This window comes from Lepidochelys kempii, chromosome 5, assembly GCF_965140265.1.
Source record: "Lepidochelys kempii isolate rLepKem1 chromosome 5, rLepKem1.hap2, whole genome shotgun sequence".
NCBI classification, from domain to species: Eukaryota; Metazoa; Chordata; order Testudines; family Cheloniidae; genus Lepidochelys; species Lepidochelys kempii.
Window position 1 is genome coordinate 25,557,820 of NC_133260.1, and position 72,089 is coordinate 25,629,908.

General features: G+C 41.9%; 2 protein-coding genes across 6 annotated transcripts; one reads left to right on the top strand and one right to left on the bottom strand.

Annotated features, from left to right (window-relative positions):
• Positions 1 to 1,017: 1,017 nt before the first annotated feature.
• Positions 1,018 to 36,538, top strand: IL7R (interleukin 7 receptor). The gene is made up of 8 exons (XM_073343747.1): positions 1,018 to 1,154; positions 7,591 to 7,717; positions 17,317 to 17,471; positions 18,708 to 18,862; positions 29,212 to 29,386; positions 30,558 to 30,645; positions 31,796 to 31,871; positions 32,906 to 36,538. The coding sequence occupies exons 1-8, from the start codon at positions 1,052 to 1,054 to the stop codon at positions 33,407 to 33,409; spliced, it is 1,383 nt and encodes a 460-aa protein (XP_073199848.1). The 5' UTR covers positions 1,018 to 1,051; the 3' UTR covers positions 33,410 to 36,538.
• Positions 36,539 to 47,308: 10,770 nt separating this feature from the next.
• CAPSL (calcyphosine like) lies at positions 47,309 to 66,817 on the bottom strand. 5 transcript variants are annotated; one of them, XM_073343749.1, is made up of 5 exons: positions 63,441 to 63,548; positions 62,483 to 62,619; positions 60,782 to 60,959; positions 59,732 to 59,941; positions 47,309 to 47,796 (listed from the first exon to the last, which is right to left on the bottom strand). In XM_073343749.1, the coding sequence occupies exons 1-5, from the start codon at positions 63,495 to 63,497 to the stop codon at positions 47,695 to 47,697; spliced, it is 684 nt and encodes a 227-aa protein (XP_073199850.1). In that variant the 5' UTR covers positions 63,498 to 63,548; the 3' UTR covers positions 47,309 to 47,694. The 5 variants fall into 5 exon arrangements, with proteins under 5 accessions (XP_073199850.1, XP_073199854.1, XP_073199853.1 ...); XM_073343753.1 differs by lacking the exons at positions 47,309 to 47,796; positions 63,441 to 63,548 and adding exons at positions 53,626 to 55,557; positions 66,740 to 66,817; XM_073343752.1 differs by lacking the exons at positions 47,309 to 47,796; positions 63,441 to 63,548 and adding exons at positions 53,626 to 55,557; positions 66,707 to 66,800.
• Between the last annotated feature and the right edge of the window lie 5,272 nt (positions 66,818 to 72,089).

Here is a 72,089-nt window from a genome sequence, read left to right on the forward strand (position 1 = left end):
GTTTAACTCTAAAAGTCTAGAAGAGACAAGGAGTGAATAAATACTGGATGGTGGCAGCAACAGTACCAGATAAACAGTCACTTAACAGTTTTGTGTTTGTGTGGTGGTGGTTCACTGGAAGGGAAGCAGGGCATCACATAGGCTCACAAACACTAACCCACATTAGTCAATGACTAGCCTGCCCCTGAATTATTTTGGTGTGTGTTGGTGTGGAGGAGTTGGAGACACAAAAAGAGGGGGAGGAAATATTTAACACCTCTTCTGTGTGTCTCTGCGGCTTGCTCGCTTTGCGTCTCTCTTTTAGGTCCTGATCCTGAAAATTGTGAGTAGTTCCAGATTGCTTACAGACCAGTCACATGAATAAGGGTTTGCAGGACTGACCCTTTAGATTGCAATCTCTTTGGAGCAGGGAGTGTCTTTATTTTTGTTTTGTACAGCATCAAGCAAGCTGTTGGTGTTTAGCAAATAATACATAATTGCATTTATATTTATTAATAATAATATATAGCTCTTAACTACCACTTTGAAAATGGGAGATCTCAGAGCGCTTTACAGATTCTCCCTCCTGGACAACCATGTATCCACACTGGGTTCAGTGAGGTGACACAGCTTTAACTGAGGGCAAAATTTGGCCCCTAGTTCTGTGGTGTGTCTGGTCTTCCTGGACCACAAGCCATCTCACCTAAGAGCCCTATCTTGCTCTCGCCAAAATTACTAGTAAAAATCCCACTGATGTCAGTAGAAAAAGGATTGGGCCTTTAGGACCTGATCCAAACCACATTGAAGTCAGTGGGAGTCTGTTTACTCACTTCAATGAGCTTTGGATTAAGCCCTTAGTTTGGAAGTGAGAGGCATTTTCAAAATAAAAGCTCCACGAGTATTTTCACTCTGGCTTCCTGGCTCACTCTCCACAGCTTGTCATCCTCTTCAGTGTGTTTACACTTCCCCCTGCCTGTGGTTGGTTTATCAGAGCAGGGGGTTCACACTTCACCCTGGGTATAAAGCAACTGAGTGAGCTTCTCTCTCACACACGGGCACGCACACAACAAATATGCTCAGAATGACACAGACCAGCACAGCGTTTGCCATTTTACTCTTTTTTCTTCTTCACACCACTTCTGGAGAAAGTGGTTCTACCTCAGGAGAAGATTCCGGTGAGTCATTTCACATTTGCTTTCAGGATCAGGAATAATTTGAAAATGTGATTTGAATGAGATCCTCAAACTTCTACAACATGCAACTGGAGCCATTAAACACAATGTGTTAACATTTTAGCTGTTAGGTTTGCCTCTCTCATATGCTTTATGCATGGGATTTGTGTGATTCTGGTGGATTATTTACACAGATATCTATCTATACTTATGCCCAGTCTTGCATCCTTGTGCACCCCAAACTCCGATTAAAACCAGAGAAAGAGTGGGATGCACAAGGAATGCAGGATAGGGCCTACTTAGCCTCTCTCATTGCTTGTGTATAAGAATTACAGTTGTTTAAGGCTGGTAAGTAAAGAATTAGTTCATTCCATTATGTTTTGCAAATACATGGAAGTGCCATATGAAAAGGATAAGGCACTGATTCTGCTCTCACAATCCTCATAGGGAAAAATGTTTTAAAATGCCAGAAACAGTCCAATCTGCTCTACTCCAGAGGCAATACATTTCCTATTCAGAAGATTATTTCTGAGCCCCAGAGATAAGTTATCTCAAGCAGGCAGTGGCTCTGTGATGCAAGGGACGCTCTCTAGCCCTCTCCCCGCCCTCCTTCAGCAAGGTGGGGGCAGCATTTAAACAAGGAGCTTCTAGGAGCTACCTGCAGCACATCACTGGATGTATGTTTATCATAAAGGCACTAGAATTGCATCTGGGGCATTACAGTAATAATCACCTTAGTTCAACAAACTGAATTATTTTGCTTAGACACTTAAAAGTATTTTTCAGCAGAAATCATCAAATTTGTAAATACTCCACTCAATTTAGACATTCTGTACCTAGCTCTGCACTACATTCAGGAAAATTTCTTATTGCCACTAATGAGAATATTGTCTGACACACAACTTGAGACTCAGATCCTTTAAATTGCCTAGGACCCGATTCTGAAAACCTTTACTCACGTGAATAATCCTGACTCACATGAGTAGTCCTATTAAAGTCAATGGGACTGTGCAGATAAGGACTACTGACATAAGACTAGTCTCTCTCAATTACCAGTCATTAGGTTCCTAACATTTTGTTATTAGATGAGTAGCAGTATGGGTTCTGTTTTTAATGGTGCAGTAATTACTGTGTACCTATGCTAACTTTTAGATGTAATGCCATTAGTTCCCATCTGCAATGAATTATATATTTATTACACCAGAACATGGCAGTTTCACTGGTTAGAAGAATATAAAAAACAAACTGGTTTACAGAACTTAAACCTGCTTATGATGTGTTTTTCCCCTTATTTTCTTGTATTTACAGAATCCCATTGACATCAACATTAATAAAAATATATTGAAATCAATGTCTCTGAAATCATTGGGACCGCTTATCTCTGACATATATTATTAACCCGCTCCCTTTCAGTCAAAATCGCTTTGCCATCAACTTCAAAGGGAACAGGATTGGGCCCTGGTTAGAAACAGAAACAGATCCTGAAAACTCTTACTCCTGTAAATAGTCCCATTGACTTCAATAGCCCTGCTCACAGGGTAACTGTTTGTAGGATGGAGTCAGCTCACATCAGAACTATTTTAATTTAAGGGTTTTTTCCCCAGATAACTTCTAAATACAGCAGATATTCAATCAGATGCCAGCAACACCAGAAAGACTACTCAAAACAGCTCTCATTGTCCAGAATAACGATCATTTTGGCTCCATGGCAATTTAAGGTCCTGATCCTGCAGCCATTTACACCTCTGCTTAACTTTATTGTTAACCAATATATATTATTGATGTCACACATATTAATATGCATTAAGCCCACAATATCAATATGGCATTATATTGTATCTATATTTCTAGCAGTTACATGGCCTGAATTGTCCTATATCTTTTTATAATTCTGTTCACTTATGCTAAGCATCCCGTAATACTTTGCAAAGCTGAAGGCAGCTTTGGCATGCGAAAATAAGGAACTTGTGAAAGGCAAAATACATTAATGTTCTACTACGGTATAAGCTGGGGAAGTACCTTCACGGACCAGTACCTGGAATGCTAATATCCCCAAAAAAGACAAGGCAAGGCACAGAGAAACAAGTTAAGGGGCTGGGACAAACTGATGGGTTGGATTTTAGTGACGTGTAAAAGTTTTATAACTTGTAAAATCATCCTAAAAACACTCCTAGCTGAACCACACTTTCCGTGTAAGGTGAATTTAACAATGCTGCACAAGACAGCTTCCCAGAAACTGGTATCTTACTGAGCCTTTCTTCCTGTACATTCTAATATTAGTGTTTAGCAATAAACCTGACTGATATTGGTCATTTGGCCTCTTGACTATATTTCTTAATGGACCAAAGTGTAGTCAAGCAATTGACTGTACAATTTATCAAGGGTACATACTGTAAGTAGTCCTATGGACTTCAGTACAAAAAGTTAAGAATGTAAATAAGTCTCTGCAAATATTTATATTTCGGTGGTGCCAAAGTCCCCTATCAGGATTGGGGCCACATTGTGTTGAGTGGTGTACAAACATGGAAAAGAGCCTGCCTTAAACACTTCACAGTGTAAGTGATTATGAGCCCAGTTCTTCTCCTATTGAAATTAGTGTCAAAGTTCCCCACTGATTTAAATGAAATCAGGATTAGGTGTTCAGTCTGAGTTACCTAAAATCTGAGGGAAAGGATCATGATCCTGCAAATTTTTACTGATGTATACAGACCTTACTCACATCATTAGTCATGTAGCGGTCACTGGGAAAGATAACAGCTATTTGTGTGAGTTAGGATTTGCAAGTTCAGGAGCCAACATGGAAAGAAGTATATTGTTGATTGTCAGATAGCAAAATTTAATTTCAAGCCATAGAATACGGTACATGAAAATTCTTCTTAAATTGCACATATCATGCTAATTGCTAATCTAATATTTTAACTGATCATTTTTTACTGTTACAAATACTTTTCATGACTCAAAAAAGTTGTATTCACAGTGCAGGAGTTCAGTGCCAGACATTGCAAGTCAGCTGCCCTCCTCCTTTAATGCTAGTCTAATATCTGAAGAACCCCTTTACTATTTAAACATTCAACAGTTCAAATGCTAGACAAAGAAGCTCATCTTCCTTAGATTTTTCAATCTTTAGGACAACAGGATGGATTCTGATTTACAGCTTCTGCCACTTGAGTCCCATTCTTATGGGTACTGAATAAATACAACTTTTCAGATAACTGTGGCAGCCGACAAGAGGATTCTTATTTGAGAGTCTTACTTGGTGAGGTGATACAATCCATGCATTTATACATATTATGACATGGCCTTTATTTACATATATAAACAACCATGCAAAACAATGTCATTATAAGTAATAAACAGTAATAATAATTCACAACAATTTTAATGACAGGTTTCAGAGTAGCAGCTGTGTTAGAATGTATACGCAAAAAGAAAAGGAGGACTTGTGGCACCTTAGAGACTAACAAATTTATTCGAGCATAAGCTTTCATGAGCGACAGCTCACTTCATCGGATGCATCCAATGAAGTGAGCTGTCGCTCATGAAAGCTTATGCTCAAAACAATTTTAATGTTACCCATATGTAACCAGAATTATGGATAACACAAGTCAAGTAATCGTATCAGAAGTCTTAAGAGTGCTGCATAGTCTCTGGTCATATAGGACATGATTGTCTATATGTGACTAGATGGCTCAGAGGACTTGTGATAGACTTTCACCTCTATTAAACCAGTTCAAAGCCAGTTCTAGACTAGTACTGATTAGAAGCTGTTTCTCTTTAATAGTCTAAGTGAAATAAATGTCATGCTATTGGTCCAGGTGTCCATGTAACAGAAAATATTTCCACTACAATTGGCACTAAATGGCAACCTTGGAGCTTCTATCCGCAAAGAAACCAAAAATGGAATGGACATAGAGAATGATTATTGTGATCACTGCTACTGATTGGCCAATTGCACCTACAAATTGGGTGCCGTGCTAGACTATGAGAAAACATTCTATTAGTATTGTTACCTTGTCCTGTCTCATCTCCTCCCTGTTTGCTTGTTTCTTTCAGCCACCTGTGAGGTCTTGGTATTTAGTCTGTAAGCTCTTTGGAGAAGGAGCTGTCTTTTACAATATGTGTGTACCATGTCTAGCACAATGGGGCCCTGGCTTTAAATGGAGGCCTCTCGGTCACTAGTGTAATATAAATAACCATGAATAATACCTCATCTCCGTTCAGTTCAGAGTTGAGGCACATTGGCAGGGCAGTGGAGTGATGCTTGCACAGATGCTGCCCAGGCTATACCTGTTCTGTGGATAAAAAGAGAACTTCCTTCTCCACGGGTATCAATCCTACATCTTTCTCCAGCATTCAATTCCCTTAAATATTAAAAGAAGATGGATGGGACTTGGAGGATGACGCTTCATATATCATCATTCTCATTCCCAGAAAGCAGTAGGGAACAGAAGTTAATATAGCCTGGCTTTCAGACAGCTAATGCTCACAGGGACCATTACAGAGAACAGTACCACTGCTTCTTACCCACTTTTCAGCTAGCTTCTGTGCAGAGGTGCTGAGGGGAGGAAGCTCCTTCAATTCTTCCCTGGTGGACCTGCCCTGGTGCCATTCACAATCTAACCCTTCATTATCAGTTCTGCTGAACTTGGGGTGGAAGTTGGGGTGGAAATATTTCTCTCAGAACTTTGTTTATTTTGCTCTCCCTGGTCTGACATGCAAGAGCTTTGGATACGAAACACGCAACATCCAGTCAAATAGCAATTGTTTTATGACTCATCAAGGCAAACTTTGAAGAAACGGTGTTATGTGACAGAAAGTCTGAGATTTCCCTGCAAACCTGACGGTATGACATTTGAGAGAAACGGATGGCACAGTCAAAATGTGCCAGAGTGCTCAACCGCCTGTGCCAGTGCAAGGGGATTTGAAATGAGACCTCTAAAAATTCTGCCTTAATTTTCTAACTCTTGTCAATAATCTGACAGCAAAGCAAAAGTATCAGGTCCATTTAACATAAGTTTGGAGGGCCTGAGCTATTGTGCAGAGATAGGCTGTTGATAAATTATAGAGGGTTCAGTGAAGAGCTACAGGAATGATTGAAGTATTAGAAAGGATTACAAAAATAGAAAACATGCCTAACAGTGATAGATTCAAGGCGCTCAACCTGTTTAGCTTGACAAAGAACAAGTTAGAAGGTCACTTAATCACAGTCTATAAGTACTGACATGGAGAACAAATATTTAATAATGGGCTCTTCAATCTAGCAGAGAAAGGTATAACAGGATCCAGTGGCTGGACAAATTGATTTTAAAATCAAAATTGGATGTTTTTCTAAAAGATTTGATGTAGGCATTATTTTGAGGAAGTCCTGTGGCCTGGGCTATACAGGAGGTCAGACTAGTGATTACAATGGTCCCTTGTAGTCTATGAATATTCTTGGACAATTTGGGGCCTGTCTAGACAACTGCTATTTGTACCTGTTTAGCTACAATAATGTAATTAGCTGGTGTATCCTCCAGTGTAGATGTGCCGCAGCAGAGTAATAAGGTGCTTAGCTTAGTTTGAAACACCAGTACAAATAGCCCCAGTACAGACAACCTTTAAGTCTTGGCCAGAAACTCCCCTTCTTCTCAAACAGTAACTTTTATTTTTGCCAAACTGAGTGATGGTGCTGTTGTGTGAAAAATGGAGTCTAGGATGTGCCACGTTAATTTTCCATATATGGTTTATGTCTAGTGATTGATGCTATATTCTGGGAATCCTGGTTTGTTACTGGTGCTCCATACACATTTCTTACTATGCCTAGCACATCATGAGATATCACACCTTCAAAATCACAATATCATGATTTCTAGAAAATGCTGACAGTTTTTGAAAATGGATTAGTTCCCATTTTTCTCTTGGTGTGACATTTGTACATGGTTCTTACAATTAATATTTGGCTACCTGTGACTAATATGGCCATCTCAAATTCATGCAGATTAACACTATATATTATAACTTCACACTGTATGTGTATTGCATGCATCAAAGGGAGTTCTATGTACAGAGGGCTTCCAAGATCAAATCAATACTCACTCTTTTATAGTTTGATTAATGGTAAAAGCCAAGACTGGCATATCTAAACCAATAAGTTAGCTCCTGAATGATGTCATTTTATAACTGATACACAAGCTAGCCTGTGTGTCCTTGAGTGTGAGTGTCACAATGGATGGAATTCACCCTTTGTGCAGAGAGATGACATATAATAAGCCCAGAAAAAAGAAAATGAAAACCCCTTTCTATGATTTTATAAAACTGAAATGTTGGGCTTAAACTACTGGATGCTTCTCCTTTATAGCAACTTACAAGAAAAGAGGCTGTTTCACAGTGAGACTGTTAAATTTTATTTCAAACAAACCCTGTCATTTGCTTCATTAACATTCCATATATTTCTCCTTAGATGATGAATTAGAGAACGTTGATATTGAGTGTTTCAGTCAGCTGGAAATTAAGGAATGCTGTCACTCCCTAACATGCAACTTTACGGAGTTGGACCTTAACAATACAAACATTAACCTTACAATATGGTAAGAAGCTACATTCTGTGTCAGCAATCATGGTACTATAATTCCTGAATACTAATAATCAATATGCCATAGGTTGGAAAGCATGGATGTAAGAACGGGGAAAAGTTCTCATTCTGAGTTTTGTACCAGTTTTGAATACAATATTCTGCAAAAATCAAGAGTTTGGTGAGCCAGAATCCAAACTCCAAATAGGAAAATTAATCAGCTGAAAGGAATTTGTACAGAACATGCCAATAAATTTGTAATGTACATGATGGGTCTGATCCTGCTCCCACTAGGCTAGAGTCTACGTGGTCATTATGCAGGATGCCACTGACTTCATTGGGAGTCACTGTAAGTATCTTAATAAAATTCAGCTATATAGACTGAAGAGGGTGAAGAGGAAGTGTCCATTATTTAAATCAAGACAGAAATTAACCAATCATCTCCATGCACAGAAAACATGCACTAGAATAAATATTCTGTACAAAGATGTGCACAGTTATCAATGAAATCAGAAAACTTTGCTTTGAGATGGGGCCATAGCAATATTTTCAACCCTGTTTTTGTCACTGAGGCAGACTTCGTCAGACTTTCGGTTCTGTGGTTTACTTTTGATTTATCCTTTGGCTTGTTTTTCCCAAAACTGAAAGTATGGTAACAATCAGCAAAAGAAAGGGATTTTCCAATTCTTCTAATAGTTGCTTTACTTGTTTTCTCTTATTTGTTAGAATTTTTCTATTTTCCTGACAAATGAAATAAAAATTGAGACGTGGTGCTTCCTATCCGTGGAAATAATGAGATTAAAAAGTATCATTTTAGAAAATGGAGGTTCATTAACTTATTTGATTAATAAGAAAAGTCTAGTAATGTACATTATATTTTCTTGTTTCCTACATACATAATGATCACTAATGCTGCATGACTTCAAAGAATCTGCTGGAAATAATTTTACAATGACGTCTGACATGACCTTCAACACCTATCGGACTGTTGGTTTGCCAAATTATTTTGTAGCTTCAGAACTGTATCTTATACTGTAACTTGATCAAGTTCTTTGATCAAATTCTTGTGATGGGTTCAGTCACAGAGACCCCCTTGAGGCTGTTACCTGACATGCTGGAATTATTTCTGAGCCCGTTTCCCCTGCCAGCTTGGGATTCCAGAACCGTGCCTTGTTGTTCCAGGCACGCTAGCCTGCTGCAACACAGACCCAGGTCTGGTCCACGCCCCCAAAGCTGCAGACTTTAACCTAAAACTGCTCAGCAAGTCACCTATTTCCAGCACCCAGACACCCAGTTCCCAATGGACTCCAAACCCCAAATAAATCCTTTTTACTCTGCATAAAGCTTATACAGGGTAAACTCATAAACTGTCTGCCCTCTATAACACTGTTAGAGAGAGATGCACAGCTGTTTGCTCCCCAGGTATTAATCATTTACTCTGGGTTAATTAATAAACAAAAGTGATTTCATTAAGTATAAAAGTAGAATTTAAGTGGTTTCAAGTAATAACAGACAGACCAAAGTAAGTTACCAAGTAAAATAAAACAAAACATGCAAGTCTAAGCCTAATACATTAAGAAACTGAATACAGGTAAATCTCACCCTCAGAGACGTTCCAATAAGTTTCTTTCACAGACTAGACTCCTTCTTAGTCTGAGCCCAATCCTTTCCCCTAATAAAGTTCTTGTTAGTTCTAGCTCAGGTGGTAACTAGGGGATTTCTCATGACTGGCAACCCCTTTATTCTGTTCCACCCCCTTTTATATATTTGACACAAGGCAGGAATTTTTTGTCTCGTTTTGGGTTCCCACCCTTCCTTCTAAATGGAAAAGCACCAGGTTTAAGATGGATTCCAGTACCAGGTGACATGGTCACATGTCCTGTGAGACCACAAGCCTCCATTATTTCTGGCCTGACTCAGATGAACACAGGAAGGCTTACAAGTAAACAGAGCCATTTACAACCAATTATCCTGGTCAATGGGAGCCATCAAGATTCTAAACCACCATTAATGGCCCATACTTTGCATAATTACAATAGAACTTTAGAATAATACTTCATATTTCTAGCTTCAGATACAAGAATGATACATTCATACAAATAGGATGAACACACTCAGTAGATTTTAAGCTTTGTAACGATACTTTATAAGAGACCTTTTGCATAAAGCATATTCCAGTTACATTATATTCACATTCCAAGCATATTTTCATAAAGCATAGAGAGTGCAACGTCACACTCCTGGCCTCACTTTTTGAAAAATAGCATTTTTGTCCATGGATCAAGAGTTTTTACACTAATTGCTCATTATCAGGATGTAATTTGTTAAATTAGGGAAGCTTTGTCTCAGAACCATTTTTTTCGTTACTTGTATGACAGACATATACCCTGACTCAGTTTCACCTTTCTTCTGCCCATGAAAGGAACAGAGTCTCTCAGTGTCCAATAGAAAGCCCACCTCTGGGCATAACATATTCTCAGACACCAGTGCAGTAATTCCCCCCAAAACCCTTGTAATAAAACCATTCTCAATAAACTCACAGTAAACATATAAACGTAAAACAGTTTTTCCAGTCCCCTCTTCAGAGACAGCACCTCCAGGTCCGTCACCCAAGACTCAACGGCAGCACTGTGTTCCCTGTTTCTTTTGCCCTGAGCCAGGGCCTTGCTGACCAGGTCCTACTGCCAAAGACTGACCAGTCTCCTGACTGTTACCAGGGCCCACTACAAGAGATCTCCCCAGAGTTCCACTTAGGGTTGCCACCAACTCAGGTTTTTCCCAGCATAGTCCCTTTTTTGAGGTAGCTGTCCCAGGCAATTTGTCAGGGTGCTCAGTACACACTGCCAGCAGTCCAGTTTTATGGGCTCAGGATCATCTTGGATGTCTCAAGTTTTTGTACCTCAAAAATGGCAACTCTTGTTCCTCTCCTGAGGCCTTCCTGCCTGTGAGTCCAACCCTATTCAGGGAACAACTTTCCAGAACCGACCCCTTGTTCTGGGCCACCTCCCACACCCCTCCACTCAGGCTTTTACCCTGCATGCTCCCCAGAGTGCTCCCTCCCAGGCCTCCCTGCCTGAATCCGAGCCTTGCTCAGGGGACATCCCTCCAGGGTCCACTCTGTTGCTTCCACTGACCAAGCGGGATCTTCCCCTTTTGCCTAGGGCCACTGTCCAGGCCTTCTCCTTGTCAGGTGTCTCCAGCTTTGTTCTCAGCTCAGTTCTCATCCCTAGTTCTGCTCCAACTCTCCTGAGAGTTCAGCTCTCTGTACCAGATCTCCTGTAGCTCTTTCTTACTGCCTCCTGTCTCTGACTCCTCTCATGCTCTGTCTCAGGGAGCACTCACCTGCCAATCTCCTTCCCCAAGGACCCAGTTGCCCTCTTTTAAAACCCAATCAGGAGGCAGCTGACCAGTCACTGGTGCACGGGACTCTACTCCCTCTTAAAGGGACCAGCCACCCTGTGACCCATCATTTTTTCCAAGTTCCAATATCCTGGACTAAACTTCCTATTTTATGCCGTGCATTTTCATTGTGATATGTCACATCAACCCTCCCTTCCTCCACTGTTCTTCTGTCTTCCACAAATTCTTTCATCTATGTCCATTCTTTAAAATCTTCAATCTGTGCTCATTTTCCACTTGTAATACATCCCTACATTCTGTGATTTTGTTGAGCTGTGAACTGCACAGATAATCAGATGTGGTTCTAAAAAGTGTGATCACAGACAGCTTCTGACAGAAATCAGTGATTCTCTGTTTACTTTTTTCTCCCCTGTTTTTTAATTTATTGGTCTTAAATTGTTGGTTTTAAATTCTGGTCATGTCAGCTGTGGTTGTCATGGATAGAGGAGCATATGCCATGTAACTTTTCCCCTTTTATTATCATTTATTATCATTTAATTAACGTAATGATTCTACTTCTGCTGCCATCAGTGGGAAGTTTTGCCATTGACTTAAATGGGATCAGCCCCCACAAGGCTCATTTGAACTGTATTTTTAAATTGTGACAAAATTGATTTTTAAAAAACAAAGTTATTTTAACACAAACATCTCAAATTAAATGATAAAATCTCTCCTCGGTTTTCCTTACACAGCCCATTAACTCCTAGTGTGATTTCACAGATGTAGCACTTGATCAGTACACCCATGGAACCAGAATTAAAAAGCAATGGCCATATTGTGATCCCATTATTTACACGACATAGTACCTAATTCCACAAGGAGTCTCACTGAAGTTCATATAAATAAAGGTAAGGAGCAGGTTTAAAACAAACAAAAGGAAGGATTTTTTCACACAATACACAGTTAACCTGTGGAACTCCTTGCCAGAGGATGTTGTGAAGGCCAAGACTATAACAGGATTCAAAAAAGAACTAGAAAAATTCATGGAGGATAGGTCCATCAATGGCTATTAGCCATGATGGACAGGGATGGTGTCCCTAGCCTCTGTTTGCAAGAAGCTGGGAATGGGGATGGATCATTTGATGATTACCTGTTCTGTTCATTCCCTCTGGGGCACCTGGCATTGGCCACTGTCAGAAGACAGGATACTGGGCTCGGTGTACCTTTGATCTGACTCAGTATGGTTGTTCTTATGTAACAGAATCTGCTCCTTAATAAGGGATGTCAGTGTGAGATTCTGGGAGCCAGCTCAGGAAAATAGCTGCCTATGTCTAGAGCTCCTGCTCAGCCATAGTAAAATCCATCAACATCTACAATACTAAGGCCACTGTTTTTTTGTCTCTGGATGGTTAATCTTGTTGTTTAACATCATAGCAGCAAATTGATCCAATTTTGACTCCCCCCCTTTCCCTCCCCAAACTCCCCACAAATAGCAAAGAAACAGAGGTTCTCTTGACAGTCCTGTGCAGGGCAGCATGGCCCAAGGAAAAGGGTCCCCAATAGGCCTAGATCGAGTCTATAAAAGGCTAACGGAGACATCTAAAGAGCAGAACCTACTTAGGAAAATACCAGAGCATTAAATTAATCCTGAAATTAAAGCCATGACTGCAGCACACTAAGTAGGTTTGCAGAGGCTAACCTCCAGGAACAAGGAGGCAGAACTAGAATATGTATCTTAAAAGACAATATGGACTCTGCTGGGATCACTAGAGCAACAATATCTGATCAAAAAGCTACAACATAGAATCAGTGATCTGGAGGGCTGGTCCAGAAAAAATAATTCGAGGGTCGTCAGGCTCCCTCTGAAAGTGGAAAAGTGCAGGCCAATAGAATTATTGTCTAAGACCCTACTTCAGATTCTTTCCTTATACCTTGATTCAGAGCTGAACATAGAAAGACCTCTCCACTCCCTAGCCCCCAAACCTTCAGCTAATGCCAAACGCATGGGATTTATATTCAAATTCCTAATATACAATGCACAATAATCCATCCTTTAAAAAGCCAGAGAAAAAGGAAACCTGAGTTGGAATGGGCATAAAATAATATTTCCCAACTACAGCTGAGATGTAGTTAAACAAAGAGCCCTGTTCAATATGTCAAGGAAGATGGTCAAGGAGAAAGGACTGACCTATTTTTTAGCCTTTCCAGCTATTTTTAAAATCAAGCAGGCTGGCCAACTCCATGGCTACTCCAAACTGTCAGAAGCAGAAAACTATATTGCCTCCATATAATTAAACAGACAAATGTATGTGGCCATGATATTTTCCTTTGCTATTCAACCCTTGTGTTGCTGGGTTGTTGTCATCAGAGGCAAAAGGATTGGGAAAAGGGCCCACAGCTTTGCACCCCCGATATCCTCCATCTTTCCCATATGTAAAGCCAGACAGAACCACTGGACATTCACAGACTCAAATCAACACACCACATCCCTCTGAGCAAGAACCCAGTGGAGACAGTCACTGTATCATATCCTCTCACTGAGACACTGGAGGTAATTGATTTGCCTAACAAACTGTTCAGATTGGGATTTGTTTGGTTTGGTTTTTCATAGGGTTTGGTTGGGTTTTTTTTGGAGGCGGGGAGGGGTTTGCTGTCTCTTTTTCTTACTCATAGTGTTTTTAAGAACAGCATACCAGTAATGTATTCAGTTTAAATTGCGGGTGTTGATATTTGGTGACATACCCAAGGATGAGGGAAATATTTCAATTCTTATGGCTCTTTAAAGAGCTAGCCATTGAAAGGTCATACACTGAGATTTTGGACCCATTTGTCTAGAAAAGATGGTGGAGTAGTTTCTTCTTGTTTCCCACCTCTCATATTTTTTCAGTGGATCCCCAAACGGATAGCTGTCTTGTTAGCCTCTAACATCTGATGCCTAGTTATATGTGTATTTTAGCCCAGAAACCTTATTTAAAACGTACTCTGGGATGTGCATCACTTCTCCCCCATTACAGCCTTTTGCAGGGGTGGGTAGTTGGGAATATTGATCTATTTTGCATTTAACTTGGGGCAAAGGGGATGTTTGGGCTTCCCCTTCTCTAACTTCCTGATCTTTTGTCCCACCCTGACTCAAAAGCACCGCTTTCTCATACCTTTGTCTTTTCTTACACCCCTCTACCCCCTTGTCCTACCTCCTCTCAACTCTTTCTTATCCACTTAACCTCTTGCCACTCTAGCTTCTCTTTTCCCTCTAAACTCTTTATGAACTCCCCAAATACCCTTCATACTGGACTCCTCACCCTACCTGTACCCCTCGGTCTCAGTGAGTATGGCATAAGATGTTTGTTGGGATACTTACCTTTGTGAGTACCTATGGCTAACTTAGTTAAAAGTGCTTCTTGAAACATAAAAGTATTTGGTAATCCTATAAAAAGGAAAATAATTGTCTCGCTTAAGAAAGTTGAAAGCTGATATAACCTCCAGGAAACCCACCTCACTGAGTTTGAGGCTGAAAAGATTTTAGAAAGTGTGGACTGGTGAAGGCATTTTTTTAAATTACTCAACCAGATCTTGAGGGTGTCAATCTTGTTCAATAAAAAACTGAACACACAAACCCTACCAACTGATAAAGACACTGAGGGAAGACCCTTACTTGTTGAAGTTTGTATTTCTGATATTACATACAATCCTATATGCCCCCAAAAAGATGATCCCTCCTTTGTCAGTCAATTATTTTCAAGATTAATTGACTCCTCCCTAAAAAATTTGATTATAGAAGGGGACTTCAATAAAGCATAAAACTCGCTTTTGGACAGATTGAGCAGACCCCAACCATCCCAATTCTCTGCTAGGCAGACCATTAAGGCCCAGATAGAAGAACTGGGTGTACAGAATATATGGAGATTGCAGCACTCAACAGATAGAGACTACAGCTTTTTCTCACCTCTGCATTCCACATATTCACAGATTGATTATTTTTTGGAAACAAGTGGCTTGGTGAGCTCTGTTATTAACAATGAAATAAAAGTGATTATGATCTCTGATCATGCACCTTTGCCATTGCAGCTCTCGTCTCCTGAAAAGCTGCAAGCTGCCAGAAGATGGTGGTTAAACTCCTCTTTACTATTAGACACACAATTTAAAATCTTTGTGAAGGAAAAAATACAATTTTTCTTTGAGACCAATGAGAATACCTTGGTCTCCTAAGTGATCTTGTGGGATAGTTTCAAGGCATACTTAAGAAGCAGAATAATATCCTACTCCTCCCATGAAAAGAGAACTAGACATACCACACTGCTGAATTTCGGAGGAAATCTCAAGGAGGCAGACCATCAGCTATGCTAATTTTATCCTCTTTGGGTAAACTCCAAGAGAGGACTAACCTCAGGTATAAAACCAATAAAATAACTGCAGCTCAGGCTGAATTTGCTTTGTTTAAATTAAAACAGACATACTGGAAATCAGGCAATAAAGCTGGGAAATTATTAGTGCATAGACTTGGAGTGAACTCACTAAAAGCTAAAATCCCCTCAGTTCGCTCAAGTCAGGCTGGATACTCACCAATCAAAAAAATATTAATATACAGTTATCCAAATTCTACCAATGGGTGTATTTAGAGGAAGACCTTAGGGAGAAATCTGTCACAATTTTGGCCTCCAAGAAAATGTGATGTCTGGTTGCTTCTAAGTTTAAATGTCATTCCTTCTGACATTTAGAATCTTCAATTTGGGGTAATGCCAAAATTTTAATTGCCTGTAGATGCATTCTATGGCCTGATTGGATTAACAAAGGGATCTTGAACATAAACCACACTGAAAATGATTCCTTCATGCCCTTTCCTCGCCCAACTGGACCCAAAGAAGGAATGGCAACACCTTCAACTTAAACATGCTCTACAACACCAATTTGGCCTACCTGCCTTTGCAGCACCAGATCCTCAACCCATACAGCTTTCTGAAAAAGTAAAACTACCTACCTATGTCACTGGCCAGTCTGTATTTCTATCTATGAAGCAAATTGGCAATCAGCAGTGGCAATATTAGAAAGCAATGGGAACATGAGCTATCAATTTCCCTTACCAACATCCAGTGAAATCAGTTCCAACATAAAGCATTGCTCACTGGATTTGGGATTAAGATTGATCCATCAGAAAATCCTTTGGAGGATGAACTAGACTCCATGTAGATGTTTCAGGTCCAGAGCAGCCAAATCTGACAAATGCTGGTGCTTCAATGCAGCAGGCTATAATTTATACCACATATTAGATTGCCCAGTCATCCGTCTTTTTTGGACAGAGATAAATATTTAGGTCAATTTCTTTCTGTCCAACAACATGGCACTTAAGGCTGGCCATGCCATCTTAAGGCAAGCCAGTCTATCTTGGAAACTGAAATCCCTTGACAAACTTTGGTGGTAGAACTCTGATCATAGCCTAATGTCTAATTCTACAGTGACAGAAGTAAGTCCCAAATGTGCCAGCTATCAAAGAATGGTACTCTCACTTGTTCAGCCTGGTGACAGTAGAACATTTTTTTTTAAGTCCCCTTGAGGCCCTAAGCTCCTCCCATTCTCCTCAACCCATCCTCTCCCTCTGTTTTCTTTTCCCTCTCTCCCCGTCTCTGACCTATCATTCCTCTCCTCTCCTCTTTTACTTACCTTTCAGGTTTTAATTTGGTCCTCTTTCAACACTCCTCTTTCTTTCCTGCTTCTCCCAAAAGGGAATAATTCTGGAGATTAGTTTACGATTTTACTTGATAATGAACCCCACACTGGGGGTGAATAACAAAAATAGCATTATTGTTACATAACTCGTCAGGCAAATCTCCTTAACCAGTTAACAATTGTCTTTGTTATACTATTCTTTGCCCTTAATAATGAAGAAGTTTGATTCTTACCTGCCTTTTTGTATAATCTGATAATAGTTCTCTACTCGAGGTTAGAGACCTTTCTTTTCTTTGTTATCTTTATTAGCTGTGTTAAAATAAACTATAAAGAATGAATTTTAAAAGCCCCATTGTAGGGCCTGATTGTTCAAACCTATATTACTAAATTACTTACTATTGTGTATTATCCCTTTGGTTTCAAAGAAATGATGCTGATTGCAACCACTTCACTAAGGGCTTAGTAGGTGCCTGCAGGATTGAGCTTGTGTTCTGCTCTATAGAACTAGATGTGCTTAGAACCTGAAAATCTGTTCTCAAATATCATTGGGAAAATATTTAAGAATTTTTTTATTACAATTAAGAAGAAACTAACTCTGTCATGTTGGATCAACAGCACCACCACCACTGAAGAGCGTATATGTTCGACTATGGAGAAACAGGAAAGCACATATTTTTTATATTTCTATGAAATCCTCTCGCCTAAGGACATTTGTGTGGTCCTTGAGTCATGCAGAAAGTACTGCAGGAGTGTGACAGTAACCCATATTGGTAAGATGCCAAGTGCTTTACACAATATTAAGAAGTGTAAATGATTGGGGGGGAAATGGTGCAAAACCCAACATTCACTCCCAATACAATGGAGGAAATGATGGCTGGTTGAGGGATCAAGACATGGTGAGTTAAGGTAATTTGTGGCCCTAAGCCCAGAAAATACGTAGATATTCCTTATCAGTTTCTCCTACAGTCGCAGGTGGCTCCAGTGACCAAGTGCCTTTCTTCCATCTGAGTTTGGTGCAATGACAGTAGCCAATTGGGATGCTTGCCTTCCTGCAGTTATCCTTGCTTTATCACCGCCACATGGAATTCTGTAATGCACTATACATACAGATGTGCTTGGAGATCACCTAGAGACTCCAACTAGTGCAAAGTGCAGTAGTCCGACTGTTGTAGTGGAGTTGGCAGTCAGAAGCACATTACAACAGTATTCCATATTGGCTTCCTATTTGGTTCCAGATGCAATTCAAGGTTATGGTATTGAGCTCTAATGATTTGGAGCCTAGCTTCCTGAGAAACTGGCCTCTTTGTCCAGGCACCATTGGTACAGTTAAGCTAACAGTCCCTTAAATATCTGGGACACCTTGTCAGAGTGTTCTCAGGTGAGGAACCTTGATTCTTGAATTCACTTCTATTCTATTCTGTTCAGCTTTATACACCACACTCTGCACAGTGGGGTATGGGAAAGCACTTAACTGTTTAATCCTCAAGACACTGTTCAAGTGATGGTTAGGTCAGACTTTCTTCTGAAGGATCAGGGGTTTAAAGTAAAATTGTGGTCAGATGTCCCTATTATTCATTTGCCTGCATATCTTTCTGAAATATTCTCCTTTGAGTCTGAAACTTTCCATGCTTGGCCTTAGCCCGGGGTAAATTGTTTGTGAATAGTTTGAGAGAGTTCCCTTTCCTAATTTTTCTTTTATGGATAGTGTGTATGGGTGGGGTGGAGAATAACCTTTTCTTCTAAAACCTTTATAAAAATATTAATGCTCATCCATACCATGAAAACAGCTACATGAGAACACCTCCAAATTTGGTATATGACCAGTCCACACTGACAGAGTCTCCCGGATAATTATGCCAGGATGCTTCCCTGGAGCAAGTGAGAACTTCTTAGGAGTTGTTTTGAAGTCTTTTAAAAATAAATATATTGACTTATTAGATAGTTACACATAAAGGTTACTGTTCACTGTGTGACACATTGACTTGTTTTCCCCTCATCATTTACAGTTAAGCCTGAGACTCCATTTGGCATAAGTATCATATTCCAAAAGGATGCAAACGAGTATTTTATTCAATACAGTACACCGCATTCAAAGAAGAAATATCTAAAGGACAAATTAATACATGAAATATTCTATCGGCAGGAAAACGGAACTTGGGAAGTAAGTGAAAATGATTGTCTTATGAATTGCTAACGTCTATGTTAGTAGAAGTACTTATAATATATGCAAAAAATGTACTTAATTTCTATTGCTGAAATGAATATTTCTATTCATTTCTTCCTTAGCTGAAAACTTGGGAAACTGCAGTAATTATTATTAGATCATTTCACTTCTAGGTTGCCATTTCAAATCCATTCCAGGCTGATAATGATTGAAAATGGTCTGAATCCATTAGACCACCAATATCTCCTCCACAGGGCGTCTTGGATTAATTAATTAATTAATGCTTATTGCAATGAAAGCATGACATCAGTGCTAAATATTAGTAATTGTGATCATTATGTTTTTATTTTTATGTTATATACATATCAATAGATAGGTAACATTAGATGCATGCTGTTCATTACCATATTTAAATATGTACAGTTACAGTGGGCTAGATTGTGATCTGGACTAAACAAGGGAATACAGGAACCTATTACTGTCCAGCACAGATTCTGTGTCTGTTGGGCACCATAGGTGACTGGGTGCAGGAGTCAGTAATAATTGACAGAGTGGGCTGCAGGGAGAAACCGAAAACAGTTATTAATCCATTGGTTCTTTTGTATGCACTTGTAGAAAGCATATAGCGCAACCAGAACTTTGGAGCAAGACTGATACAATAAAACCAGTGGATAATATAGCTAAATATTGGCTTGCTAAGTTTACAACTCTCTTTGAGATATTTTGTGACTAAAGGCATACATGAATTAGAGAGATATTATGATATTGTATGATTATTAATTTGTTATTCAGTATTAGCTATTAATTATTAATTATTATTATTAAATATGCTGTCATGGTTCTGAGCTAGCTGCACCTCTGTTCCTTGTTCTGGTCTCTTCTGAGTGCACCGCCTCCAGATCTTAGGCCTCACGATCTTCTCCTCTCTGGGGCAGAATTCTGTGATTCTCTGACTCTCAGACTGGGCCCTGGGCTACAGTTCCCTGTTGGCCAGCCGTGATAGTTCACCAGGCCTGGCTGGGTTTCATGGCCTGCAAGTCTTCCTTTTGGGAGCTGTGACCAATGGATAACACAGTGATCCCAAACAGCCTTCTTCAAACAAAGTTTTGTTTACTCTTGACAATAGGAGCACAGAATAACAAGACAAAAGGATTAAAACAACTAAAGGCTTATATATGTATCTGCTTTACCTAAAGCTTATGTAGGCCTTGCTTATCCTAGACACCCTCACTTCTAGGGTTAGGAGTCAGTCTTCTTCCCAGCAGTCTGTGCCCCTCTTACCCTTGTTCTTCAGGGCTTGTCCTTTCACCGCCCCCAAAGTTCTTTGTCTGCCATCTGTCTCTGAACCGGTCAGACCAGGGGTCGAAGGTATCATATTGTAGCTAATAGTCCTGGGTATGTGCTGAAGAGTAGTTAGCTGGGCTATTATCTAACATTCTGGATAGTTTCCTGACCGCCAAGCTATTGACTTAACCTAATATATGCATAAAGTAAACATTTTTACAATACTCAGAGAAACATACAGCATGTAATATTCATACATTAAGAACAAAAGAACACAAGAATGGCCATACTGGGTCAGACAAATGGTCCATCTGACCCAGTATCCTGTCTTCCAACTGTGGCCAATGCCAGACATTTCAAAGGGAGTGAACAGAACAGGACAATTATCACCCAGAGCATGGGGGTTGCATCCCCGACCATCTTGGCTAATAACCACTGATGAACCTGTCCTCCATGAACTTATCTATTTCTTTTTTAAACCCAGTTATACTTTTGGCCTCAACAGCGTCCCCTGGTGACAAGTTCCACAGGTTGACTGTGCGTTATGTGAAGAACTATTTCCTTTTCTTTATTTTAAGCCTGCTGCCTATTAATTTCATTGGGTGACCCTTGGTTCTTGTGTTATGTGAAAGGGGAAAATAACTCTTCCTTATTCACTTTCTCCACACCATTCATGATTTCATAGACCTCTGTCATATCCCCCCTTAGTCATCTCTTTTCCAAGTTGAAAAGTTCCAGTCTTAATCTCTCCTCAAATAGAAGCTGTTCCATACCCCTAATCATTTTTGTTGCCCTTCTCTGTACGTTTTCCATTTCTAATATATTGTTTTTGAGCTAGGGAGACCAGAACTGCACACAGTATTCAAGATGTGGGCATACTTTGGATTTATATAGTGGAATTATGATATTTATTGTCCTATTATCTATCCCTTTCCTAATGGTCCCTAACATTCTGTTAGCTTTTTTGATTGCCGCTGCACATTGAATGGATGTTTTCAGAGAACTATCCACAAGGACTCCAAGATCTCTTTTTGGAGTGGTAACAGCTAATTTAGATCCCCATCAGTATGTGTGTATGATTGGGATTATGTTAGTATTTCTGCAATTTCATATTTGAGTTCCTTCAGAACTCCTAGGTGAATACCATCTGGTCCTGGTGACTTATTACTAAGGCTGTCAAGCGATTAAAAAATTAATCACGATTAATCAAATTAATTGTGTGATTAATCACACCCTTAAACAATAATAGAATACCATTTATTTAAATATATTTGGATGTTTTCCACATTTTCAAATATATTGATTTCAGTTTCAACACAGAATACAAAGTGTACAGTGCTCACTTTATATTTATTTTTATTATAAATATTTGCACTGTAAAAATAAAAGAAATAGTATTTTTCAATTGACTTAATTCAAGTACTGTAATGCAATTTCTTTATCACGAAAGTTGAACTTACAAATGTAGAATTATGCACAAAAAATAGCTTAATTCAAAAATAAAACAAAGTCAAACTTTAGAGCCCACAAGTCCATTCAGTCCTATTTCTTGTTCAGCCAATGGCTCAGACAAACAAGTTTGTTTACATGTGCAGGAGACAATGCTGCCCGCTTCTTGTTTACAATGTCATCTGAAAGTGAGAACAGGCGCTCACATGGCACTGCTATAGCCGGTGTCACAAGATTTTGGAAGGCACTTCTGATTTTTAAACCTTGAGTCAAGTGCTGTAGCTATCTTTAGAAATATCACATTGGTACCTTCTTTGCATTTTGTCAAATCTGCAGTTAAAGTGTTCTTAAATTGAACATGCTGGGTCATCATCTGAGACTGCTATAACGTGAAACTTATGGCAGAATGTGGGCAAAATACAAAGCAGGAGACATACAATTCTCCCCCAGCGAGTTCAGTCACAAATTGAATTAACACATTATTTTTTTAACGAGTGCGATCTGCGTGGAAGCATGTCCTCCGGAATGGTGGCCAAAGCATGAAGGGACATACGAATGCTTAGCATATCTGGCATATAAATACCTTGCAATGCCGGCTACAAAAGTGCCATGCTATCACCTGTTCTCACTTTCAGGTGACAATGTAAATAAGAACTGGGCAGCATTATCTCCCATAAATGTAAACAACCTTGTTCGTCTTAGCAAGAAGTAGCACTGAGTGGACTTGTAGGCTCCAAAGTTTTACATTGTTTTGTTTTTGAGTGCAGTTATGCAACAAATAAAATCTGTATATGTAAGTTGCACTTTCACAACAAAAAGATTGCACTACAGTACTGTATGAGGTGAATTGAAAAATACTGTTTCTTTTGTTTATCATTTTACGGTGCAAATATTTGAAATAAAAATAATATAAAGTGAGCACTGCACATTTTCTATTCTATGTTGTAACTGAAATCAATATATTTAAAAATGTAGAAAAACATCCAAAATATTTCATGAAATTCAATTGGTATTCTGTTGTTTAACAGTGCAATTAAAATTGCGATTAGTAACGATTAATTTTTTTAATTGCATTTAATTTTTTGAGTTAATCATGTGAGTTACCTGCAATTAATCGACAGACCTACCTATTCTGTTTAATGTATCAATTTGTTCCCAAACCTCCTCTATTGACACCTCAATCTGGGACAGTTCCTCAGATTTGTCACCTAAAAAGAATGGCTCAGGTGTGGGAATCTCCCTCAGATCCTCTGTAGTGACGACAAATGCAAAGAATTCATTTAGCGTCACTGCAATGACGTTGTCTTCCTTGAGTGCTCCTTTTGCACCTTGATCATCCAGTGGCTCCCCTGATTGTTTGGCAGGCTTCCTGCGTCTGATGTACTTAAAAATATTTTTGCTGTTAGTTTTTGTGTCCTTTCCTAGTTGCTCTTCAAATTCCCCTTGTGGGTTCCAGAATTAGCTGCTCCAAGAAGCAGTCATTAATGGTGTATAGAAATGTTATCTCTGCATCCCATTCTGAAGTGACATGTACCCAGTTAATATGGGGATGGTTGAAATCCCCCATTATTATTGAGTTTTCTATTTTTATAGCCTCGCTAATCTCCCGGAACATTTCACAATCACCGTCACCATACTGGTCAGGTGGTCAGTAGTACATTCTTGCTGCTATACTCTTACTATTCAAGCTTCAGAGTAACAGCCGTGTTAGTCTGTATTCGCAAAAAGAAAAGGAGTACTTGTGGCACCTTAGAGACTAACCAATTTATTTGAGCATGAGCTTTCGTGAGCTACAGCTCACTTCATCGGATGCATGCCGTGGAAACTGTAGCAGACTTTATATATACACAGAGAATATGAAAAAATACCTCCTCCCACTCCACTTTCCAGCTGGTAATAGCTTATCTAAAGTGATCATCAGGTGGGCCATTTCCAGCACAAATCCAGGTTTTCTCACCCTCCACACCCCCACACAAATTCACTCTCTCTGCTGCTGATAGCCCATCCAAAGTGACAACTCTTTACACAATGTGCATGATAATAAAGTTGGGCCATTTCCTGCACAAATCCAGGTTCTCTCACCCCCTCACCCCCCTCCCAAAAACCACACACACAAACTCACTATCCTGCTGGTAATAGCTCATCCAAAGTGACCATTCTCCCTACAATGTGCATAATTAAGGTGGGCCATTTCCAGCACAAATCCAGGTTTTCTCACATCCCCCCCACCCCCATACACACACAAACTCACTCTCCTGCTGGTAATAGCTCTCCAAGTTTAAATCCAAGTTAAACCAGAACATCGGGGGGGGGGGGGTAGGAAAAAACAAGAGGAAATAGGCTACCTTGCATAATGACTTAGCCACTCCCAGTCTCTATTTAAGCCTAAATTAATAGTATCCAATTTGCAAATGAATTCCAATTCAGCAGTTTCTCGCTGGAGTCTGGATTTGAAGTTTTTTTGTTTTAAGATAGCGACCTTCATGTCTGTGATTGCGTGACCAGAGAGATTGAAGTGTTCTCCGACTGGTTTATGAATGTTATAATTCTTGACATCTGATTTGTGTCCATTTATTCTTTTACGTAGAGACTGTCCAGTTTGACCAATGTACATGGCAGAGGGGCATTGCTGGCACATGATGGCATATATCACATTGGTGGATGTGCAGGTATACGAGCCTCTGATAGTGTGGCTGATGTTATTAGGCCCTGTGATGGTGTCCCCTGAATAGATATGTGGGCACAATTGGCAACGGGCTTTGTTGCAAGGATAAGTTCCTGGGTTAGTGGTTCTTTTGTGTGGTATGTGGTTGTTGGTGAGTATTTGCTTCAGGTTGCGGGGCTGTCTGTAGGCAAGGACTGGCCTGTCTCCCAAGATTTGTGAGAGGGTTGGGTCATCCTTTAGGATAGGTTGTAGATCCTTAATAATGTGTTGGAGGGGTTTTAGTTGGGGGCTGAAGATGACGGCTAGTGGCGTTCTGTTATTTTCTTTGTTAGGCCTGTCCTGTAGTAGGTAACTTCTGGGAACTCTTCTGGCTCTATCAATCTGTTTCTTTACTTCTGCAGGTGGGTATTGTAGTTGTAAGAAAGCTTGACAGAGATCTTGTAGGTGTTTGTCTCTGTCTGATGGGTTGGAGCAAATGCGGTTGTATCGCAGAGCTTGGCTGTAGACGATGGATCGTGTGGTGTGGTCAGGGTGAAAGCTGGAGGCATGCAGGTAGGAATAGCGGTCAGTAGGTTTCCGGTATAGGGTGGTGTTTATGTGACCATTGTTTATTAGCACTGTAGTGTCCAGGAAGTGGATTTCTTGTGTGGACTGGACCAGGCTGAGGTTGGTGGTGGGATGGAAATTGTTGAAATCATGGTGGAATTCCTCAAGGGCTTCTTTTCCATGGGTCCAGATGATGAAGATGTCATCAATATAGCGCAAGTAGAGTAGGGGCTTTAGGGGACGAGAGCTGAGGAAGCGTTGTTCTAAATCAGCCATAAAAATGTTGGCATACTGTGGGGCCATGCGGGTACCCATAGCAGTGCCGCTGATCTGAAGGTATACATTGTCCCCAAATGTGAAATAGTTATGGGTAAGGACAAAGTCACAAAGTTCAGCCACCAGGTTAGCCGTGACATTATCGGGGATAGTGTTCCTGACGGCTTGTAGTCCATCTTTGTGTGGAATGTTGGTGTAGAGGGCTTCTACATCCATAGTGGCCAGGATGGTGTTATCAGGAAGATCACCGATGGATTGAAGTTTCCTTAGGAAGTCAGTGGTGTCTCGAAGGTAGCTGGGAGTGCTGGTAGCGTAGGGCCTGAGGAGGGAGTCTACATAGCCAGACAATCCTGCTGTCAGGGTGCCAATGCCTGAGATGATGGGGCGCCCAGGATTTCTAGGTTTATGGATCTTGGGTAGTAGATAGAATATCCCAGGTCGGGGTTCCAGGGGTGTGTCTGTGCGGATTTGATCTTGTGATTTTTCAGGAAGTTTCTTGAGCAAATGCTGTAGTTGCTTTTGGTAACTCTCAGTGGGGTCATAGGGTAACGGCTTGTAGAAACTCGTGTTGGGGAGCTGCCGAGCAGCCTCTTGTTCATATTCCGACCTATTCATGATGACAACAGCACCTCCTTTGTCAGCCTTTTTGATTATGATGTCAGGAAATGTGCAGGAAATGGCCCAACTTTATTATCATGCACATTGTGTAAAGAGTTGTCACTTTGGATGGGCTATCACCAGCAGGAGAGTGAATTTGTGTGGGGGGGTGGAGGGTGAGAAAACCTGGATTTGTGCTGGAAATGGCCCACCTGATGATCACTTTAGATAAGCTATTACCAGCTGGACAGTGGGGTGGAAGGAGGTATTTTTTCATATTCTCTGTGTATATATAAAGTCTGCTACAGTTTCCACGGCATGCATCCGATGAAGTGAGCTGTAGCTCACGAAAGCTCATGCTCAAATAAATTGGTTAGTCTCTAAGGTGCCACAAGTCCTCCTTTTCTTTTTATTCAAGCTTGGAGTTTCTATTCATACAGATTCTATGGTACAGTTTGATTCATTTAAGATTTTTATTATATTTGACTCTACGCTTTCTTTCACATATAATGTCACTCCCCCACCAGCACAACCTACTCTGTCATTCCTATATGTTTTGTACCCTGGTAGTCATCACTCCACCAAGTTTCTTTGATGCCTATTATATCGATATCCTCATTTAATACCAGGCACTTCAGTTTGCCCATCTTAGTATTTGGACTTCTAGCATTTGTGTACAAGCACTCATCAAATTTGTCTCTTTTTAGTTGACTACTTTCCTGTGATGTAATTGAATGGGACTTTTTCATTAGACTGTTTCTGTTCAGTTTCTACATGTACTTTATCAACTTCTACCCTCTCTTCTTTACTAGGATATAGAGAACCCTCATTGAGAGAACCTCCTTTAAAGGATGTCTCCGTCCAAACCGTGTGCTCCTCTGCACTTATCAGTGTTCCTCCAGCCCTTAGGTTAAAAACTCCTCTACACCCTTTTTAATTTTACATGCCAGCAATCTTGTTCCATTTTGGTTTAGGTGGAGCTCATCCTTCCTGTATAGTCTCCTCCATTCCTAAAAGGTTTCTCAGTTCCTAATAAACCTAAAACCCTCCTCCTTACCCCACTGTCTCATGTACTCACTGAGACCCTGTAGTTCTTCCTGTCTAACTGGCCCTGCGCATGGAACTGGAAGCATTTCAGAGAAAGCTACCATGGAGGTGCTGAACTTTAATCTCTTACCTAGCAGCCTAAATTTGGCCTCCATGATCTCTCTCCTATCTTTCCCTATGTCACTGATACCTACACAGTGGTGCAAGTACAGCAGTCCTGTATGCCGTAACAGTAAGATATTTCTAGCCAGTACTCTGCATAGGAAAGACACAGGAGGAGTACTGCCCCCAGCCCCGCCCCCAGCCCGTCCACACAGCTGCGTCTCCTGAGTCCTGTCTGGGGTCTGTACAGCAGCCCCACCAGAGGACAGAGCTGGGGACAGTAGAGCCACGCCAGAGAAGCTGACTGCGTGGGACTGCCTGGCAGCTCCCCGTTCTGCTCCTTTGGCCACTGCAGTTCCCAGGAGAGCAGAACGTGGGGCCACTGGGCTGGCTCTCCCAGGAACAGCAACAGCGAAAGGAGCAGAATGGAGGGCCACCGGGAAGTCCCACGCTGTCAGCTTCTCCGGCGCGGCTGTACTGCCCCCAGCCCTGTTCTCTGGCGGGGCTGCTGTACAGACCCCAGACGCAGCTGTGTGGAAAGGCTGGGGGCGGGGCTGGGGGCAGTATAGCCGCACTGCAGGAGCTGCCAGCTGGAGCCGCCCAGCGGCCCCACGTTCTGCTCCTTTTGCCGCTGCAGTTCTGGAGAGCCCTGCACTTCAGAATTCTCCGGTGCAGCGGGAGGAGGACAGAGGCCCCTCCCCCCAGGTAATGTGGGATGGATCATGGGGAAGGGATGGGGAGAGCACAGGGCCCCCAGGCTCAGGATGGGGTGGAGTCACATGGGGGGGTCATCTGGGGAGGTCACATGCCCCCCGTTTAGCTGGTGCTTCCCCTTTGCGTCCCGCCCATGAGTGCAGCGTACTGATAAGAAATTAATTCTACTTGCATCACAGTACGTACTTGTTCCATGACCACCGGCTCCTCCCCATTACTACACATAAGTCTGTCTAGGAGAGAGCCACAATTCACCATGAGTTTCTCCCAGTCATCACAAATCCAGCTATCTATATTTCTAATGACCAGCTCTGCCGTACTATTACCCATAGGCGCTGACTCCGTGGGTGCTCTGGGGCTGGAGCACCCATGGGGAAAAATTGGTGCTGAGCACCCACCGGCAGCTCCCTAACCCGCCCTCCCACCCCAGCTCACCCCCCTGCCTTCACTCTGCCTCCTCCCCTGAGAGGGCCAAAGCATCCTGCTTCTCCCCCATCCCTCCCAGTGCTTGCGCCGTGAAACAGCTGTTTTGTGCGGCAAGCCTGGGAGGGAGTGGGGAGGAGGGAGAACGCGGCGCGCTTGGGGAAGAGGCGGGGCCAGGGCAGGGATTTGGGGAGGGATCCAATAGGGGCAGGGAGGGGGCGGAGTTGGGGCGGGGCCAGGGGCGCAAGCTTCCACTGGCGCCAACAAAATTTGGTGCCTGTGCTATTACCCATCTCTTCCTAATAACTGGGATTCCCTCCCTCCAGAGAGGTATCCTAAGTGAGAAAGGATACCATGACATCATCTGGAAGGAGGGTCCCAACTATGGGATCATTTCTCTCTGCACCAGTTTGATGTTCTCCTTCCCTGAGACTTTCATCCTCCTCAACAGCACAGAGGCTGTCCGACTGGGGGTGGGACCACTCTACCGTATCCCAGAAAGTCTCATCTGTGTATCTCTCTGTCTCTCTTATCCTCCAGTTCAGCCACTCTGGTCTCAAGAGCCCGTATTGGGGCTCTGAGAGCCAAGAGCTCCTTGCACAGAATGCACACATACACCACCTGCCCACAAGGCAGGTAATCGTACATGCTGCAGTCAGTGCATTAAACTGAATAGCCCTCACTCTGCTGCTGGACTTCTGCCTGCATTCGTTTGACTTCTGCAGCTTTTTTTGTTTGGTTGGTTGGGTTGGGTTGGGTTGGGTTGGGGTTGGTGGAGAATAGGATGTTTATTAGTCTATGTTTAGAGAATGATAGGTGTATCTGGCTTTCACGTTCCCGCTCTAAACTCCTTCACCAAACTCCCCTGTTTGCTGCTTCTGTTTACTAGCTCGATTATTCCAGGCAGCTTCAAATCCCTCATGTATGAATGCTCTGAGTAGCTAGCATTTTGTATAAAATGTGTCCCTATTGTCCTGCCCTTTGGAAATGCTCAGACTGGGCAGTAGACTCTGCTCTGTGAATAACTGATTGCATATGGCTCTCCTATGCAGTTCCCTGGGCTGCTACTGGGATGCACTCACATATAAAGCAGGGCAATTGTCTCTATAAGATAGCTAAGGTTTCAGAGTCTGAAAATCTTCTCTACAAACATGATTTATATATAAATAACCTTTCCCTTACTGAAGCTGAAAAATATAATTTTCCATTCTGACAAAAAATAATCATATTTTTCTCTGTTTAGACAATACAGTCAAAATATCTTTGGATAAAATTACAGGGGAAAAGCCTTCAGATGGGTGCAAGTTATGAAGTGAAAGTGCGCTCAAAGCCCAATGGAAAGTTTTTCAAGGGTATCTGGAGTGAATGGAGCTCCTCTGAATACTTCCAAATTGCAGTGGAACACCCCAGAAAGAAAGGTAAGCAAAGGGAAACCACTTCCTTAAGTTTGCAAAAAGCCTAAAACCTGACCAAGTCACTTGGTACAGCAGATCAGGTGCAGGGCTAGCAGAGAATCAGGAGCTACTAATGATTCCCTGATTCTCTACTTAGCCCCAGCTCTGCTGCCTGTGCCAGCTGCCAGTGGTCCTCCAGGGATTATCCACGTGCTGAGTATAGCCGGAGTGCTGCACACTGCAGCCACCTCTTCACCCTTCACATGCCCCTGCCTATTCCCTGCACCAGCAGCTGGAGGAAGGGTGACATAGGAGCTGGCTTGCCCCAGTTCTGGGTCTGTTGGGGACTCCCCAAAGCCAGCTGAATTCCAAGCAGGGGCAATAGGGCCAGATTGCATCCTGTTTATACTAACAGGGTGGCACAATGTGGAGAGAATGGGGCAGAGAATCTGGCCCATTCAGTTTTGCTGATGACGCTGTGAGCCTCCAGAGATAAAGAGCAGTTTGCATCAAACATTTTAGCCATAGCAGAGTTAGAGCAGTACAAAAGGATTCATTTTAATATTGCCAATTGTAACATGCATTTACCTCATTTTAGTCACAGACCACTAAATGGAGGAAATGTCACCATTTCAGTTGTGTGCAACAGCAAAGGTTTTGATCACTATGGATCTGGGACAGATACAGACCGGTAACCTACATTCGGAAGGTTGAAAATATGTCCTCAGTCAAAGGGTCCGATCCTCAGTTCTGGCTGAGATATACTCAGTGCAACCCCTGAGGCAGATAAGCAAAAGTTGCTATACCCCCGCCCCCCTTCAATTTCCCCAAGGCAGCCAGGGCATAAATCAATGGAGCTCTAACTCAGAGGAGCTGGTGATGCTTCCCTGAGGCCATAGGCAACCAATTCAGTTTAGAACAGCCCTCAGGCTATTCTAATCTGGACTAGGAGACTAACCTGGTGTTTAGCCAAGGATCAAGGGACTGCAAAGCCACCTGTTCCCACTTTCAGACAGATGGGAGAAACAAGGCAGTTGAATCAATACATCACTCCAAACGTATAAAATTTGTCAATATCCCCCAGTAATAATAGGTTGTTTTTTTCTTAAAAGAGTATGTCATGATAGTGGACAATAATAATGCATATAGAAACAAACCTAATATGGTATTTATTCTTTTTTTTTTTTTTGGTTAGGCATTGACATGGTTGTGGTTATAACTACCGTGGGCTTAATTTTGCTCATTATTATGCTTGGTCTGAGCCTAACATTTTGGAAAACAAGGTAATTTCAATCTCTTTTAATCAAAAGAGTATTAATCCAATCAGACTGTGGAAATCCCATCTCCTCCTTTTATACTATCCAACAATTGTCACCCCATTCCCTGACCTCTCCCGCAACATGAACACGTACAAATCATAGAAGAACTGAGAATGGGAGAAAGGCAAGAGAGGAGGTAGGCAAAAGGGGACTGTCTATTGCCTTTGTCACCTCAAGATTACATTGCTGTCTCATGCTCTACATCCTGGGACCATGCAGAAGCTGAAGCTAGTGCAAAATGCTGCAGGTTGTTTATTGAGTGATGGGAGCTCATTAGACCAGTACTCTGTGGTCTGGCCTGGCTTCCAATAAGCTTCTGAGAGGAAATCATGGTGTAGGTTTTAACCTATAAAGCCCTGATCTTTAAAGTCAGGTTTGGGAGCTGGTTAGCAGTGAGATTACCTCTCTTTCCATGATATACTGCCACAGTTGAAATCAACAGAAATGGTCAAGCTGGAGCTTGTAGACCAAACTGTTCAAAAGTGGCACTAATTTTGCCTCAAACTTTTGGTGCCCAAATTGAGCACCTGATTTTCTGTGGTGCTGCACATCTGTGGCTTTCATGAACTTCAGCTGAAATTCCAGCAACTGAGCACCTTTGGAAAAACAGGTCTTAGATGTCACAAGTTAAACACCTGATAAAAGAGGCATCCAAAATTCTTGGTCACATTAATAAATTGGGAGTTTAGGCTCTCTGTCTCAAATCCCTATTGGAAAATAAGAATAATATGTACCTAATTATCTCTGTCACTACAGTGTTTTGTGAGTTAATTAGACAATGGTTGTGAAGTACATTGTGGATGAAAAGTTCTATCCACATAACTGTAGAATATTGTTATCATTCAGAGGCAGTGGGATAAGACATATATTCCACACCACTCATGTCCTTCCGCTACCTTCCCCGTTGGAATAAGAGTCCAGAAATGGTCTTCTTAGAACAAATATCTCATGCTGGATAATGCAAAACACTCAGATGGTCTACAGGAGTTAGTATGATGATATAAAGTCTGTTACTGCTACTCTAACACTACTAATATAGTGTCTTTGATTTGATAGTGCTGTTGCCATAATCCCTTCTTAAATACTTTTATTGTTGCTACGGATCTCATTTCAGAATCAAGCCGGTTTTGTGGCCAAAACTTCCGGATCATAAAAAAACTTTGGAGCAATTGTGCAAGAAGCCAAAAAAGGTATGTGCTTCCACTGCTGTGATTACCTGAGTCTGTGTACAGAAAACATAAATAATACTCATACATTAAAGTTAGGACCCTACCAAATTCATAGTCCATTTGGGTCAATTTTGTGGACATCGGATTTTAAAAATTGTAAATTTCATGATTATTCAAATCTGAAATTTCACAGTGTTATAATTGTAGGGATCCTGACCCAAAAAGGAATTGTGCAATAGTCTCAAGGGTATTGTAGGGGGGGTTGCAGTGCTGCTACCCTTACTTCTGCACTGCTGCTGGCAGAGGCACTGTCTTCAGAGGTGGGCAGCTGGAGAGCAGTGGCTGAAGGCCAGAAGCCCAGCTCTGAAGGCAGCGCTGCTGCCAGCAGCAGTGCAGAAGTAAGAATGGCCTGGTATGCTATTGCCACCCTTACTTCTGCACTGCTGCCTGCAGAGTTGGGCCCTCAACCAGCAGCCGCTGCTTTCTGGCCATCCAACTCTGAAGGCAGCACGAAAGTAAGGGTGGCAATACCATGACCTCCCCCCCCAAATAACCTTGCAACCCCTCTGCAACACCCTTTTGGGTCAGGACCCCAAGTTTGAGAAACGCTGGTCTCCCCTGTGAAATCTGTATAGTGTAGGGTAAAAGTACTCAAAAGTCTGAGGCATTTAGCCTTTGGCCTCACTTCTCTTATTTACCCTAGGTCATAGGTGCTCAACCTGGGGTCACAAACAGATGTGAGGGCCTCGTGACTAGCCTGCTCTTTCCTTGTTGCTAAAGTGGAAGGGGGCCTTGGCGTTTCTGGCTAGCTGAGAAGGGGCTGGGGTGTGTCTGTTATGAGTTAGTTCCCAGAACTGCACCTGGGTCTGATTTTGGTTCAAGATCTTTTGGTTGATTGATTATTAGGGGGAAAGAAGTTAGTTCTCTTTTTTTGTTTATGAAAATTTTAAAGTACATAAATAAAAATTCTTCTAAAATCTGATGACTTATGCGAGTGTCTTCCCTTAACTTAGTACCTATAGTTAACTGAGCATATTATCCTCTTTGTCACACAGAATTTTGATATAAGCTTTAACCCAGAAAGTTTTGGGTATGTTCATATTCATAAAGTGGACGGCATTCAAGCCAAAGCAGAAGTGGAATGTTTTCTGCAGCCATCGGCTCCTCTAGATGCAGATGTTTCAGAAAAAGTTAGCAAAGGATCAGATATGAAGAAGAGCCTCACTGCTGTAGACAAAAGCGTCCTAAAGCTTCCTGAGACTTATGGAGGAATCGGGCCATCTGATATGTTGAGTGGGCACTTATGTGAGACTCAGCCTTGCATGTTAGATGGATCCAGCAATGGCATCCCATATAAGGTGTGCAGTTGCAATGGTACACAACTATATAATTGTGGTCCTATGACTCATTCCAGCTCTTCAGTGGCCCCCACTGTTCAGCCCAGATCAGCTTCCCTAAATATCAACACAGTGTCCCTAATACAGCCCAATAATGGAGTTAGATCATCAAATAAAGATGAAGCATATGTCACAATGTCCAGCTTTTGCAAAAATCAGTAAACCTCAAAAACCATAGGAACATAGGATTTGCTGTAACAGAGCAGACTATTGGTCCTTCTTGTTTGGGTCTCCTGCCTCTTGCTGGTTGATTCAGTGAATAATAAATTCTATAATGTACCTATCCCCATTTTGCAATGCTATAATCAGTGGGGATGGATTTTTCTTGGCTTCCAAGGACAACAGACCAAATTCCATTCTCAATTACACCAGTGCCAATGTGGAATAAATCCAGTGTAACTGAAAACAAATTTATTTCAATTGGTTTAAGACCTTAATCATGGGAGGTGATAAACCTACAACAATAACATACTATTACATTGCACTTCTCTACTGCCCTCTATACAAGGATTGGCGAGTGCTTCACATTCATTAATGCTCCTATCGACATCTCCGTTTACACAGCTACAGATTTTGTTAATGGTTATATAATCCCAATCATGAACATGGCTGCAAAGTCTAGATCGGTTAAGTAGGGTGAGTGAATTCGGAGTAACTTGGTGGAAGTCAGTGGCGTTATACCAGGTGTTAAAAAACAGAATAAGTGAGATCAGAATCAGCCTGTGTTAGTTTGGGATTCAGGATCTGAGCCTGGTAACTCATTCCCTATCCAGCACTCAGCTCCCAGGGGACAGAGTGCACACACAGCATCGCTTTCTAATGAGTGCTGATACACTCCCAAGAGAGCAGCACCTATCCTACCATAGCCACAGCAAGGGCTGTGCTGATGCCTGGCATGTGAGACTGTGTACAATAATGAGTACAAATAGACGTCTTGGTGCTCAAAGGCTTCAAATAGATCAGCTCAGCCAGCAGCTTGTGTGTGTAAGAGGGTAGAAGGTAGGAGCAGAAGGCTGGAGGGAACCAGGGCCAACACATATCAACAGAGTCATAGTGGTTTTATGTAGGGATGGGCCCCCTACAGCACCCCCCCACCACCACATTTGACCCTCCCCTGGACGCTGGGAAAGTTCAGACCCAGAGCCAAACTTAGCAACTCAGGCCCAGCCACCAGTTTGCTGTATTATCTGTCTTCATTACTACTGTGCCAACAGGTTTTATTGGAAAAAACAATGGGCCAGATCTGCCACTAGTGTAAATTGGCTTATCTCCGTTAACTTCCAAGGGTCAGTGCTGCTCTGCTCCAGCTGAGGGTGTGGCTTATTGCGCCATGCCTAGGAGATAAAAAGGTACCTGGGGATCTGGTCCCCAGGGCCAATTAAAACACAACTACAAAGATGCAGAATTGCAGCACAACCAAGTCACTGTCCTATTTCTTAACAATCTAAACAGAAAAATAGATGTAAAACCAGAGCAGTACAAATACAACATTAAGCAAAACACATGGCGAGATATTCAAGGGGAGACTCTCAGCTATGTTTATGTTGATCAGCATTGATTGTGCATTAAAATGTGGGGCCAGATCCTCAGCTGGTATAAATAGGTGACATCCCTTGAGGTGCATAGGTGACATGCATAACACCTTTTTTCTCTGCCTTCTAATGCATACATTACTTTGGCCTGTGAGGATTTCCCAGGACAGTCTTTTTGTCATGGGTACCTGACATGTCCATATTTTTTCATTATCACCAGTCATTGTGGGTAAGGGTGAGTCATTAGATTTTGTGCCTGGGCTCGCAAATTTTTCTGACTACATTGCAAAGCTGGTACTGCTGTAAGATCCATATTCTTGTAAATTGTCCAGTAACAATGTCAGAGGAGTGCTCAGCTTTCTCCATGAAGGGGAAACCTCGCCCCTTCCCCTCTTCTTACTCCAAAGCTCCATGGGGTTCCTTAGATTCTGTCACCAAGGGATGGTTGATCCACAATGTAGTTCCACTGGCCTGGCCATTACCCGTTGGGGCGCAGGTGCACACAGGAGTTGCAGAAGCTGCTACAGCCTCATGGTTGCATGACAGCCAAGGAATATGGCCTGAAGAGAGAAAAGCTGCTTTGTTGTGCTCTAGGCTAAAGGTTTGCCCCTTTGTGAGGTATCATGTCCTCTAGCTGCTTTAAATTCCCCTTTCGGGAGCAATGACCTGATTAGTGCAATAATAAGTAACCTCTTCAGGCCGTTTACTTTTTCAATATTAAATACGATGGGAAGGACTAAACAAAAATCTGCCTTTTATCCGTTTCTCAGATTAAATTAAAGAAACAGAAAAGCAGTTATTGTTCCACCCCAGTGATAGACGATTCTAGACATCTGTGTTTAATTTGACCTTATGGTCCTGATTCTGCTTTTCTTCCAATACAAATCAGGAGTAATTCCATGGAGGTAAATGGGCTAGAATCCTTTGGTCTGGGTGAGTTATGCTTAGCACAGAACCACAGGGATGGAAAATGTGACTCCAAGCTGCATGGCAGCTCTAACTTGCACTGGCTAGTCACAGCCCATGAGAGGCTATTACATTAGCCAGGAACGGCTGGTGCACAACAGCACTCCAGTCATGAGCCCCGTCTTCCCAGCCATGCCCTGACACACACCCCGCACTGTGGGAAACTTCAGCCAGGTACAGCTTTATGGTCTGTTTATGCAAAAGGGCCAAGGATGTGGCCTGAAGTAGTCAGTGTATTACAGTATTTTTTATAACTGTTTATCACATAGTAGTAAGATGATATAGTCTGATAAAACTGAACTAAAGCACTGGACTTTAATTCCTTTGCTTTATAATGCTTCTATTTCATAAAAACAGCTGCTAATGCTTAAAATATGCAGACTTGCACAGTGCAAATGTAGATGCAAACAGATTGAGTCAGGAAGCTAGTCTGTTCTTTTACCACATTACCAAACATGAAAAAAGAATGCCGTGTAAAATAATAGGTTGTCTGTAGGTACTTATTTTAAACTCACACATACACAGTGTTAAAAGGTAAAAGGATTATATAAGCATCTACCTGCAATTTTAAACAATAATGTACGTATGAAAGAATAGTCTTACTATTCATACTAGAAAACCATGTTGCTATTTTATACTGTAAGAGTGGATTATTGTAAACATTAACCACTACGCTACTTAACAGCAAATTCTCATACATACCTTCCATATGCATTAGATATATTTTTTGCATAGCTGCTAATGTCTGAATACCATCATATTTCTGTCTAATTTAATGAAATAACATGTATAACCTGTTTTGTAACGTTTTAGCCTATTAAAAGGATGTCTATTTGCATTATCTGTTTGTGGCGCTCTCTCTCATCTTTGTCATGATATAACTGTCTGCCACCATACAAGCTGTTGCGTCTGATTCTGCACTTACTGAAACTATTGATTATTGTAAACATTAATTGTTCAATAAGCAATAGGAGAAAATGGGCTTTTTAACCCTGTGAAACCTGTTTTACAGCAGTGTTACTGTATGTAGTTCAGAGTTCTTGCTCATGATTTACACCCTTGTGAGGGAATCTGGGCTCTATAACTATAGAATTCTCTATATAGAATGTGCTTTCTGTCTAATATTGGTAACAATAATGGGCTTGATCCCGGATAATGAGGGTTGAGGGCACTCAGCAGCTTTCACCTCATATTTAGTAAAAGTCTTTGGGTTGTAACCTGAAGTTTACCATGGGGGAGAGGGGAGAACCAAGATGAGTTGTACAGAGAAGTATCTGGGTTGTGCTGGAAGGAGACCTTTTGACTTGTCCAAGGAGAAATGATATCTTCGACTTTTAGACCCTGCACAATCCTGAAGTGTATGGATTTCAGTCACCACCACTGTGTCCATAGTCTGTTAGCAGCCAAATTGTATATTTGTGAATAAAAGTTGGTGAATTACAATGAGTCATGGATGTTATGGCTCTGTTCTCCCATTTTCCCTCCTAAGATAAGAACACACACAAGTCTAATAATCTTTCAATGCCATGGCAACACATTAGTAACTGTCACAATTTGGAATGCAGTTCTGACAAGTGAGAGCTTGAGTCACAGCTGGTCCTGTAACCTGACTGCCTTCATATGTGCGCAGCTGCTGTAGCTCCTTGTATGGCGGCTCCCAGCCAGCATACAAGCATGCACTGACTGTCTCTGTGTTTCAGTAACTGGCTCCGGCAGCCTGATTGTTACATCACAGCCACACTCTGGCCTCCATCAACGTTGGTTACTACTTGCCAAAAGAGCCCAGCACACCCCCCAGTCCCAAATTCCCCCAAAACCATCTGCTCTGAAGTGGCCAAGGGCCTCTTCTGGAACATTCAGCAGAGTAGTAAGGTCCGTTATCCCTTCAGAGAGGCAAAAGCAAAGCAGCTTGTTGCTTTAACTGGAGTTAATAATCATCTGAAGTCAACACAGTACTGAGCTGATTGATTTAGAATAAAAATAACATAAGTTTATTGAATCAATAAGAGAGTGGTTTTAAATGAGGCCAGGTATAAGGAATAAAGTCAGAAATAGTTAAAAAACAAAATGCTGTCTAATGACTAAGACTTAACAAAGCTATGGTCTTGGTTCAAGGTAAGATTCTTACCACACCTCCTTCCAGCAAGATGGCTGACCTCTCCCTTGGTCAGGATCTCCCACAAAGTCCAAGGAGCTCAGTTCCTTTGTCTTTGTAGATGAAAGATTACTTGGGGTTCTTTGCTCCTTTCTTCTACAGTCCAGTGAACTTTTGGACTATATCCTTCCCAGCGTTCAGTGCCTCTGCTGTAAGGCAATGTGCCTGGGAGTCTGATGAAGAAGATTTCACCCTGGTTTCTCCCCACTGGTGCTTTCTACAATGCAAATTGATCTGTCCCCGCAGCCTCCGACGTGCCAGTGAATAGCCACTTGACTGTGTTTGCACCTGGATGGATGTGTTGGCCTCTCCTTTGTCTGGAAAAAGCCTATTTAGCCACTCCCCAGACTTACCTGGTTCAAACACATTTTAGTCCCATGTTTCCTTCACATTTGTGCAGTCCTTTGAGCATATACTACACCAGCACTGTGCAAGAGCATCAATGATCAGTGTGTTACTGGTTTTCCAGTGGTACCTTACACAACACCCATTGGATACAGATTATGACGTCAATGAATTTGAGTGCACTGAACTGGTCAGGCCAGCTGAAATTCACTACCTGATACCAGTGAGCCCCTTGCCCTCTGGCATTGCGATGCTTCTAGGGGCACAGTGAATTATGCTTGGATTCCTTATTAAATGAAAAAATATCATAGCTGCCAGTGATGCAAAACAGCATATATAGATTAGCATGGTCCTTGGTTGGTGCCACAGTTCCCTGTGTATCCCTTTGTGCTGATGTTGGCATTCATAGTCTTCATTATGTAACAATTTGTAGGGAATTCTGCACCAAAAAATTAAAAATTCTGCTCACAATATTTTAAACTTCTGCAAAATTCTGCATATTTTGTCAAAATAACACAGAATAATCACGCCACTTTCAATTAATTTTGTTGACCTGTCAGCAAGTATATCTCTAACAATACAGACAACAAAAAGATTCAGGAAATGTTTTTTAACAAACAGATTTCTTACTAGGCATATTAATACAGAACTCTGAGTAATAATTCATTTAAACTACAACACAGAAATGAATTTCCCGCATTCCTCAGAAGCAGTGCAAAGGCTTGGAGGAGTCAGGGATAATGGAGGAGCTGAGGGAGAGGGAAGTAATTTCTGGGAGCCTGGGAATGAACCTGGAGGGTTGTTGGGAGTGGGGATGGAAAAGTATGGAACAGGGTTTTATTGTGGAATGGAGAGAGATTGTTAGAGAGTTGGGGAGCTTCCCCCATGCAGACCCTGGCTCAGTGGTGTCACCCCACTAGTTCTCCCATTCATTCAGGCACATCTGCCCCCATCCTTGTCTTTCCCTGAATCTCCCTTTCCCCCAGTCCCCATGTGTCTCTGAAACCCCTTCCCCCTGTCATTGTGTGTCCCTGCACCCCCACTCTCATTCAGCCCCTGTGTCAATGGTCTCACCACACTAGCTCATGTGCCCCTACTCTAGTCTGTCCCCCCCACTACCCCTTCTGAACCCCAGTCTATCTGACACCCCCCCCAGCAGCCCCATGTGCCCCGCTCTGTCCATCCCGCCCACCCAGTGGTGAGCTAGAGCCAGTTCGCACCAATTCGCTAGAACCAGTTATTAAATTTAGAAGCCCTTTTAGAACTGGTTGTTCTACGAGCGACAACTGGTTCTAAAAGGGCTTCTAAATTTAACCAGCCAAAAGTGGCGCCTTAGGCGCCGACTCCATGGGTGCTCCAGCCCTGGAGCACTCAAGGGGAAAACTGGGTGGGTGCAGAGAACCCACAGGCAGCTCCCCGCCCCACCCCCAGCCCCAGCTCACCTCCGTCTCCTCCCCTGAACGCGCCGCCCCGCTCTGTTTCTCTGCACCCCCAGGCTTCCTGCGAATCAGCTGTTCACGTGGGAAGCCGGGGCGGGCTGAGAAACAGGCCGTGGCTTTCCGCTCAGGCCCAGGGAGGCAGAGGTGAGCTGGGGCGGGGGGGGATGGGGGTCGCGAGGAGGGCCGCCTGCGCCGCAGCAGGTAACCCGGGGCCGGGGGGGGGAATGGGACCGTGCAGGGGAACCGCTCCCCACCCCAGCTCACGTCCACCATCCTCGGCCTGAGCGGGAAGCCGCGGCCTGCTGCTCAGCCCTCCAGGCTTCCCGCCGAACAGCTGATTCGCGGGAAGCCGGGGTGGGGGTGGGGGGTAGAGAAGCAGAGCGGGGCGGCGCATTCAGGGGAGGAGGCGGAGCGGAGGTGAGCTGGGGCCGGGCGCAGGGTGGGGAGCTGCCGGGGGGTGCTCTGCACCCACCAAATTCTCCCCGTGGGGGCTCCAGCCCCGGAGCACCCACAGAGTCGGTGCCTAAGGCGCCACTTTTGATGTGATCGGTGGAGGGAGCGGCCGCTCCCCCTGCTCCCCCCCCAGCTACGCTCCCCTGCCCCTAGGAGCCTGAGGGACCTGCCGGATGCTTCCTGGGAGCTGCCCCAGGTAAGCACCTCCGGGACTCCCCACCTCGCCCCCCGGCAGGTGCCTCTGGCTCTTGGGGCGGGGCAGGGTGGGCACCCGCTACAGTGGCACAGGAGACCCTCCTGCCCGGTTCTGGGGGCAGTCAAGGGACAGGGGAGGGGGGTGGATGAGGAAGGGGTCACGGCGGGGGGCGCGTCAAGGAACGCGGGGGGTTGGATGGGGCAGGAGTCCCGGGGGGCGGGGGTGGGCCACGACCCCCTCGTGGGGTGAGGAGGGAACAGCTTTTGGCAGCTCATCACTGCCCACATCCCCCCATATCCCGTCTCCCCTCACCTGGCCCCACAGGCAAGCGGCTGTGAGAAAAGCAGCCGCTGCTCTCTCCCTCTCCTAGCTGGCTGTCCTCTCTTCTGGTGCCACAGCAGCCCCTGATGGGCAAAAGGTGTAATTGCGGCACCTCACCAGCAGAATGTATATTTCTGTTGAGAAAAAAAACAATCTGCAGGGGACATAAATTCTGTACCAGGAATAAATTATGTTTGCAATAAGCAGGCAGAGTCTTGCTGGACACTGACTGTGCATCTAAGAAATCCTCATGTGTATTTTTTTTTATTTGAATGAGTACATTGAATCTCTTGTGCTGATTAAATGTACTCCTGCCTCATCTGTTTCAGGCAGATGAAAGCAAATGACTGCTATGGAAAAATTCAACCTTTGCACTAGTAGTTAACTGCTCTATAGCATTCCTCGCCATATAATTTCCCTTCCACACACATGCTTTTTTCTTTCCTGCTGTTTGTTTTTTTTAATATAAATGTGAAACCAAGGAAAGTTTTAACAAACTTTTAACACACTAATCAAAAGGAGCATGCATATAGAATTGTTTATTTACAAAATGTATGTAAATATAGCAGACATCCTTATTTGTTTTTAGTTTTGTATTAGGAGTTAAATTTCCTCTAGTCTTGGTCTTTAAAAATGGTAGAAAGACCCTTATGAAAGTCATGTTTAACCTTTATGTCAATCTCCCTTTTTCCATCTACTTAAAGTAATGTATTTTAGAGCCTTTGACATTTATTGAAAATTAGCACCTGTTGACTTCAGCTGTAAGCAGGCCTTTCAATTTAAACTTTGTAACTCTGGTTTACAGGATAGCCTTTGTAAAGTGTCAGGGGATAGCCGTGTAAGTCTGTATCCACAAAAACAACAAAGAGTCTGGTGGCACCTTAAAGACTAACAGATTTATTTGAGCATAAGCTTTTGTGGGTAAAAACCCCACTTCTTCAGATGCATGGAGTGAAAATTACAGATGCAGACATAAATATACTGACACATGAAGAGAAGGGAATTACCTCACAAGTGGAGAACCAGTGCTGACAGGGTCAATTCGATCAGGGTGGATGTAGTCCACTCCCAATAACAGATAAGGTGGTGTCAGATTTGGGGGGGGGGGTGAATGTGATAGTCCCATTGTTTACAATAAAAATTTTAAAAGACAAAAGCCAGGTAAATTGAGTAACTGTAGGTAGGAGTAAAATAAAATTACCTTCCCTACCCCAGCCGTGCCCACACTTGTTATCTGAAGCTGTTATCTTTTGCAACAAAAGAATTTTTGGTTAGAAATAAAGATCTATTAACATGCTTTTATATTGGCTCTAAACATGACATTGAGAAGGCAGCATTTTGAAACAAACATTTGTCATGAAGCTATATGGGAGGAGTGGTAGATACGCTGGAGGGGAGGGATAGGATACAGAAGGACCTAGACAAATTGGAGGATTGGGCCAAAAGAAATCTGATGAGGTTCAATAAGGATAAGTGCAGGGTCCTGCACTTAGGATGGAAGAATCCAATGCACCGCTACAGACTAAGGACTGAATGGCTAGGCAGCAGTTCTGCGGAAAAGGACCTAGGGGTGACAGTGGACGAGAAGCTGGATATGAGTCAGCAGTGTGCCCTTGTTGCCAAGAAGGCCAATGGCATTTTGGGATGTATAAGTAGGGGCATAGCGAGCAGATCGAGGGACGTGATTGTTCCCCTCTATTCGACATTGGTGAGGCCTCATCTGGAGTACTGTGTCCAGTTTTGGGCCCCACACTACAAGAAGGATGTGGATAAATTGGAGAGGGTCCAGCGAAGGGCAACAAAAATGATTAGGGGTCTAGAACACATGACTTATGAGGAGAGGCTGAGGGAACGGGGATTGTTTAGTCTGCAGAAGAGAAGAATGAGGGGGGATTTGATAGCTGCTTTCAACTACCTGAAAGGGGGTTCCAAAGAAGATGGCTCTAGACTGTTCTCAATGGTAGCAGATGACAGAACAAGGAGTAATGGTCTCAAGTTGCAGTGGGGGAGGTTTAGATTGGATATTAGGAAAAACTTTTTCACTAAGAGGGTGGTGAAACACTGGAATGCATTACCTAGGGAGGTGGTAGAATCTCCTTCCTTAGAGGTTTTTAAGGTCAGGCTTGACAAAGCCCTGGCTGGGATGATTTAACTGGGAATTGGTCCTGCTTCGAGCAGGGGGTTGGACTAGATGACCTTCAGGGGTCCCTTCCAACCCTGATATTCTATGATTCTATATTTTTCTAACTGTACAAAGGAGTAAGATAAAGACTGACCCTATCTACCCTTGTTATCTGAAGAAACAGCCTCAAGGCCCTCCCTTACCCCAACTCTCCTCCCTCCCCCCGCCTTTTTTTCTTAATTTAAAGCTATGTTCTTTTGATAACATACCATTTTTAATCATAGCAAAATCTAGCATGAAAAAGCAGCATTGATCATTTTTGACTGAGAGGTTCCACAGAGTTTTGTAGAAGTTTAGTGCAATAAAAAACGTTTAAGAAGCACTACCCTAGTCTTTTAAACTGCTACTCAAAAAAGGGTGCTGCCTTGATGGATGAGTGCAATGTGAAAATAAGGCAGCAGGAAGCAGCTTTGTCTGCCTGAGGAAGCCTCTGAAAAAGTGAAAAATGGCCCCCAAAATTACAGGGAAATAAATCACTTGCATTTAATGTTGAAAGTATTTAAATTAATGTATTTTTACTATGAAATTATTTTATATGTGTCAAAATATTAAAATTCAAGACAGATAAATAAGGTTCACAGCACATTAGCCAATCCCTCAAAAACAAAGAAAATCTGAAATGAGGTTAAATGTTATGTTTGAAATAAGCTAGTTTTTTAATTTAGTGGGTGTGTGTATATATATATATATATACACACACACAACCAGTCAAAAGATCCTAAATTAATATAATATATCATTCTATTATATACACAAAAAGATCCTAACCTGAACAGGGTAAATCTGAGAGAAAAACATGAAATTAACAACAGACTGTACAGCTGTAATAATCTAATCTCCTCACCCCCTGCACCCCTTTGTATGACTCCATTTGAGGGAAAAGGGACAAATCTTAGCCCAGTCTCTGTGGGATTTGCTTTTAGGAAAAACTTTGATTTTAGGGTTTAATGCTTAGGAACCCTCTCACCCCAATCACAGGTGAGGGCAGTGGGAGGGGTTCCCAATCCTGATAGGAACCTCAGACACCACACACACAACCTGCTTTCCTTTCCTTCCCAGCCTGACTGAAAGACACTCACTCAGGGAAGAGTCATCCCCCCTCATTACCTCCAGTGCTACATGAAAATTGCTGTGGAGCTGGTAATGGTGCTGGCCTAAGTGGTACTTGCAAAAGCAATCTCTTCCCTGGAAATGGCTTGCCACATCTGCAGCTGCACTAGCTCAGGAGGGCCAGAAAGACTCTGCAGGCCGGCAGCTCCAGAGGTCAATCTGGACCAAGATGAACCAACAGTAACAATAAGCATGCAGTACTGTAACAGTTAGGGTTGCCCGGTGTCTGGTTTTCAACCGGAACACATGGTCGAAAAGGGACCCTTCCCAGCCCAGTGAAAATGAGTGAGTGAGGGAGGGTGGGGGACAGTGAGTGATGAGTGGGGGGAAGGGAATGGAGTGAGCAGGGCGGGGCCTCAGAGAATGGGCGGGGCAAGGGTGTTCAGTTTTGTGCAATTAGAAAGTTGTACATTCTGTCGCTGGATGCTGGGCTCAGACTATACTTAGTTGATGTGACCTATTATAATATTTTTAACTTTAAAAAATACATTTAAACGGTAAACTGAGAAATCGGCTATCCAATAAACACAAATTTACGACTGACAGCCTACAGTAGAACAGATCAGTAGTGCCTTTCTTTGTTACTTATATGTATCACTGTATGGCATCAATCAGTGTTAGCCATGTGGGGCTACATTTTCATGGGCTGCAGCTGAAACAGGAAATGTAGGCTCTGGATAAGGAACTAGTTCCATTCAACATTTTAAAAAGCAGATGCCCAAAGTTAGGCACGAACTGGTAAGATTTTCAAAAGAGCCCAGCACCCAACAGCTCCAATCTAGGCACCGATATAAGCATCCCATCCAATTCCCAGTGAAATCAATGGAAAGGCTCCCATTGATTACAAGGCATGCTGGATCAGGCCCTTCATGCACAGATCTTCCAAACAGCTCAGCCCCTATCTGAGCATTAATGTGAGGGGACCAGATTATCTGACGTGCTTGGCACCTGATGGCTATCACTGGACTTCCTTTGAAAATCTGGCCATCGACCATTATTTTGGCTCCTAAATTAGAGATTTTCCAAGGTGCTCACCTTGAATTCACATCTGAAATTTTGTGTGTGTGCTTGCACATTTAGGGGAGTGTAGACCTGGACATGCAAAGTATCACTTTGCATTCACTTAAAAAAGTGGCACTATCAGCATTTTTGATGCATGGCCAAATTCTGGATGACATCATGGAAAACGTCCTTCCACCAGAATGACGTGAGGGTGTGTCCCCACAAACCCCAATGGGTAACAGGGTTACACAGCAGTTATAATAATTCATGCAGTTTCCTTAGTTCAGCTGAAAGGTGGAGGAGTTTGCTCAGCCACTTTTCACAGATCACTGTGCAGGCTCAGGTACTAAATAGGTCTGCATATGCCAGATTAGATAGAATATATGTACATCTTTTTTTCAGCACATCCTGCCCAAACCACACTCTTTTCTCCTGTGCTACATACTTGTGGGCAGACATGTTCTGTTGGTTCTCCTGTCAGCAGAGTTTGGTCAGATTGTTTGACTGGTATGTGGCAGATTTATGCCACATCTACGTCTGACATAGGTCCACATGTATGGGGCCATACATCTGTCAGGCTCCTCTGGTGGCTTTTTATGCTAACATCCCACACACCAGTCAACGCTCCCTTGTGCATCAATGTTCCCATCTATTTGCAGCCTAGTTTGCACTGTGTAAACAACTTCTGCTAGCCATCTGCCTATCAGTGAAACAAACACTGACCTCTGTAAATAAAAAGATCAATAGTGAGTGAAAGCTGTTTGTAGTGACGCTGAGCCAGAAGTGTTAATTGCTTCCCAAGACGCAATTTGTTCCCAGCAGACATTATTAGTTTGTTTACCAAACTTATTCCTCTTGTACTTGTTCATCAGAAACAATAGCAAAATAAACCTTCTCCTCAATGCCTCATTAGGAGGATAAAAGGCCTTCTAACATCCGTGATATATACATGGGAGCCAATCCTGCACAGGACCAAGAAGCATTTAAGTGGATGAGATGCAGAAAATGTCTGGATCAGCAAAGTAAATTCTATGTCATGCAAAATCTTGCCCCCTTTTGCAAGGGACTGAGAGTGAGATTTAAATAGGTATTAAAGCACCTAGAGATACAAACAGGAGTCAGCTCCCATTGAGGTGCTGAGTACGCCCATCTCCTACTGAAATTATTGTGAGTTGAGGGCACTGCTTAGTATAGTTTCAAGTCTCAGTCCTGAGGTGAAGAGAAGGAAGCACTGAGCCCAGTCTCCTCTCACTGATGTCAGTGGGAATTGTATACATTCAGCACTTCCAAGGATTGTTCATCAGCTTGCAGATTCAAGCCAACAATTTTGCTCGGTGCTGTTAATCTGCATCTCTCACGGGGTCAGCACAGCTCCTTACTCAGTTTTCACTTAGTCCTTCCTCAGGCAAATTCCATTTGACGGGCCAAATCCTGAATGGTTCTGAGCAACACTGACTTCCATGAGAGCTGCAGGTGCTCTGCACCTCACAGATACGTGGTGCTGACCGCAGTCTCTACCACAGGGTGATTACCCAGACATTTAAAGATGGAACGGTGTGTCAGATTTAGGGCTTGAATCTGAGATGGGTGCAAAATGGTCTGCACAGAAAAGGAACGAGTGTTCCTCATGACATCTATCCCTCACTCGCACAACACATGCTAGAATCTAGGCACTTGTTACAGTACATCCAGAAGCCAGATCAGTGCTGGGCTTTACCATTATAGCATTCCCTAACTAGCTCTCAAAGCTCAGAATCAACCCCATGATGGAAAAATATACATGAGGTTGTTGGGATCATATAGACAAATTTGGCAGTCTTCTCCTATTTGCTTACACAGAGATATAACTTGATTGTGAGCCTTTTCTCCATAAATACATTACCTGTTATATGGAAAAGTATGTATATTTTTAGAGGAACAAACCTGGATAAGAAGTTCAATCTTGTATTCATTGTAGTTCAATAGCAAAACTCCCACTGACTTCAATGGAAGCACGAGAAGTCTTAAAGAACTTTTACCATAACTATGGCCCCTATCTTGCATATGCTTATGACTATGGGTAACTTTACACATGTGACTCATCCCACTGTACTGCTCACATGCTAAGGTAGTTGCGGGATTGGGGCTCATGTTTGTAAAAACATAAATGTAAATGATCTATACTGGATTAAACAGGTAGGGTTTGATAGTTAATTTGTTCTTTGTTTTATGCATTTGTTGTTTCGGTTGCAGGCACTTTGAGGTTGTCTTTTTAAACTTGTTAAAATGTAATACAAAGGAAACTTTAAAAATAATTGTTCAAAATTATTTCAGAGTCAAATAAACCCCTTATTATGATGATCAGTAAATAGAACAAAACATTAAAAATTAGTGATTTAATATATGTCAGGAATATCTACATTACAAATCTAATAAATGGCCATACAACAGACAAGCGATTACACTGAAAATGCAATTGCCAGCTTAAATAGATTATCACATCTCCAGCTCACGCTGTTCTTTTGACTGTCATTAAGCCCTGCTTGTTAATTGCCTATTATGAGCCCCCTACTGAAAATATTAAAGCATGTGCAAGGGTTGAGTTATTTAATTGGGAAACCACTGATTTTGCAGGTGCAATGTCATTGCATGTTTCTGAAAATCTAGCCCAAGGAATCAGCTGGAAACAAATCAAACCCACACTGAACTCCTGAAAAACATTGCACTTCTTTACAGTCTCTGATGCAAAAAGTAGTAACAGCAAAAATCATAGTTTCCAGGATTTCTTCATCATCAGATTGAAGTAGGCATCACTATCCACAGATGCACTAACTCCAGCGTAATAGTTCAAAAACTCATCTTTTGTCACCTAAAAACAAGAAAGCCAAAGTTAACTACTTGCCATGCTGACACCATACACTGCTATAGACCAAATCAGAAAGTTTAACACATTCCAAAAATGTTTTAAACATTTGATTAGTATCATTCAGCTCTGTCTGATTATGTCCAATTGTCAACTATTTCAATATTGAAATCCATATTTACTGGCAACTTTTGCTTGTCTCTGCTCACATAGGTACCAAAATTGAGAGTCTGAAACACTCCCAGTTCCTACAATGAGAAATGGAGCAGGACATTTTGTCCTGAAATGGTGAATATGAGAAAAGTTACCAGATGTTATTAACCACAGCAAGACAGGAATAAAATTCACAACTCAGACATCACAATAGAGTAGAGTGGGCCAATAGTAATGCCACCACCAGCAGGAATATGGAGAAGAAATGATAAGGTTAGAACAGCAACCCAGTACCTTTCAAAAGGAGCAATTAAGAGAAAATATATTTTAGAAATAGTTTAAGAACAGAAATTATAGTATAAAACTAGAGCTGGTCGAAAATGTTTTCCCCCTCAAAAATAATTTAGTCAAAAATGAAAAAAAAATAATCAGCACAAATTCAAATACTGAAAAATGTTGGCCACAACCCAAAATATTTTGGAGTTTAGCCCAGATATTTGTTTTTGGTGGTTTTTTGGTTTGTAACAAAAATATCATTTTTTTCTGTGAAGAGCAGACACTTTTCATAAAAATTTCAATTATTCAACCCCCCTATTTTGAATGCTAATGGGATCCTGCCACCATTCCTCAGGCAGAACTTCCACTGACGTCAATGGGCGTTTTGAATGCAGATCAATAGCAGAGCGGTGCCCATGTTCATTTCAAAAAGTATTTTCCTTCTTCAGGGCTAGGTTCAATATAAAATGTACAGCGCCAGGTTTTTAAAGGTATTTTGCTGCTAATTCCTATTGAAATCAATGTGAGTTAGGCGCCTACATACCTTTACAATCTGGCTCACAATGTCTAAGCTTCTACATCAGGGGTCGGCAACCTTTCAAAAGTGGTGTGCCAAGTCTTCATTTATTCACTGTAATTTAAGGTTTTGCATGCCAATAATACATTTTAATGTTTTTAGAAGGTCTCTCTCTATAAGTCTATATTACATAACTAAACTATCATTGTATGTAAAATAAATAAGGTTTTTTAAATGTTTAAGAAGCTTCATTTAAAATTAAATTAAAATGCAGTTTAGTGTGAGCCTTGCCCTTGCTTTTCCTTGCTGAGTTTTCCAATGCCCCCAGGCCAGCTGCTGGGACCCCTGCTGGCAAGGGGCTGGCAGCTGGAACCCCAGACCGGCAGTGGGCTGAGCAGGGCTGGCGGCCGGAACCCCAGCCCGCTCAGCCCACTGCCTGTCTGGGGTTCCGTCCGCTGGCCTCTGATTAAACAGGTGGGGTTTGATAGTTAATTTGTTAATTGTGGGGTTCTGTTCACCGAGGCCGACAGCGGGCTGGCAGGGGGCCGGCGGCCAGGACCCCAGGCCAGCAACAGAGTACCACTGAAAATCAGCTCTTGTGCCACCTTTGGCACACATGCCATAGGTTGCTGACCCCTGTTCTATGTCATGGGTGCGATCCATGGAGGTATGTTGGAGCCTACGTCACAGGTTTAGGCACCACTGTAGTCTACCACTGGTTAACCCTGTATGCACCTAAACTCACTTGGCACCTATGTTTTTACAGTAAACATTCTCTGGACACTTATGGTTTTTGATTCTGTGCATGCATGCTGCTGACTCAGTCTAGGCATCTGTGCACCTATCTCCCCCTAAGCCCCAGAGCAATTAGCAAACTGGGGAAGACGGGCATTTGGCAGCCTAAGTCACATGCAAGGGCCTGATCTGGTAGGCGTGCTCAGAGGCTGCGTAGTGAATCGAATCCCTCAAGTAAGTGCACACAAAATAGCGGAGCAGGGCGGGGGTGCTTATGGAACGTTCTGATGTGGGGCTCCCTCAATCTTTCCTATTGAAGTTGTTCCACTTTAGTTAAGCCATTGAAAAACTAAATATTAATTGGGCCAGCGAAAGAGTTAGAATGACTATAAGCTAGTAGTTAGAGCACTGACCTGAGAGGTGACAGATCCCTGTTCAAATCCCTTTTGCCTCCCATGTGGGGAGAACTTGAACTCAGGGTCTCCCATATCGTGGGTGAATAGCTAACCAGTAAGCTAAAGGTTTTAAGGGAGAGCCACCTCTGCCCCCCCTTAGCTATTTTATTTCGGGACCCACACGCATTTAGCCGCCTATCTTCCCCTGGTTCACCAATAGCAAGCAGAGATAGTCACTTCCCTGCAGCCTGGACTTAAGGACTTAGCACATACCCCTCTGGTTGGGGCCGGATTTCCAGTAGGCACATGTAGGGTGACCAGACAGCAAGTGTGAAAAATCGGGACGGGGGTGGAGGGTAATAGGAGTGTATATAAGAAAAAGACCCAAAAATTGGAACTATAAAATTGGGACATCTGGTCACCCTAGGCACGTGCCAAGGGGTCGCCGGTGTTCAAGGGGCACCTTACCTCTCGAAAACTGTGTGCAACACGAAGGTCCCCTGTATGCAGGGGGAAGGCGCTGAAGATGCTGTGCCTTGGGGTGTGTAAGGTGTACATCTGGCCCTGCCTCTGGTTAGTATCTCCTACTGGCTAGCTTAGGCCGCTCCTTCCAGCATGCTGCCTTTCTGGATCACATTTTTAGCTGCCTATCTCCCCCCATTCACTGTTTCGGAACCTAGGTGCCTAATGCAGGCTTTGTGGATCATAGTGCTGTTTCTGTAATTTTCTAGGCACCCAAAAAGTTAGGTGCTGTGAATTGTAACATCACAATGCTTACATCCTTTTGTGGCTTTGGGCTCATTTACTGCTATAGAATTGTTTTTCAGTTACCAAAAGTATTGAAGCTACAGAATGAGGACACGCACATTCCTGGAGTCAAGCGGCAGGCCGCAGCTTCTATTAAACTTTTAACACAAGGGAGGGGCAGTATCCACTCATCACCCATACTCTCCTATACGAGGCATTTAATTGGTTCCAGTGTGGGGGAGTTACCGGGCTCCTCACCATATAACCCATCACTGGCACCAGGGTTACAAGGCTCCTTATCATATAACCCATAACGCAGGGTAGGTTCACCTGAGTGACTAGCTTGGTCACTCCCCCTCCCAAATCCTGCCACACTGCCTGGTATCACAATTCCTGTCCAATCCATTCCCTCACATCCTGGAGCCATATGTCAGCACCTTCATCTGACAAATGGACTCCCTCATTTCCAGAAACGTCCGGCCAATTGTAACAGATCTCCCTATGCTATATCACTGAACCCCCCGTGTCCAGGAATATCTCGGCGACCTCTCTATTGCCTGCTATCAGCCACCAGTGCCTTTGCATCTGCCACAGACTGCTAGGAAATCCTTTTTCTCCCAGCCTTACCTCCTGAGCTGGACGCAAGGAGCGGGTGATGTAGGAGCCCCTATGAGGGGTCCACACCAGCTAAGGCTTTCCATATGCAGGGGAAATCTCTACTGGCTTGATCTGCCAGTTTTAAGGCAGTTTTGTGTGAGGAGACTGGCACAAAGGTGCCCAAACAGACCAGAGTGTCAGATTCTCAATCTGCATTTAGGAATATGTTTAGTTACCCAGTTCTTCAGAACTTAATTATCTTGAACCGGGAATGACTTTATGATTTACATATTAACTGCAGGCTTCATGAGGTTAATGTGAATTAAACAAGGATTTTTGATCATATCAGCCCAAATGTTTCTCTCTCTCTCTCTTCCTGCCCACCCCCCGGCCCCAACCAAACTAACAAAGAGGAAAAATGAAGTGGAAGTTTTGATATGGTTGAGGAATTAGGGTGTATGGCAAGTCAGTCAAATAAGAACCAAGGATCAGTGGGAGAATTCTGACTCCAAACCTGCACATGCTGGGGCTCCCATGTGGATGACTAGCCTCTCAATGTAATTTCCGATTCCTTCCACCCCACAGGTAGAATGGCTTGTTTAGCAGCCCAGCAACCACTACTCCCACTGCTCTATTTGCTTATCATTCTCATCTCTGACAGCGGTACAAGGCGAAGAATGAAAGTTAAGTCTGCCTGCACTAGCATTAACTTCTGCTGTGTTTTTTGCCTGTAAAAGTATTTCCCCCTGGGCAATATGCTCCGTGGAGTGGTTGTTCCCTGGATCTCTACCTCTCACACACCAGGGGAGCTCAAACACATGGTGCTTGTTTGCACCAGAGGGCTTCTATGGGCTCAGGCAGAGGGAGGAGAGCAGACTGCTGTTTCTATGAATCAGCGTAACATGCGGCCAGAATGCCTGCTCCTTTGTCCCCTGCACAGACTGGAGGACACCACAGAGTTCATTGTTTACAATGGTTTTCAACTGCGGCTTGTGTTCCAATTTAGGATTCTATGCTGCCCTTGATCCACATGCATCGCTCCTGCTGGCATCAATAGGCATTCCATATACCGATCAAAAACACTACATGCTTCGGCCTAAGGTGTTCCCTACAATTTATATACCATGCGGTGTAGCTTGAGTTTCATGATCAGAAATGAGAAATTATGCGATGGAACAAAGTGTTAAATAACATTTTAGAATCTTAATTCTAATCCCAGATAAAACTGGTGTGCATTACCACATATATTCTAATAACTGCTGCCGTGCCTATTGCAGCATCAAGCTCTAGAAGATATATGATACAGCCACACAAGCCTCTCTACAGCATCTCTTCAGTATTTACTTCATATAGACCAACGTGCACAAGAAACTACAGTTTAACAGATGCTGTCTAATGGATTCAACTTCATTCAATGCAATTTTATAACTATCTCTGTTTACAGTACAGTGTACAACAGTGCTAGACACTGCTGCTGGCTCCAAGCATACAGCATTATTTAGAATGGCATCTGAGACCAGACTCAAGCCCTTAGGTCCACACTGCCTTTGATCTGTACACTGAACTTCTGTTAAAGTCAATGCAAGTTTTATCCATAGGTCAAGGATGGCTGCGTCGGGTCCTTAGTATATAACTTTTTCAATTTAGCAGCCAATGTGCTGTGCTTGTTTGTATGATTTTGCATACCTGTAATAAAACTATATTTGTTATTGTAGAGATCCCCATTGAATTCTACTATATTTGCTAGAGGGTAAAAAAATATTTCAGCTCAGCTCTTTTTCCCCCTCCGCATACAATCTACCTTTTCTGCAGTTACAAGTTTTGATTTAAAAAGCGGACTGAGGGCCTGGTTCTACTGCAGTGAACGGGAACATTGCCAGAGGGATTAGAATCAGTAACAGTTCCAGGGAAGTTTTCAGGGTTCTTTATTCATGTGTAATGACTTCCAGAAAAAAGGGTGTGGCAGGGGAGGGACCATGTGCCCTAGTGGCCCAGAACTTACTTACAGAGAATCCAAAGGGAGGTCAGCTGGTTTTCAGCCTATTGCAATAGCGGCCACAGAGTCCTGCTCTCTGCAGAATAGGATGTACCAATTCTGTCCCTGTTCACCTCACTCACTTCCCTGCACAAAGTTCTATTACTCAGGGTTGGTGTAGAAAGAGAAGGGAAATCTAATCTCAAAGCAGTGATCTTTCATTAATCACAATGGTCTTGATCCTTTGCTCACTGAAGTCAATGGCAAAGTTCCCACTGACTTTAATAGTGTAGGATCAGGGACAATACGTTTTGCAGTGTCAGAGCTTTTCATCCAATTTACAAACAAAAATTTGTGTTTGAAAAGGCATATTGCACTTAGCCTTGAATAGATATTAGAATTTTATATGGTTAGTATTAAACAGACAATCTGGTCAAGAATTAAGGTTAGTAAGACAAAACTTTTCACTTCACTTGATTTAATGTCAGCACAACAGATCACTGTGGATTTTGGGAGTCTTTAGATACATTATATGCCAGAGTGGGATCATTTTTCACTTTGTGACTCTCACAGCCCACTAACGTTACATCTTTATTTAAAATGTGCAAGGTATAGAATATACCTGTTACAGACCCAATAAATAAATTAATAAGAAAGTGGCTACATATAACTGCCAGCATGTGAAATGGCACATGTATTTTTCATGTAAGGCACCTTTCTACTTCACGTACATGAATTTATTTGTTGGTCCACAACAGTATCACATTATGTAAAGAGTCCTCATTTCCTTGATGACACATTATCTAATCAAAATAATTTCCCTTTCCAGTTACACCAACTTCCATAGTTATTAATTTACGCAAGTGTGCAGAGTCTTACCAGATCAAGGCAAACATTGACTTTGCACAGCTGTGGTGAGGAATTCCAGATACCTACTGTTGTGATGATAGGTCATACTGAAACAAACTAGCAAGTATGTATCCCATAAGGCCATGTTTCCAAATAGCTCAGGGCCAGATTTTAAGTGCTCAGTAGCTACTAACTGCCATTGTGACATTTAAGGTCAGATTTTCAAAATCACACACTGAACTTTTGAAAATCAGGCCACTTAGTTTGGTATGTAAATAAGAGCCGAGCTCTTGAAAATCGAGCTCCACTTCTGGGTGTTAAGCGCTTGTGAAAATGTGGCCAATAGCACTTTTTGTTGGCTCTGAACATGGCTCGATTTGTTGTCAAAACCTCAAGTCTTTTACTAAGGATAGAGAGATTGAAAACACAAGTATATGACACTGGCACAAATTAATTGGAGTAAATTCTGCTTCATGTAAACCATTTACACAATGACAACAATTTACTCTGGGACAAAGACAAACTGACACAAGAGAAATGAGAAAAGGAACCAAAGCAAGGATAATTAGAGGAAGTATGGCTTTCAGACAGGCCCCTTCTCTCACCGTCCTTTCTTCTCACAGGTAGCTGACCAGACATCAGCTCTCACAGACACTGACATGACAGGAGAGTCCTATTATCTCTTCCAGTTAATTAATGTCCAGTCTTTTTCAACAGCAAAGCCAAGAAAAAATAAGATTATGAAGTTCTTTAGTTCATAAAAAATTCCCAGGAGAAGTATCTTCGTAATATGTATAGTCTTTCAGATTAGGTCCAGCATAGACACTGGGTGGAGCACTGGTAGGTATTCCAATTGCATAGTTACAAGAGAACATTGTAAAGCATCTATGCCCTCTGGTGACTTTGATAAAGGAATAGAAGGAAAAAGAAGGAAGATAAATCTATGGAGCTTTAGGACAGTATACATACTACAAAAATGCCTATACATTTATACTAAGTATATACATCCCAGAATCCTCTGCTCTGGTGCTATGGTACCTTCTTTGAAACACAGCTGCAGCTTATGCCATGAATTTGGAAACATGTTTGGGAATGAAAGGTGCCTAGCACACATGTCTGAGGAGAAACTGGTTACTCATCTGAGAGAAGAAACAACATAGAGAAGGGGAGCAGGAGGAAAAGGGAGGGGCGTGATTATTGGCAGTGCTACCAAATCTCCTCTTAGCCTATGATGTCCATCAGCTCAGCATGGTCCTGCCAAAACAATGTGGTATAGTGAGTATTGTCTCTTCTGATATATTGAAATCAGCACAGTGACTACAAGGTACTATTGTGGGAAACGTGACCATATTATTATGCACATATTTAATCATGTGGAGCTAAGCAGCTGGAAATAATGTCTTGTTTCCTTAAATGTACAGTTAGAATTTCCAAGCATTTCTCATCATGATAATGAAATAGACATCAGTGTCTATTGAAGCGCTGACTCCTGCATAGTAGTTCATGAATTCTTCTGTTGTAACCTAAAGTAGAAAATTTTAAAACAGAAAAGGAAACCTTCATTCTTCATGTCATAACACATACATACTATATGTAAATAAACATCTGTAAATGAGCAAGATTTAAGCCATATACTTGTTGTGCTTCAAGTTATCTTGAATTAGGAAGGAACCTAAGACAGGAGGGAAAATGAAGAAGGTGTAACTCCTTCAGTAGTGGAAAGTCCTAAAATGTAGAGGTCCTGTTCCCTATGTGAACCTAGTTGAAATTAGTTCTCATCTTCCCTGAAAACTGAAAGACAGAATCAGTGAAGCTCTCGTCCTTCAAAAAGACAACTATTGCCATTTAATTTTCTCTTTGACTCATCTGAATTTGGACAGCAAATTCATTACATTGTAATGAATGAATTGGAATGGGTTCCTGCTGCTATTGGGAGATTGTAGTTTTATATCCATTTATCAAGCTAAAGATGCCATTCTTCAGAGTAGACCTGACTAAAAGAGAGAAAGCAGTTTTTAAATCCCAGCTGAGTTTTGTTTATTTTGATATGCATTTCTGGGTTGAAACCATTTACAAAAGCAACTAGTCTGCCTATCCACTTTTTAAATTGGCCTGACCTTTTATATGTGGAGAAATATTTTTCCAATCCTTCATTTATATAAATGTTTTTGTGAAGTTTTAATCTTTGGACCATTTATACAGTACTTTGAATAAAGCTATTTACAAAAAAGATATCTCCCAGTCATTGTTCCAGTCTTGTGTTTGGGAGACACCTAAAATGATTCAATAACTGGGGGATCTGGACCTTAAAGCCTATTCCACTTATTATAAACAAGCATCCAGCTTCCCAAGCTTGGTTGACTCAGCAAGACTATGGTGCTTTTGCTAAGGTGATTTTTATCTGAAGCTCAGTGTTAAGGCACATTGGCTAAAACAAATTAGTTCTGCTCACTAAGCCAGACATCCTTACCAGCTCCATTATATGAATTTCGCTTATCTGAAACCACCTGTTAACAAAAGCAAGCCCAGATCCCCGCTGCTAATGTCAGGGGACATGTCCTTGTTTCAAATAACAGGAAGCTTTGGAAGCTCCATGAGTTTACAACAGTGGTGTGGCTTAGATCAGACTCCAGCTCAGAGAGGTCAAGTTTGTTGTTCAGAAGGACCTGTGGTCTAGAGGATTAGGCACAAGACTTGGAAACAAGAGATGCAAGTTCTGACCCTGACTTTTCTATGACCTTGGGCTTTTGTAAAGTAGGGACAATTATATTTACTTCCTAAATATGTTTGTGTGTTGAAAGTGTTTATAAAGTGCAAAAAACATTGTTAAGACCAATTAGTGGCACAGGTGGTAACAAAAATCCAAACTCTGGCCCCAATTCAGGAAAGCACTGAAGTATGTGGCGATCAGCTGGGCTTAACAGTGAAATCTTCGGTGAGCTTAAACACAAAAAGGAAGCTTACAAGAAGTGGAAACTTGGTCAGATGACTAGGGAGGAGTATAAAAATATTGTCCAAGCATGCAGGGGTGTAATCAGGAAGGCCAAAACACAACTGGAGTGGCAGCTAGCAAGGGATGTGAAGGGTAACAAGAAGGATTTTGACAGGTATGTTAGCAACAAGAAGGTGGTCAGGGAAAGTGTGGGACCCTTACTGAATGGGGGAGGCAACGTAGTGACAGATGATGTGGAAAAAGCTGAAGTACTCAATGCTTTTTTTGTCTCTGTCTTCACAGACAAGGTCAGCTCCCACACTGCTGTCCTAGGCAACACAGTATAGGGAGGTGAGCAGCCCTCAATGGTGAAAGACCAGGTTAAGGACTATTTAGAAAAGCTGGACATACACAAGTCCATGGCTCCAGATCTAATGCATTCGAGGGTGCTGAGGGAATTGGCTGATGTGATTGCAGAGCCATTGGCCATTATCTTTGAAAACTTGTGGCGAATGGGGGAGATCCTGGACAATTGAAAAAAGGCAAATATAGTGTCCATCTTTTAAAAAGGGAAGAAGGAGAACCCAGGGAACTACAGACCGGTCAGCCTCACCTCAGTCCCTGAAAAAATCATGGAGAAAGTTCTCAAGAAAACCATTTTGAAGCACCTGGAGTAGAGAAAGGTGATCAGGAACAGTCAACATGGATTCACCAGGGGCAAGTCATGCCTGACCAACCTGATTGCCTTCTATGATGAGATAACTGGCTCTGTGGATATGGGGAAAGCAATGGATGTGATATATTTTGACTTTAGCAAAGCTTTTGATACCATCTCCCACAGTATTCTTGCCAGCAAGTTAAAAAAATATGGATTGGATGGATGGACTATAATGTGGATAGAAAGCTGGATAGATTGTCGTTCTCAACGGGTAGTGATCAATGGCTCAATGTCTTGTTGGCAGTTGGTATCAAATTGAGTACTCCAAGAGTCGGTCCTGGGGCCGTTTTTGTTCAACATTTTTATTAATGATCTGGACGATGGGATAGATTGCACCCTCAGCAAGTTCGCAGATGATACTAAGATGGGGGGAGAGGTAGATATGCTGGAGGGTAGAAATGGGGTCCAGAATGACCTCGACAAATTGGAGGATTGGGCCAAAAGAAATCTGATGAGGTTCAACAAGTACAAGAGTGGAGTCCTACACTAAGGATGGAAGCATCCCATGCACCGCTACAGGCTGGGGACCAACTGGCTAAGCAGCAATTCTGCAGAAAAGGACTTGAGGATTACAGTGGATGAGAAGCTGGATATGAGTCAGCAGTGTGCCCATGTTGCCAAGAAGGCTAACGGCATATTGGGCTGCATTAGTAAGAGCATTGCCAGCAGATTGAGGGAAGTTATTATTCCCCTTTATTCAGCACTGGTGAGGCCACATCTGGAGTATTGCATCCAGTTTTGGGCCCCCCACTACAGAAAGGATGTGGACAAATTAGAGAGAGTCCATCGGAGGGCAACAAAAATGATCAGGGAGCTGGGGCACATGACTTATGGGGAGAAGCTGAGGGAACTGGGCTTGTTTAATCTGCAGAAGAGAAAAGTGAGGGGGGATTTGATAGCAGCCTTCAACTACGTGAAGGGGGGTTCCAAAGAGGATGGAGCTCGGCTGTTCTCAGTGGTGGCAGATGATAGAACAAGGAGCAATGGTCTCAAGTTGCAGTGGGGGAGGCCTAGGTTGGATATTAGGAAACACTATTTTACTAGGAGGGTGGTGAAGCACTGGAATGGGTTATCTAGGGAGGAATCTCCATCCCTAGAGGATTTTAAGTCCCGGCTTGACAAATCCCTGGCTTGGATAATTCAGTTGGTGTTGGTCCTGCTTTGAGCAGGGGGTTGGACTAGATGACCTCCTGGGGTCTCTTCCAATCCTAATCTTCTATGAAGTCCATCTCCTTATTCATGACTGACTTCAATGCCAATTCACCTCAAAGTTATTTAAGCACGTGCTTAAAGCTAAGCACATGCATAAATACTGTCCTGAATAGGGATGCTTTCCTGAATCAGGGACTCTGTGCTTAAACTAGACCATGCATTGTAGTTTTTTAGCAGGTGGAGAATCTTCTCCTCACAAGGGGTTTGAAAATCAAGGCCTGTTTATTAGTAATAATTGCACTTTTCTTAATTATGTAGTGTGCTGTTGCCCTGAGGTGGAATGCATAGTCTGATGCCGTATCCCATTATTTGCAAATCAATCACAAGTAACTACAAAAATACCCCAAATCCTATGATTTTGCATATGGTCAAATTTTGTTCTATATGCAGTGGGCTTGGGGGTGTGACACAGGCAGGCTGGAGAGGTGAAATCAGTGGATCTGCTGCTACGTGATACCACCAACCATTGGCACAGTTGTGCCGTGGGTAGAGCAGAGGTACAGAAGCAGCTGCAGAGCGTCTCCAGTCCAATCCTTCACTCCAGGTAACAGAGCCCTGACCCAATGAGTGCAGGACACAGGACTTAGCCCACTATACTTCGATTGCCCAAATTATTCAAAAAGATAGGTCTCTGCATTAAAAAAGCAGTTGGGTATTAATGGAGGGAAAGAAACAAAAGAACATTATCCTCATGGCTGTACATCCATTTTACTATTAATGCAAAGGATGTATCAATAAGCACGGCACAGATGTGCTGTACATGCTTTTAATTGTTGGATATTGGGCTTGTTTTCCAATGGAGCGCCCTTCAGTTGCCTTGTGCTATTCCACTTACCTTCCCATCTTTCTCATACGGTGAATCAAAGTTATCTAGAAAGGCTCTAAAAACTTGATCTTCTGTCCATTCTCCATTCTGATATTTGGGATGATGCTTTGCATTATACACCCCCCGTAAGTCTTCAATGGTTACAATACCATCACCGGTTTTGTCAAACTTCCGAAACGCTTGCATGATGATGTCTTTTCTGGCATTAGACATTGGAGGCTGAAAGCAGATATTAACAGATTAATCCTATGTCTGTCTGCTGTCTGTCCAGTTTCAGCTTCAAGCTTTGCTGCTGCTGTTACTAGTAAACCCACTTTCAGAGAGCCTGGGACATGGTGTGCACATAAATGCTACCCAGAGAAGAGTGTGACAGTCATCCTGTTGGACAAGAGCTTGAGACAGGAAATGCCATTCACCATTGACTAAATAGTGCAACTGATTGGACTCAGACTTCTATCAAAGGTAGAGAAACAAACTGAAAAAACAGGTACAAATGTTTTTTAGAATATCTTTCTGTTCTCTCCATATTAGATTTCACTTGTAACAACAATAGGTATAAGATCTCTCTTTTTTTACATTTGTATTTTAGTAGTATTTACAGGCCCAAACCAAGATTAACACCCCCCCACACACACACACACACATTGTGCTAGGCACTATATGAACACATGCAAAGAGAAGACCATGCTGCCTTAATGAGTTTACAGCATAAGCAGACAAGCAAGACAAAGGACATTTATCATCCCCATTTTAGATAGGGAAGTGAGACCTAGAGAGAGTAGGTGATTTTCCCAAGGAAGTCTGTAGTAAAGCCCTAGAACTGAACCCCAGAACCCTGGCTCCCAGTCCACAGACTGACCCAAAATACCACCTTTCCTTTCTCATTTTTAGATGGAAATGAAATTCTTCAAACTGATGTTGTCCCTTTGATATTTATGTAGATACCAGTATTACTGATAAAATAGAACTGCATTGACCTATTACTTGACTGTTTAGCTAGTCATGGAACAGGATTTTTCTCATTTAGATAACAAAAAAGCACGTTGTTTGGAAACTTACTCTTAACGTTACAAGAAATTCATCAAAGTCTATTGTTCCGTTGCCATCTTTATCAAAGATCCTGAAAAGCTCTTGAGCTTCTTCCTTGTCCATCATCACGGCATAATCATTTAACCCTTTCAAGAATTCTTTGAAATCAAGGGTTCTGCTTTTGTCATCATCCATAATCTGAAATACCCTGTGGAAAAATGTGTGTTTAAAATAAATAAAATAAAGAATGAGAGTAGTACAAGAGGCAGAATTTACATAGAAGAATGACAGTTTATTAGGACTTGAAAGGGACACCTTATTGGGATAACATTTCCTCTTCGTAAAGTCTCTTCAGAGAAAAGGCGGTATTGAGGTGGTAATGAGCAATGCCTGTCAATCAGCATTGCTTACCCCACCTAGTCAGTTTGGCAAGACCTATTTTCCATTCCCTCTCTCTGAACATGAAATGTGACCTTCACAAAACACAAACTGCTAAGATGGTAGTTGGAAGATGTTTTACTTTTAAATAGGACTGCAGTAAAGGAAGTATACAAGTATTTTTAAAAATCCAACCCCAATATAATAATTATTATTATTGTATTGAAACTGAGCCGTCTGGTAAATCATAGCCGTTGGGAATGGTTGAAAGAATTGTCAAACTCAGCTGAGATGGAGAAAAAATTATAATCAGTGACTAAACAGAAAACTACATTAAAATTGGTGACACATAGATGCAGTTGTGATAGAACATGACTCATACATGATATTGTATCATGTAATTACTAAAGCAACATTTTCAGATTTAATGACTTGCCCAGGGTCACAAAGGAAGTCTGGCCATGCGTGCAAGTCATTTTAGTTTCTCTGTGCCTCACTTCCCCATCTGTAAAATGGGGATAATAATACTTCCTTTGTCTTTCTAGTCCACTTCCATTGTGAGCTCATTAACTAATATACACATGTAACTAGTGCACACTGATCCTATAGCCATGCACTTTGGTCTAATGGTCCTACCTCACACCCAAGCCCTGTCCCATATCAAAATTTTAAATAGGAAAACAGAAGTTAAATGTGCAAAGCAGGAAGCTTGTTGTCCAGACCATCAGCAGGTACAAATCAGTGTCATTTCACTGAAGAATAAGGATTTGGATCTGGCCCTTGTACCTTTCCATCCCTTTGTTTTGATGTTGGCAATGCAGATGCTTGCATTAATTTCAATTCCTTGTTCTTTCCATTGCTCTCTTTTGTTTAGTTGAAAGAAGAAAAGGAGGACTTGTGGCACCTTAGAGACTAACCAATTTATTAGAGCATAAGCTTTCGTGAGCCACAGCTCACTTCCTCAGATGCATGAGCTGTGGCTCACGAAAGCTTATGCTCTAATAAATTGGTTAGTCTCTAAGGTGCCACAAGTCCTCCTTTTCTTTTTGCGAATACAGACTAACACGGCTGTTACTCTGAAACCTTTGTTTAGTTGGTTAGTTTTACATTTTTATTGAAAAATCTTTGAAGAAAACAATAGTACTGGAGTTGCAGTTGCACTTCACAAATCCAAACACCCCTGAACTCTGGAGCATTTGAAATCCTGGCTCCATGAAAGTCCGTTGGAGTTTTGCCACTGACTTCAATCAATAGCTGATATTTTGCAGCTTAGGCCCATTTTAGCCGTATTGATATAGCATCTTATTACTCAAGTTCTTTGCTTTAATAATGTATTTGGCTTCTTGGATTTACCTGCCAAGTCCTTTGATGCCTGCAGACCCCCTTGCTAGACACTGCAGCCGAAGCCTCTCAATTGGGTCTGTGGTTTTGGCCAAGTTTCTTTTGGCCTGGATTGCCATGTCCCGGTCATGCCTCGCTGTACCAGGCATCTAGAACAAGAATTTCCCCCTTTAGCAAAGATTCACAGAGCTGAAAAAGGCTTTATCTGATTGGCACTGATTACCAAGTACGGTCTTTAAAACATGTTCTTGAATACCGAAACCTATCTTACTTCCTCAGACTGCACAAATACTTCACTTGTAAGAGCTTTCTGCTTGTTAATGAACGACTTTTGTGGCCATTTGATATTATCAGTCAAAAATATCATTGCACAAAACTGGAAATACAAGCTGCCCTTGGGAGGAAATAAACAGCTAGCAAGAGTCTGATCTATACTAACCATGTGCAAATGCTAGCTCTCTCTCTGAGACAAATGACAACCTAATGTAGCTGTGTGGTATGCTGCAAAAACCTACACAAATGTAGGCTGTTCAGATAAGCTTAATACTTCCACATGTGAGCAAATATTTAACAATAATATTTAGCAATTGTATAGGATTATAACAGGTCTGAGGTTGTAGGACCCTGTGTAGAAATGAAAAGTTATTTCTACTAACTCTACCAGGCAGCCAAACCAGGTGGATCCTACTAGTGCTACAAACCATTTCTTGTTCAAGGGATCCATTTCCAACATTTCATAACAACAACACATATTACAACATTCATTACAAACATCACACAATTCATAGATTTCAAGGCCAGAAGGGGCCATTATAAGCACCTAATCTGACATTCTGCATTACACCTCACTCAATAATTTCTGCATCATGTCCAGAACTTCTGTTTTAGCTATAGCATGTCTTGTTTTAAAGGCTTCAAGTGATGGAGAATCTATCGTATCCCCAGGTAAGTTGTTCCAATGGTTAATTACCTTCACAGTTAAAAATGTACACACCCTTATTTCCAGTCTGAATTTGCTTAGCTTCATCTTCTAATCATTGGATCTCATTATGCTTTTTCTGCTAGCTTAAAGAGCTGTCTACTATCAGAAATCTCTTTTAGAGATTTTAGACCATGATTAAGTTACTTGTTAACCTTCTCTTAGATAGAGTAACTAAATAGATTGAAATTATTGTTTTTCACTATAAGGCATGTTTTCCAGACCTCAAAACAATCTGTAGCTCTTTTTGGAACCCTTTCCAAGTTTTCAACAATCTTTTTGAATTGTGGACAGCACTGGACACAGTATTCCAGTCATGTTCACCCTAATGCTGTATACAGAGGTAATTCCACCTCCCAGCTCTTAACATTTATAGTTAAAAATGCAAGTGCTAAATATTACTATAACTTGTAAGGCCTGCACACACTTACATAATTTCACAGCACCACAATTATCAACACGTTGATAAGGCTGAAGAAATCAATTGTTTGAATTCTATTCACAAAGATATTCTTCTGCATAACTAACACATTACACTGAGAAAACACTTACATCTTGGATATGACTTACAGGTAATATAGGACGCTAGGACTATAGTCCTTTCAAAATCTTTACTGGACATTCAATAAACATATATCAAAACAACAGAATACATCCTGCAGCATGTATCCAGTTGAGAAGTTGATGGTAAAAATGCCTGAACCCTGTCTACACTACTGCTTATGCCATTGCTAGGACCAGTGCAGCTTCATCATGCTGGTATACGGTGTAGACAAAGCCCTAAAGTCCTGTAGGAAGTGCACTTTTGTTGCCCTATTGAGGATTGTTGCTCTGTCTTTGGGAACCCATGGACATTCCTTCAAGAAGCCCGGTTCTGAATCACTACTAAGACATTAGCATGAGAGGAATTAAACAACTCCTTATCCTTCCCCTCCTCTCAAAATATTGCTTTCAATGCACTGCTACCTCCTAAAGTTCCCTTTTCACAGACTCCCAATATGTAGCAAATAAAGCAACCAATCCTGTATTTGTTCACCTTAATGGCAACATTCTGCCTGACCTCAGTGGGAGCAGGATCGAGCACCAGATCTTTGAATGGACAAAGGTTATAGAGCCAAGTCAAAGTAAAACAAAAAGACCATCATCTTCTGAAAGACATGATCGCAGCAAAGCCAATAGCTGCTTGTTGTTAAAGTATCCACTAGCCGATACTTAAAATAACTTATGTTTGAATGGGTGATGGATGCAAATCTCCAAAAATAATATAAGTGTTATATTTTTTATGGGTCTTGTGACCCATCAAGGGGCATAGCAACAGTCTGATGAGGGGTGAGAGATACCTGAAAGATTTAGGACCACATCATACCATTTTGCAATAAATTATGGTGCTTCCAAAATTGGACCCTCCGTGGGGAAAGGAAATTCCAGTCTCTCCCAGAGGCACCCCTCTGCAGAGCATCTGGCCTCATCCCCAGTGTCAGCATGGCTTCTTCATGAGGCCACTCATATTGTGCCTATGCCACGTTCTCCATGTATACACTGGAGTGAGCATGGAGCAGGAGCTGATTTCGCTCAGGGAATTTCCAAATAGGAGTGGAGTTGCTGCTTCTGCCCTTCACATTCCCTTCCCCTATTCTGTATCACTTTTCTCCTCTCTGACGGTGTAAGGGTAGGGCAGCATTAATTACTCTGCTCCCCAGACCTCTGTGGCACCTGGGGGAGTGCTAAACCAGGTTTCCACAGACAAGCCAATCCAGTCTGCTGGCTATTGGGACACCCTTTGCAATCAGTGCCTTTAGACACAACCATCAGTAGAATTACACCAGGGATAAATCTGGCCCTTTTACATTCACAGCAGAAACTGGATTAAAGTAACAGCACAGTAAAAACTGATCAAATGAATAATAAATATGACAACTTAGGCCATGAACCTGCCGTTGGAGACACTGATATGTCCATGTGATTCCCACTGAGGTCTATGCAAATGCAGAGTCCATGTTAGTGAATCTTCAGGATCAGGACCTTACACTAGACATTTTGTTTCACTTGTTTTATTCCATAGTAGCATAGAGAAGGATAGAAAAGCCCTTCTAAATCTGACACATTATGGGTCAGAGTTGTTCTCTATGGTAGATCTTCCAGGCCCACGCAGTAGTATGACCTCTTTCTGCGCATGTGATGAATTCACAGCCTTGTAGATATTTCAAAAATCACATGACTGCTACAACACTGCCTTCCTGATGTAGCACATAAAACAAAAAGGGGTAACAGAGCGGGCAAGGATTTATGGGTAACACATAACTTTATTATCCCGGAGTTCTGAAGGTTAAAAATATGCATGATTACTAAAAGATTTAGTGACTATAAACTCTTTAGACATGCTAAACAACAGCTCTACAGGTGCCTTATAAACATGCATTAATAGCCATTGATAAAGCAAGGAAAAGGCACTCTACTAATCTCATATGTCTTTGCTTCCTACCCCAACTGTACAACATCATCAGCTGTCTCCCATAAGAGAAGGACAACATGGTCATTAATTTGTTTAATTAATAAAGTTTTTAGCAATTACAGTTGCCTGAGTTAACTTTTTACTGGCTATGGTGCTTCACATAAATTGGCCAGAGTAAAAATAAAATAAGATTTATTTGTATTGTAAAAATAAAAATGAAATTTCAGGCTGGATTTTTCAAAGAAACTTTAAGGAGTTAGACACCTAAATCCCATTGAAATATAATGAAAATTGGATGCCTAACCCTTAGAGTCATTGAGTTTAAGACCAGAAGGAACAATTAGATCATTTATTCTAAAATCCTGTATATCACATACCATTACTTTTCACCCAGTTACCCCTATATTGAGCTCAACAGAACCCGTTAAAAACCCCTGCCTTATTTCTCTGAAAAACTCTAAAGTGCATGGTATGAAAGGTGAAAGAACACATCATTCTCTGGATTATAGTAGTGCCCACAAGGTGCTAGTTTCTGTCAAAACACGTAATTACACACTGTCCCTGTCCCAAAGAGTCCCACTCCATGGAGACTAAAAGCTGAAACTCATGCCAATCTCTTTCGTTTGTTTTTTTCCCCAATAGCACCCCTACTAATAATCTGAACGTCCAAACCTCACAATTGTTTGCCAAGTTTCTTACTTGCAATTTTAAAAGCATGACTTTCTGAAACCATAGACTCATATATAACTGCAATGTTTGAATTCCCCAGTCCCCTACCTTTAAATTCCTAAATTAAATTCTTTACCTTTAATGTTAATCTGTAACCTGTTACTTCTACCTGAAACTATGGACGCTCTCTCGTTCAGCTTGGAAAACTGGTCCTGTCTCTGTCCCCACCACCTCCTCCTCCTCTCCTCCAGGTCACACCCCTGTTGCTTTGATTGGATGGCTCATGGTAACTGAAGCAGGGCTCTAGGAAGCTCCCAAACTGACTGGAGGGATTCCTTGTCCATCTATCTCATTTTACTTGTTTACATATCCCAGCCCCCACTTTTTCAGGAGATTGGAGTTTACCCTCCTGTGTTTCCAAGGAGACGTTGGTCGCTGTGACAGGCCAAACCTTCCCTTACTGACTGAGCCACCAGCTAGGAGTAGTTGTGCTGTGCCTGTGTTGTGCGATTAGCAGATTTGTTGTTGGTTTTTTCTTCTTTTCATCTTCTAAATTGCCTCACCCTTCTCCTTTCTGCCCATGCTGGCTGTATGCAGATCTTCCTGCAGCATATGGATTAATAATAGAGGGTTTGACTCCATTTTCTTTGCCCATCCAAATTCCCTATTTAATAAAAGGGTTATGTAAAGATTACAAGATAGTGCTCTATCTAAACATGCATTTGTAAAAAATTACATCTCTTCAAGACTTGATATGATTAAAAAAACTCACTGGTGTAATTCCTGTGTCCAAATAAGATGAGAGAAAGTAATAAATAATTAGTCATTTTGGTTCCACAAAAATCAAGGTGCAGACGTATTCTCTGCAGTTGATTATTTCACTATTTCCAAGAATTATTCAAGAAGAATCTGTATAAGGAAATCCTGGGATTTCATTAATCCACTGAAAAAAGAAAACTGAAAAGAAAATTTGAATGATACAAAATCATGCTCCGTTCTGTTTAGACACAATTATTCTATTTACCATAAGTTACAGTAGAGACCTAGTGTTTGGAAAATAAATCAACCCAGTAAACCAGCAATGTTATATTCAGGGCTGATAGACTCCTGCAATAGCTTCCTGAACCCCCTCAAAATGTCCACTGAAGGCAATGCAAGCCATTTAAAGTCAATACAAGTGTGGGATATGTAAAGAGCAGAGGATCAGACTTTAAGAACGAATTACCAGAGCAGAAAATGATTTAGGCTGCACACAAACACTAGTGTGATGACGTTTGCATCCTGACAGATAGTTTGTCCTTCATCAACATGTACATCCTGGTACCAAGCTACACAATGAGTAAGACTTAAAAATATGCCTGTTTTTTTCACCTGGCAATTGATTTTAAGTTGTTGTGTAGCCAGGAAGCAATGCGCATTTAATCATTCACTAGTTAGAAAAGTATTAATTCTAAGTCAATGTAAAACTTTTTTTAATCTTTAGCCTCCATGAGAGCTCTGGATTTATTTTCAGATTTATCTTCTGGGAATATGACAGAGGAGAAAAACCTCTAAAGGAAGATTGATTTAGCTGCCACAGCACTACGAATGCCCCCAAATGGCTTCAAGCATGTGTTGCATGTGAATGGAGTATCAAAGCAAAAGCATGAGTTAAAAAATAAATAGAGACAGAGACTAAGATTTAAGTCCAAATTTTCTGCTGGTGACTATGTATATGGGCAGAGAACATGGCCCATAAAATGCAGAGCCACTGCCTCAGAAAAGCAATTCTTTTGTATGCAAAATTCCCATTCGCTTCAATAGGAGTTGCAAGTCTGTTAGGACAGAAGGAACAGACCTTTAAACAGCTTGTGCCCCCGCAATGCACACGTACTGCACACATTCACATCCAGAGCCCTGCTGTTCAATCTACCTTCAGCACATAGTTTGCACATTCCTGGTTTCAAAGCAAAATCCCGGTTAATGATTTATGAATTTGGATAAAAGAAAAGGAGGACTTGTGGCACCTTAGAGACTAACAAATTTATTTGATCATAAGCTTTCGTGAGCTACTGCTCACTTCATTAGATGCATTTGAGCTGTAGCTCATGAAAGCTTATGCTCAAATAAATTTGATAGTCTCTAAGGTGCCACAAGTACTCCTTTTCTTTTTGCGAATACAGACTAACACGGCTGCTACTCTGAAACCTAAATTTGGATAGTTACTAGAGTGTTTACATGGTATTTTGTGTAAGACCTGGCTGTGACATAAAGTATGTCATCATACCTGCCTTGTCTGCCTTGCCATTGTAGACTCTGTCCATAACAGAGCCAGCTGGAAAATTCCAACTTTTCATCAAAAAAGGGAAAGATTTCACCAAAATGTTGGAGATTTTCCTCCTCATTTGCTAACAACCTCTAAATATATATTAACCATTGCACACAATCGAGAGCAGGCAGAGAACAAGAGCAAGCTGCCCTGCTGGTCCTTTCTGTGTAACTCCCATTGAGTCAATGGGAGTTCTACATTCCGCAGCCAGCAGGATCTGACTCTCAGTCATTACATGCCATATATTTTATGCGTGAGACAAGGTGGGTGAGATAATATACTTTATTGGACCAACTTTTTTGGAGAGAGAGAGAGCTCTGTGTAGGCTTGGAAACTTGTCTCTCTCACCAACAGAAGTTGGTCCAATAAAAGAATTCACCTGACCCACCTTGTCTCTCTAATATCCTGGGACAAACACGGCTACAACTCTGCATGCACATATGTCATGTCATTTTTACTCACAACGAGCAAGTCTCACTACTTTAGGCAGCAACAAACACCCTCCTTAACTTCTACCCTGAAACTTCAAAGAGCAATCCATGACTGCAGATTCTGGGCCAGAGCTAGGGAGGCATTACAAACTGTGTTAGTGGGACAGAAAAAACTAGTCCCAGTCTTAGCCTAGTAGCCTAAACAATGGGTTAACAGACAATGGCTGTATGACCAAAGGAGAATATAGTCCCACACAAAATCTTTGTTTTAATTATTGTATAGAGCTCAAGAGGCACAGTGTGTTCATAGATGGATTTAAATCTTTCCAAAGCTCACAAATGAAATGAGTCTGAAAATCTCATTCTATTCCCTGATTGAAATTTGCTCATGTAACAAAGTCACTGCACAGCTGGGAGTCGGTGTTCAGAAGAGGCTCAAGATTCAGAGAGGGATGTGCTGTGATGCACTGACATGTCTGTTGGGAAGCTTGCCTACGGCCTGCCCTCTCTATGCCTGGCTGTAAACAGGACTATCCAAAGTTCACTATAATGAGTAGGGTGACCAGATGTCCCAATTTTTGGGTCTTTTTCTTATATAGGCTCCTATTACCCCCCATCCCTTTCCCCGATTTTTCACATTTGCTGTCTGGTCACCCTAATAATGAACACAAATTCATCCAGATCCCAATGCCTTCCTTCATGGGCAAGCTCTATTGCTTTCTACAGAGGTCTACATGAACATGTTTAATATTTTACGACAGGAGAAAATTTCTCCTTCAGTGTTTCCCTCAGGAGCCTATTATGTGCTCAGATACTAATATAGTGGTGGATGCTATTATAAAAAACTAAGATAGAAAGAACTTTTGTAAACTACAATGTTTAACTGAGGAATTTGTAGCTATGAAACTGTTACATGTTTTCAAGTAGCTTATAAAATTACAATCTAAAAAGAGTTTGTATGAGAGGCTTGCAAGTCAGACTCTGCTAATAGTGTATGTTGCTTGATCTCCAACAAAGTAGTACTAATATGCTCTTAAAAGTCTTGATACAAAATCATAGAAGAAAAATCCCCCTAGCTTCACAATTTCAGGCATTATTATTATTATTATTATTATCTATTAGTAGTGGTAATCCATGAAACATTCATGCTTGTGCAGCAGTAAGATTTATAGCCCCTGAAAGCTACAGGAAATAGGAGTAATGTCATTGCACACACTTAGAAATGTCAGGGCTGTAGCTTTGTGGTAATATGTAGCCAATGGATGGAGAGATGATCCCTCATGTACAAGTCTGCCAGCCAATTACAGTTCTGGTGCTGGCACAGTTCTCTTGGTAACAGGTTCGCCACCTATGGAATTAATTCCCTGTAGAAATAGGACTCAGCAAGAATTTGTCTAATTTTAGAAAGAGCTCTTTGTTCAAGCCTTCCCAAATGATTAATCCTGCTCTCCTAGATACCTGTAAAGCTGCCCTCAGTCAGGGTGCATGGTATTTGTTTGATCCCTGTCAGATCTTGAATGTCTCAGTTTAGCCCAGTAAAGAGCCCTGATACCACAATAATGGGACCAAACAGAAATTTGTAATAAGATAAAATCAGTGACAACTAATAGTAATAATAATCTAGCAGAAGACACATGGGCAGGTAAATGTAACATAATTCATAGATGAAATGTCTGAACAGCACTGGAAGTGTATATGTGCTTTACAATTGGCATGTGTTAGCAGAGAAAGGTATAACAATTTAATGGGTGGAAGTTGAAGCTAAACAAATTCAAACTGGAAATAAGCTGTTTTTGAATGGTGAGAGTAATTAATCACTTGAACAATTTACCAAGGGTCGTGGTGGATTATCCATAACTGACCGTTTCAAAATGAAGATTGGATGTTTTTCTAGAAGATCTCTGCTAGGAATTATTTTGAGTTGGTTCTATGGCCTGTGTCATGCAGAAGGTCAGACTAGATGATCACAATGGTCCCTTCTGGCCTTAGAATCTAAGGATCTATAAAAAAGAAGAATAGCATAAAGAATCTATAGAGTCTGAGGAGGCCACATAATTACCAGTATTGTGTCTCATGTCCACACAGAAAATCACTGTTTTAGCCCACTGGCATTGTTCAGAGTTGTGTGTTAGATAAAAGAACTCTCTAGTACAGCAGTGTCTATCATCTTGTACTGCCCATTCTTGCAGCATTTCAGGGGTGTGTTCCAGCCAGAGTACAAAGCCTTCTTCCCCAGCTATTGGAAACACATCCTCAGAGAATAACCTTAATTTATGATAGGGACTTCACTCAGGATGGTGTTGCATAACTTTTTCCAGTGCTGGTCCCAGAGCCTTTGCCCTCACATTGGGGAAGGCTGCATCCCCCAGGCTTGGAGCTGGTGGGTCAAGGCCCAATAAACCTGGTACATCAGCCATGATCTTTCCCTCTGCTCCTAAGAAGGCCAACATCTTCTTTAAAAACTCTACATTTGAGGCAGGGGGTGGTGTGGCGGCTTCCAGAGGCTATCAACTTTCACATGCCGTCCACTACTGTTGTCTCGCTTGGAACTTGTATGGGTTCCACTGCCTCTGGCAACCCACACAGTGCTGCAAAGGCACCCTCCGCCCTGATGAACTCCTGCCCACACACTGTGCACTTGCCCAGGCACTTGGTAAAATGGATTCATCCAATGCCTCAGATATCCCTATTATTAGAATGCAGGCCTCAGGATCAATATTCATCCCCTTGCACCAATCCTCTAACATGTACACTGCTATTACACAAACTGTAATTACCCC

Coding starts and splice junctions, on each gene's coding strand:
- CAPSL (XM_073343749.1), bottom strand. CDS start 63,497: ATGAAGCTAAGCAAATTCAGACTGGAAATAAGGGTGTGTACATTTTTA. Junction 62,620..63,440: donor GTACATTTTTAACTGTGAAG/GTAATTAACCAT, acceptor TTCTTGTTCTAG/ATGCCTGGTACAGCGAGGCA. Junction 60,960..62,482: donor GGCATCAAAGGACTTGGCAG/GTAAATCCAAGA, acceptor ATTTTTCCACAG/GGTATTTCAGATTATGGATG.
- IL7R (XM_073343747.1), top strand. CDS start 1,052: ATGCTCAGAATGACACAGACCAGCACAGCGTTTGCCATTTTACTCTTT. Junction 7,718..17,316: donor AACATTAACCTTACAATATG/GTAAGAAGCTAC, acceptor TTGGATCAACAG/CACCACCACCACTGAAGAGC. Junction 17,472..18,707: donor TGTGACAGTAACCCATATTG/GTAAGATGCCAA, acceptor CATCATTTACAG/TTAAGCCTGAGACTCCATTT.